General features: G+C 35.9%; 2 protein-coding genes, 1 long non-coding RNA gene and 1 other non-coding gene across 6 annotated transcripts; 3 read left to right on the top strand and 1 right to left on the bottom strand.

Moving 5' to 3' along the window:
- Positions 1-31,133: 31,133 nt before the first annotated feature.
- LOC113304800 lies at positions 31,134-32,646 on the top strand. Its single transcript, XR_003338409.1, has 4 exons — positions 31,134-31,365; positions 31,493-31,535; positions 31,867-32,243; positions 32,326-32,646. It is a non-coding gene; the product is annotated as an uncharacterized LOC113304800 (long non-coding RNA).
- A 6,798-nt stretch (positions 32,647-39,444) lies between these two features.
- LOC113307032 lies at positions 39,445-39,550 on the top strand. Its single transcript, XR_003339000.1, has one exon. It is a non-coding gene; the product is annotated as a U6 spliceosomal RNA (small nuclear RNA).
- A 16,003-nt stretch (positions 39,551-55,553) lies between these two features.
- LOC113302387 (NAC domain-containing protein 7-like) lies at positions 55,554-58,209 on the top strand. Of its 2 annotated transcripts, none has more exons than XM_026551293.1 (4): positions 55,554-55,955; positions 56,664-56,859; positions 56,968-57,227; positions 57,352-58,209. In XM_026551293.1, exons 2-4 carry the CDS (start codon positions 56,700-56,702, stop codon positions 58,015-58,017), a joined length of 1,086 nt encoding a protein of 361 aa, XP_026407078.1. In that variant the 5' UTR covers positions 55,554-55,955; positions 56,664-56,699; the 3' UTR covers positions 58,018-58,209. The 2 variants fall into 2 exon arrangements, with proteins under 2 accessions (XP_026407078.1, XP_026407077.1); XM_026551292.1 differs by having other exon boundaries at positions 55,558-55,955; positions 56,953-57,227.
- Positions 58,210-60,698: 2,489 nt separating this feature from the next.
- On the bottom strand, positions 60,699-65,391 carry LOC113302390 (thylakoid lumenal protein TL20.3, chloroplastic-like). Of its 2 annotated transcripts, none has more exons than XM_026551294.1 (7): positions 65,186-65,391; positions 64,891-65,089; positions 64,756-64,785; positions 64,348-64,454; positions 63,551-63,585; positions 62,934-63,062; positions 60,699-61,250 (listed from the first exon to the last, which is right to left on the bottom strand). In XM_026551294.1, exons 1-7 carry the CDS (start codon positions 65,322-65,324, stop codon positions 61,032-61,034), a joined length of 858 nt encoding a protein of 285 aa, XP_026407079.1. In that variant the 5' UTR covers positions 65,325-65,391; the 3' UTR covers positions 60,699-61,031. The 2 variants fall into 2 exon arrangements, with proteins under 2 accessions (XP_026407079.1, XP_026407080.1); XM_026551295.1 differs by having other exon boundaries at positions 60,699-61,223; positions 65,186-65,378.
- Positions 65,392-72,089: the final 6,698 nt, after the last annotated feature.

Below are 72,089 nucleotides of genomic sequence, written 5' to 3' on the forward strand. Positions count from 1 at the left end.
AAAAAGGAAACCCTCAGTTGAACAGCTTATGATCCGTCTGGACTGCACACATGTGGAAGGAAGTGAATTCTGGTTCCCCGGCTGTGACAGAATCACATATGTAACTCCAGGTTACATAGAATTTTGGGATCAACAACTCAGGCGTTTACTTGATTTCGTGGGAGTTGATCAACCTTTAGTGAAGGAGCCTCCTTTTGCTGAGATGATTGCTACTCGACCAAGATTGAAGCATTTCCCTGGTGGTGATAAGCGGAAAACATCTCTAGGGTGTTCACAAGTAAGTATTCTTTACGAAGTCTTCATAAAATTATGATAATTGCATTTTGATTATTGCATCCAAATTTTCCACAAGAGGGTTATAATGTAAGAACTCGAATCGATGTAGACCTATCAGAAACTGAAGCAACTGTTCATGGTGGAGAAGGCATGAATAAGAATTATAAGATGTTACCTAACATCATAAAGTCCCATGTGATCTCTTTGGTGAGTTAACGATATATCTTTTGCTATGACTTCTTCTCGTCCGCATAATTAGGATCGTAAAACCAATATTTGCTATTCCGTTGCAGAATTTTGCTCCATCAAGTATCGACAGTCTTCAGTTCTCTGCTGTTGGACAGATAGTTTCTGACTTGATTGATGAAGAAGAAGCCGTAAGTATTCCTTCGTATATTCAATTATGATGCTTTGTAGACAAAAACAATAATTACTTAAGGATATATCCAGGAGGATGTCTCCATGGAGGTGGATATTACCAATGATGTTCGTTCGGGAGATGGCGATAAAGGAAACTCCCAAAGCTCGAAACCGAATGAAAATAATGGTGCTGTTAATGTTGACGCGAGTAATTCTGGTTCTTTGAACGCTTCGGAAGTCATCCAAGTAAGTGTTTCTCTTGTATTTTTTCCATAGAAGCATAAACTCGTTGATTTATGAGTGAATGAATGAGAATGTATGCGAATATATAAAAAGCTTTGCCGAAAATACGTCACCAGAAAATTCAGAATTCAGTTTTTTAGCAAAAACGCCATAAAATCTTCGTCCGGTGTCAGATTTTCGCAATCCACATATGTATCCTTATTCCCATGAAATGTCCAAGCTTTTCAAAGAACATTTTTAAGTTTTGAGCACGTTTAGGGGCCGAAATAGACGAAACAGTAAATATCCAGGAGACTTTCAGGAAATTTTCATCTGTCATGTCGCCCTATGTTTCGACCACATCCTTTTTCTTGCTCATCCAAATGATATGAAATTTTTATATGTTGTAGGTAACATCCATACAAAGAGAATGGTATATAACTAAACCCTTGATTCTTCACCAATTCCTCCTAGTTCGTCGTTTTTTATAGAGAAGTGTAAAATCTTCTCAGGCGAGCTTGTTGTAAAACGCATTTTTGTAACTTTCATGTTATTTGTTGATGTAAAACATGCAAAATGAAGAACCTTGATGATGTTAAATCACTTGTATGCTGTAGTTTATGATTTCCTTTGATTTCATGCTCGAATGATCCTAATCTCATGTAATCTTCGTACTAGGTGTCAAATACCGGAGTTGAGAATGAAGGAGCTAATGATGATGGCTTGAGAAACACAAAGGTTATTGATGAAGGAACAACCATATCTGCACCTCAAAGTCATGAGAGAGTCTTTGTTGATGTTGTTGAAGAGACCGAGACTTCAATTGTTGTTGCTTCAGTGGCGAAAGAAGTTGAACCATGCATAGAAGAAACTGAAGAAACCGTTGCTATGATTGTAGAAGTTGCTCCAGTGATTGAGAATTGTATAGTGGTGCATGAATACCCGAGTGCAGGGATTGCTTTTGATCATCCATTTGACGCATCACTCCTATATCATGAACTAGTTGGTGGATTTAGTGTTCCCGTTGGGTATGCCAAATTGTACGAGAAGATATGAAAAAAATTTGGTCACTTCATCGTTGCTAGAGACCCAAAGCGTGCTTATTATTTAACAATGCAAGTAAGTGCCATCTTGTGTGTTGTAAGTGATATATGCGCTAGGGCCAGAAATACTATGACTCTAGATATACTCTTTGATTGGGAGTTCAACTTGGAGAACTCTGAGAGACTTGGCTTCAACGTGAAGTGGCTTCGTAAGAAGATAAATGCTATCAAGGACTCATGTGAGAGTAACATACTCTTTCCCAATGACGCTGTGATGGAGAAGGAAGACAAGATTGCTAAGCTGACTGAAGATCTGAACATGGAGAAGGCGGTCTTACAAGTCTTGAAGGATGCAAAGGAGCAAAAATATTTCTTTGCTGATTTTCTTCGATTTCCTTTCATAATCTCTTGAACTTCTGAACTTCTGAGATATGTGAGGTTTTATTTTTGGTTTTGATTGGTTTTGGATAAGTAGATAATTGAGGATTTTCTTTGGGTTTGATAGAGATTTTGTTTAAGTAATCCGAATTTTGATAAATTGCTGAATTTAAATTACTGAATGCAAGTATTGCAAACATTTTGGAGGAATTGAAATACAATGAAAGAAAATTGCTAAACGCCAAATATTTGATATGTTCGTGTCACGTCTTGAACATCCAATACCTCGGATATCCAAAACCTTAAACGTCAAAGGCCTTGAGCCAATTCTCATGTATCACGGCTACAATCTCCTTGCTGTCCATGTTGATTAGTTTGTAGTATCCACTAGCGACATACTTAGAGACCATAAAAGGTCCTTCCCAGTTGGAGTCCTTTGCAGAATGAAAGTTGCGCTTGGTTGCTTTGAGAACTAAATCTCCTTCCTGGAACTTCTTAGACTTGATAGTCCGTGCTCTGAATATCTTATGCTAATTTGGAATCCTCTGTGTAGTAGAGTTTCATGGCAGTGGTATATATGGACACTCATACAGACGGGAGTATTTGAGATACTGTTTGTCATGCTTGGCTATGTCTTCAGCAATAAACCTTTTGATAACATGCTCAATTTGAAAAATCTCTGAACTTACCATTTGGCGAAATATTACTGAGGCGAGGTTATCTGCTCATAGCACTTTGCAATTGCTAAGTTGTTGGTGGAGTAGAGCCCTCGAACCAAAGCATCATGTTTGAGAACTGATAATATCGACACATGAGGAGGAATGAGACTTGACTGAGTACGAAATCTTTTGATAAAAGCGTTTGCATTTTCCTCGGGATTTTGTGTTAGCTCCGTCAGGGCTTTGACTTCTTTCAGATACTCGAATAATGAGATATCTTCTTCTTCTTCCGAATCAGAGGCTTCTTCAGCGGAGAAATGTGCAATTGAAGGTGTTGGGGTTATCTTTCCGTCATGAATCCATGTGCGTCCAAGAATCATATCATATCTGGATCTTCTCGGATTATGTAAAATTTTGTTTTTGTCTAGGCTGAGTTAATGTTCACCTTGAGAGTAATGTGGCCATAGGCATCTCTGGGCGTTCCTTCATGATCTGTGATTGTTAGTGGAGCGTGAATGGATTCTTGTCGTGTGATACCAGCAGCTCTGAGAGTTTTCATAGGAATAACATTGACAGCAGTGCTGACATCGACTAATGCTCGTTTTAACTCGTTTCCCTTAAGATGGACTGTGGTGAGAAGTCCCCAGTCGTACATTTCTTCGTCCGTTGTTGAAGGCGGTTCAGGAAATGTATCTTGAATCAACAATAGTTTCCCTGATACAATGTGGTTCAGTGCAGCAAACATGTCTCCTTTTTGATAGGTATAACAATTCGCAGACATGCTCGATTAAGGATTGAACTGCTTCCTTGACAAGAGGTTCAGACAGGGTGAAGGTTCTGACTGGGAGAGGATCTCTGTGTACTCTTTCAATCCCCAAGTTGATTTCTCCTGATTCGATTAAATATGCGCTTCAAAGATCTGCAATCACCTGTGGGATGGTTGACGAACCTATGAAAGCGACAGTAATGAGGATTTTCCATGGCCTCTTCAGTTGGTTCTTTCTTGACATATGGAAGTTTGATTACATTGTCTTGAACCCAGGCATCTAGAAGCTCAATAACATCTTCAATGGAGCAGGGAAAATCGGGTTCCTCTGAATCAGCTTCTGTATGTTGAGCAGGAACTTGCGTATTGTCATTCTTCTGTGCCTTCGAAGGAGTTGAGGAAGTATGTTTGCTGCGGCTCATCCTTTCGCTTGCTCCCTTCCGCAACAACATTTGTGGCTTTTCAGTTTTTGTAGTCATAGCCCTCTCCAACAAAGCAGGTGCGGTAGTTGCTGATCTCTTGGCCGCTTCGTGAAGTTCTGAGAAGGTATGGAACCTGAGATTTTCCAATAAGGCTCTGTAGACTGGAATCATTTCATTGATGCATAAGTCCACGAGTTGTTGTACTGTGACATTTGGATCATGGCAATCCAAAGATTAAACTCTAAACCTTTACACATAATCGTTAGGATGCTCGTTGCTCCTTTGAAACATCCTCCCAAGATCAGAGAGGGTGATTTTCTCTAAAACGAAGAAATACTTTATATAGAAAGCATTAACCATTTATCCCCAACTTTTGATGCTTCCTGGTGCGATGTTGTTGTACCAGGTGTATGCTCTGCCTTTCAGAGACTTTGAAAATTCCGTCAGACGGACAGTATGATTATGCTCATGTTCTCCCAGTGCCTCTAGAAATCGAGAAACATGTTCTCGAGCATTTCCTGTTCCGTCATAAAGTGTGAAGGTTGGGGAGGTGTAACCTTTTGGAAGAGGAATCCTTTGTGTAGCAGCAGGGTATGGAGGTTGGTGACGGTGGATAGAAGGTGTTTTGTCTTTTCCGCGATCCTCCAAAAGGCGTTCCAGGTCTTCACGAGTGATGAAGCTAGATGGCTCTTTCGCTGGTGGACTGTCTGCAGCATTGGGAACTTCCTCACCGTCTACTACATGGATCGGTGTGACCTCAGGATAAACGTCTGAAGACGTTTCTTTAGCTTTTCCTTTCTCCTGAATTTTCTCTGACATCTTGTATGTAAGAGTCTTGAGATACTTGAATAGTTCCTTCTGAGTAGCAGCCATGTCAGTCTGATTTTTGGCAGGAGTTTCTTGCACCTTCATGAGATCACCTACGGTAGGTGGGTTTTCCCTGACTTCTTCAGGAGACCGGCCGAAGAGTGGATTGTTGATGGCTCCGGTGTCGTCACTTGCAGGGGTGATCACTGGAGCACCACTGCTCGGAGGGGCAGTAGTGGCAGGTTGCGCCTGAGGAGTGGTAGTAGAAGGTTGCGCCAGAGGAGTGGTGGTAGCAGGTTGTGCTGGGGGAGTGGTGTTGGAAGTATCACTAGAGCTTGCAATATTAGGGCCGGCTGTTGAATCCGGGTTGGTAACTGAACCAGACCTAAGACCGACCATCTTTGTGAGAAGTGAGATTGCAACCGAGAGAATGATCTCCCACTGTGGTCGCCAATCTGTAGATGGGGCAAACGAGTTGCTGGTTTTTACAGAATTTAGGAGACGACCGTACGGAGAAAACTCCTTGAACCGAGTGAACGGTCAAACCTCACACAGATGCACTGCAAGAAGGGAATGCTTTGAATTCGAGAGATCAATCTGTAGTACTCCGGACTAAACCAAGACAATGGCCTTCCAAAGTAAATTCGGTCACAAGAGATGATGGGTCGATCTGTAGGAGGGAAGCTGAGAAATGTGTGAGATCAATGGTGATCGAAGATTATAGGTATGTTGTGTATTCTGAAAATAAGATAAGTTATAAATGATTGAATTTGCTCAGACGTTGAGTTGTTAATCTCGTGTTGTCTGCTTGACGTAAGATTGTCTTTTTTTTCAATCATGATTCAGAGACTTATTTATATCGCTAGAATTGTAAACACCATGATCCCATAAAGTGTGACAGTTGATGGGATCAAAGAGTGGAGAAATGGAAATCGTGTGTTAAAACCAGTTGCTCAACGTGCGGAGACTTGGTCGATTTTCCATCCACTACTATGTTAACTCTTTCAACTGATTGCACGACTTGCTCACATTCTCATCGCGTGTATGAACACACGTGTCGCAGACCGCCAGAACAAAACCCTAGATAATATCCCCCAATGTGACACGATTGATGTCTCGTGATTGTGGAGTCTGCAAGGAATACGTGTATTTAGTTAGTCAGTTGCTGACTTCATGACTTCATGGGATGATGAGTCCATGTATTGCTGAATTGAACATGATTTGAAAATGTTCTGAAATTTATGAATTGAACATGTCTGTTGAGACAGAGGTATAATTCTCAAGTAAACGTTGATAGTTAAGTGACAATATATTGCTCATTCGATGAATTGTTGAATATTGAGAATCAAACGAATATTCCTTGGTTTGAGCAAATACTGCTCATCTGAGCAAATGTTGCTCGTTTGATGAATAATTGGTAGCGTGACCAGATAAAATATTAAATTAAGATACTGGCAACTAGACAGAGTACCATAAGATCAACGTAAAATTATTAGCGTTTGAATCTGGGATTATGAACCTTGGACTCGAAACCCTAATTTGATCAATTAATGGTCTATTGATAATTAACCATGGAATGAAGTAGGGACCAGCTATATGGATGATGGATCGACCATGTAGCACCTAGATGCTCCAGTGAGCAAAATACGAAAGTCTCTTGAAGACGTTGATGAAAGGATGATTAAATGCCGGTTTAATCATTTATTAAAATAATGCTCTTCCGAGCCTTAGGTGATAAAACCTAATTAATTATGACGGGATGAGGGACCGACCAAGGGGTCATGAAACCAGCCCTGGGTGGTCACGGGATCGAATGACAATCGTTTTATGAAGTTCCAAAATTATTTGGAAGAGTTTGAACCTAATATGAACAAATTAGGTCAAATGATGAAAATATGTGGGACCGGTCTTTTGCAACCAAGGAGCCAACCTTGGTCGTTCAAGGTAATATGCTCGCGTCACCAAAGTGTTCATGTCTCAGTTCTGAGAATTTTGATATTTTCTAATGTGCATTTGAGCAATCATTTGGGAAAATATGAAAAAATGAGGGGTTTTTGCTGAAACTGAGGAAACTTCATGAGATGAAGGAAAAATAATAATAAAATAAAGGAATCATGAAGTGTGGGACCGGCCATGGTCAAGGCATGACCGGCCGGCCAATAAGCCGGGTCCCATAGCATTTTTCCTAATGTTATTATATTTTTCATGATTTTATGAAAATATCATGAAATCAAGGAGTTTATTGAAATAAAGGAATTTTCCTTGAAGTGAAGGAGTTTCCATGAGATGAAGGAAATAAATAATATAATAATAATAATAAAAATAAGGGCCTGTGAGACCGGCTTGGGCATGGTCGGCGGGCTAAGGCCCGGTCCCGTGAGTTTTCTCTAATTTTATGTATTATTTCCATGATTTGAAAGAATTTTCATAATTTGAAAGAAATACCATGAAATCAAGAAATTTCATGGGATCAATGAAACATAAAATAATAATAATAAAATAAAGGGTATGTGGGACCGGATAGGACATGACCGGCCGGCTAGGGTTCGGTCCCACAAGTTTCCCTAATTTTATCTTATTTTTTCATGGTTCGAAGGAAATACCATGAGATTAAGGAGTTTTCATGAGATTAGGGAAGTAATAATAAAATAATGAGAAATCATGAGGTGTGGGACCGGCCATGACTAGGGCATAGCCTGCCAGCTAGTAAACCCAGTCCCACGACACCTTTCCCAATTTTATATTATTTCTTTGATGCGAAGGAAACACCATGGAACTGAGGAGTTTCCTTAAAACGAAGGATATTTGTTCAAATGAAGGGATTTTCATGAGATCAAGGAAAATAATAAAAAAATACGATAAAATATAAAATTGGGCATGGGACTGGTTACGGCACGACCGGCCGGCCGGTGGGCCCAGTCCCCCAGCACCTTGGTTAATATTTTATTATTTATTATTTTCTTTCCTATTTTGCATAGGTTCATTGTCCCGTCGGGATTTGAGAGGCTCGTCCGTGCATTCAAGTGCTCGTTAGTGCATTATTGTTGGGTACACTTGCATCATTTGGGTCGGGGCATACTCGAAGGTAGCTCAGATGCCCGTACGCTGAATATTTATTACTAACCCATAGAGCTCTGTTGAGAAAACCATGAATTGTAGTAACGAAATATTATGAAAAACATTGAATATTTTTTCAAGAATTCAGTGAATGAATCTAATGATTTAGGAATAATTAATTGATGGCTCTGTACTAGTACGATCGTCTAGGAGTATTGATTATTCAGGAGTTGAGTGATATGAGCTCGTTGAAGCGTCATATTTCTTCTATACAGTCAGAGAAAACATTGTTACATCCTGAAGACGTTATTGCTCTATACTAGCAGGCAAGCTGTCTAGGAGCCGTCTAATCTTGCGATTCTATATGGAAGTGATCATTGAAGTTGCTCAGTATTCATGAGATATGTCGTTTCCTCAGCTGAGAGACTACACATCTACATATACTCTGAGAGACAGTATTCTCAGTCAGAGATTCTCTTGGCATGAGTTTTCAAGCTTTAGATAAGAGACATGAGCCTCAATACTCGTCTGATTGCTAGATCAGGAGCATATATAATTACGGGTTTACGATTTTAGCCCTTGTCGAAAATCCACCATTTACAGTTATATTTTACAGAATTTTGGCAAAGATGAGAAATTGTTTTGTGTTATAAATTAATTTAGTGTAATGCATCTCTTAATTTCAAGTTAAAATCTACTTTACATGATGGAATTAAATTAAGGACGACACTGCCCCTCTGAATCAAATTTAGTAACATTTTTTCCAATTTAACACAAAAGGATTGGATTTGGTTCAATGATGAAAGGACGAAACTGCCCCCTGAATCAATTTTTTTTTCCTTTAGACGTTTTCGTAAATAAACCGAAAAGGAAGGGCAAATAGAGGTATTAGATATTTTCGTAAATAAACCAAAGAGGAAGGGCAATAAGGTATTAGAAATTTTCGTAAATAAACCAAAGAGGAAGGGCAAATATATATAAGTGCAAAATAATATTACTAGGGTATTAGTCCTCAAGGGAGTTGGGTTTTGACCCATTAGTCGTGGGGGAGTTCGAAGAAGTCTCTCAAAATCCACGTTAATCGTGGGAGAGTTTAGAAGAGTTTCCCAAACTCCCTAAAAAACCCCGTTAGTCGTGGGGGAGTTTGAAACAAACTCTTAAACTCCCTGTTACTGGTAAAAACTAGAAGGCTAGGGAGTTGGTTTGTTTTGGGGATTTCTAGGGAGTTCTAGGGAGTCTCCAGTGTATTTTTTCCTCACTCCAAATATCTCAAAAAAATAGAGATTTTGGGAGACTCTCTCAAACTCCTTACACTCAAAACACCAAACTCTCTCAAACTTCCTATGCTCTCTCAAACTCCTTAAACTCCCCCACCCACACTCGTGGACTAACTCACAATTCGTTATGTATCCTATTTTTTAAGGTATAATTGGTAACCAAACTTTAATGTAACGTATCTACAAATATGTGCCTTGGAATTTTACAAATTTTATATCGCTGGAAAGGTTTTAAGAAAATCTATGCAATGGGTACAAACAATAATATCGAATTTAGAGTTTTTACGAAAAATTCGGAGGTATTTATCATTTTAGGTACAATTTTCGAAAATAAACGTATATCCATTATGCAAACTATCACAAAGGATACATAAACTTTATGTAACCATATTTTGGTTTATGCATCAACTAATTTTCCTTTGCAACTAATAAAACTATGTACTCCCTCTGTTTCAAGAAAAGTCTCAAATATCTTTTACAGTCCAATTGCAACAGTGTTTTTTTTTTCCTTCGGTCGGCCTCCCCACTGTGACAGCGGCCATCTAGTATTTTATACAATTTTGGCAAAGATGAGAAATGGTTTTGTGTTATAAATTAATTTAGTTTAATGCATCTCTTAATTTCAAGTTAAAATCTACTTGACATGATGGAATTAATTAAGGTTCATGGTTAGAAATTTAGAGATTTTCTCCAAGCTCATATTTTGTTTCGGTGAAATGGGTTTTAGCATGCATCGTGAATTCATTTTTTCCCATAATTGAAATTGTTGATGGTGGTATTAAATCCTTTCACTATGATCCATGATTTTGCATATGTTTGTATGTGTTTAAAAAATATGCCTTGCACTTATGTATATATATAGATGGTGAAGAAATGAATGACTTATCAATTGAAATTTCTGAATTTTCCATGGAGCTGGCATGTTTGATAGAAGTTCTCAAGAAACATTTATAATGACTGCGCGAATAGTCTTTTTGGAGGCTAGTTTTGGTGCGTATTGGTGGGGTTTTAGCTAATAATTTATCCTCAATAGATGTTTGTTGTGGTGTCCTCTATTATCTGCCAAAATGCATGTCGCTTGGATTTGCAGTCTAAAAGTTACTGCTTAAAATGTATAGGCAGTCGCTACTGATTTCCATGAAAGACAACACATGACAGAGTTTTATAGGTAGGTTTTGGAGTAGTTACACTCTGAATTAGTCATGGAATTTTTTGAGCGTCTCCAATGTAAGGGGTCAAGGTCTTAAAATTGTGACACGTAAGGCTTAAGACCTTTTCCACCAAAGTTTCATCTTCAATACAAAGGTGAAGGTCATAAAAGAGGATGACATAGCTAAGTGAGGGTAATTAGACTTTCTCTATGACCTTGGGTCTTAAGTACATATCATCATTTGCTTATATATTTAAACAAAATTTTATTAGATAAGATTTTGGATATTGTAGATGAACTTTAGGCGAAATTTTTTATCTTTAATTTTTTATCTTTAATTTTTTTTTTGTATTTTTTCAATGACCCACTAAAAAAGGTGTTTATAAGACCTCCATATAGGATGATCTTGACCCCAAGCATCGAAGATGCTATTCTAAGGAGTTGTAGAGGGACACCTCTAGTATTATTTGCTTATTTTCATTAAATAATGAAGCCTATAGAGAATTTTTAATATGGGCATTCAAAGATGAAAATCCTGAAATGGCAGGTTCTGTCATCGTTGGTTTGTGACTGTCTAAGCGATCATTTGACTTATTTATCTTGTTTATGCTTTCGTGTGAACTTTGACGAGATCTATAAGAATTGTTGAATATAGGTAGTCAAGAACACCGACTTGAACTAAGCTTATTGTATCGCGTAATCCAATTGATGACTTAATGTGTGATGGTTAATTGAAATACTAGATTCAGATATACGTGGATTCTCAAACCAGTATTATCTATTTACTCTTAAATACCATCCCTTACATGATCTACTTTTCCATTAGGTTTATTCATATGAAACCGTAAATTATCAAAATGACTAGTAAATGAGGTTCTCAGGTTTAGCCTTGATATCTTTCTACACATTTGTGTTCTATTTATATTGTCAATAGAGATTTTAGTTTTTAATTACTAGTGTCGCGCCTGCACAGTTTATTCGTCCATATTTGAACTCAAGAGTTTTAATTACAAGTGTCGCGCCTACACAGTTAATTCGTCCTTACTTGAACCCAAGAGAATAGGTTCGAGTTTCTTTATGTAATTCATCTAGTTGTAACTATTTGATATTTAGGTTATAAAGTTACCCAAATTTGGTGGTGTAAATTGTGTGATGTATAATCTTCTCACCACTAGCTCGTAAAATATGAACTTTAAAATTAGTACATGTTAACTACAATTACCTTCCTTGCTTCATGCAGTAAATTTTTGTATGATTTTATGTACCATTCTAGTTGTGTACGGACACTTGTTAGAGTTGGTATTTTTGTTCATCTTACAAGTTTAGACCACTCAACAACGGTGTATCTTAGAGTTATTTGCAAGGAATTACATATGTTGGTCAAACTCGCAAGCATTGCTATCTCAAGCTTGTTTATCAATGTTAGTGATCAAAACTATAAGTCTTGATTTCTAGTCTACTTATAGTGATGTCTCAGACTAGGATAGATTGTATAGTTGAGCATTAGACTTCACAGAGTTCATCATTAGAAGACGAAGAACTACTAAAGAGAGCTTGTGGAACTTCATCAACAAAAGGTATGTGGAGACTAAAACTCATCTATCACTTGGAAAGTCTATTTCTAATCTATCTCCTATATTGAGACCAAAGTCGTATTACTGTATAGTATTCGATTATACACATTTGAGATTTCGAGTTGAGTTTAATTCGCTTATATATTTATCGAAATATGTGTTGGTAATCTTTCGCTTCAACCAATTTCAACTTATATTCTTGACGAAAGTCAAAAGATGATAATGTGAAAATCGTCGAGTAACATCTTATATGGTTTGTGTGATACAATCATTTGGTGTAGACTTGGAATGTTTCGTTATGATTATTCAATAACTTGAAAATTGCTTTGATGCTAATAGTTCGTGAAAACAGATATTGTCATCCTCTAAGAATGTTTCAATGATTGAAATAGAGTTTAGAACACTTAATCATCATTGGATTATAGTATGCATACATGTATGCGTAACTGTTAGTTGTGAAATTACGGGAGCCTAAGTGTTAGAGAATAGCTCGGTTGAACCCGCCAAGCGTTGGTATGTCAAGTTTGGTTATCATATTTTAGTGAATCAAAACTCATTTAAAGAGTCGCTTGATTATATACTAGAGTCAACTTCGTATAGGTTAGCTTGAAAGTGTTAGGATATGAGACTTACAAGTATTATATGAAGACTTGAAGAATGTGAAGAAGTATGGAGCTAAAACGACAACATCATCCTTCCTCTTGAGGTTAGTAATATTTGACTTGAACTGTTTCATTCCCTAACGTATCTTTCAAGTTGTGCATATTGAAAACATAACTGCGAAGCTGTGTATGATACTCTAGTTAGACATAGTATTAAGGAATACAATACGAGGTTTATTGCTTAACCATTAAACTTTGTATATAAGACATCGACATGATCATATGAATGCTATTGTGATTATGTATGGGTATGAGTGAATATTTCATCCTAGGAAACAATGTTTTATATTCGTTTAAAGGAAGTAAATTCATAAACTCATTTTGTTAATCGAAAGGGAAATCGCTAGGCTTATTGGTATTGTTATTCATTGCAAATCTATTTTGAATTACCAATATGTGTGTTTAGTATAACCTCTCATAAACTTGTTTATGTATCTTGGTAAAACTATTCACAAGGCCTGACTTACGTATTGGTATGACTTTTATTAGTGAAAATGATCTTAAGTAATCACTCAAGATGGTATGATCGATGCCTTGTAAATAATGATGTGGTTTTTGATTTGTTGTAGTAAATAAGATTCGAACTCTGAGACTTGTGAAGATTAAATTTAAAGGTTTAATGAAAATAATAGACAAAAGCGAGAGTTACTGGGACTAGGATTTCACCGAATTCATAATCATAAGGCTCAATTATTCATTCTCAACAATTATCGGTCAATAAATAAAACAACATGGACTCTTATTTTTGCCAAGGTAGATTCTCAAAATATTAGTTATAAATCGTAAGCATGGGACATCAAACATCTAGGCAAGCATGAACATCAAATAAAATGATAACTAATTAATCAAAATCATAATTCTATTTTAATTAGTGCAAAAGTCAAATAGAGAATAAAATAAATTCACTCATGTATGAAATTCGTCTTCCTCCGTCGACCCAGTGTAGGGGTTTAGCTCCACATGGTGAAAACACTCTCAAAATAGTATTTCATTGCTCAAATGGTGTTTACAAAGAAGAGAAAAAGAGAAAATCAATTAAAATAGGGAATCGCAACGTTTATAAGCGTTTCAAACCCACAGACACAAAGAATAACGGTAAACTGTCGTACTAGACAGTCTTATATCTTAAGAATAAACGACAGAGTTTAACGACTATCTTTGTCTGTTTGTTCTTCGTGTTCTTCACTATTTTTCTGCTGCTGCCGCAGATTTTTCTACAGCAATTTTCTCCACTCTGTAGCCTCCCCAAACACTCGATATCTCTTCCTTGCATATCCCTTCACTATTTATACATCTCTGCAGTAAGAAAACCACCGTAATAACTCCATTCTAATCCTCATTAACGCTGCCAACCACAGTAATATTTTCTTTCCTTTTTCTTCTCCTGCACGCACCTGTTGTAGTCATCCTCTGCCCAAACACTCTTCCACACATCCCAGCATGCGTCAAACACGCTCAGGTCACATGAAATCTTCCCAAATATACCCAGAAATCCCGAGAATAATATAAGCTTCCCTGTTTCTTCTTATCGTGAGAAAATCCTTCCTTTTTTCGAACCAGAGGAAATTACCAGTCCTGTTTGTGGTTAACAGGCCCAAATCAAGCTAAAACTTCGATTGAATCTCACCAGAAGCTCTCCAAACCAAATTCAGAAGATCCCGTAATAATATTTTTCCCGTGAACCTCTATCTACCTAAACTCAATGATTTATCCAATTCTGGACCAATAAAACACCCACATCATCTTTATTTATCCATAACAGGCCTATCCCTTGAAAATCAGCGGTTGAATCTTTGTAAATCCCGTCCAAAACTTCAACCCTAATTCTGTCAGTAAAGATACGTTTTCCCGCCAATTCTTGAATTTGAAAGGTAGAAGAAAGTGCCCCTTATCCAGACCAGGGGTGCGAATAGCAGTTGGCGCCTGGAGTTGCAAATACTAATTGAGGTGCCCCTTAGTAATTGAGTGCCCCTTAACCAACATAGAGAGTCCAAATAACACATGTCCTCCGGCTGCAAATAACATGTTTTCGAGCCAATTCTCCACAAGAGCTTATTCTTCCAAAAACAACTAAAACAGATTTATTAGAGAAATAATGAGTCCTAGCTAATGTATTTATGGGTGAAAATGCGTCGCACTTTCGTGCTTATCAAATAACAACTTTTATCTAGCCATTCGGGAACCGATCCTAGTAAGAGGTGCAAAAAATTTACAAGAGGGAATCGATCCTTGTAAGAGGTACAACACGTTTTTAGTAGATGGGGGAACCGATCCTGTGAACATGTGCAACAAGTTTGTAGTTTTGGGGGAACCGATCCTATGGACATGTGCAACCGAATACAGGTAGTTACCATATATTGTGGGGAACCGATCCTAGTACCTAGTCAGCCGAATTTTGGTAACTAGCGTGACTATGCACAATACTCACATGGAGGTAGAACCGAACTTGTTTTGGTAGAACCGTGAAACCCATAATTGGTGATTTGATTAGATAATCAATCACATAGTTCTTGGAATTCAGACGAACCAATCCTAAACTTGTTTGGAAGTGTGGCAAATCGTTTCCAAGATTGTAAGTATGAAAAAGGACTTGCAAAGTAAAGATGTCGATATACTTTGTACATGTGCAGTGACTCTCATCAATAATTGTTCAAAGATATTCCTTAATAGCTAAAGGAGAATCCCAGGATCGAAATAAATTGAGAATCTTTTAATTAAGGTTTCTTAGTTTTTATATGCTATTTAATTTCCAGCAATTAAGTGCATATATTTAGAAAATAATAATTAGTAATATGCATTTACTGATTATAGATTTTTCTATTGGGATTTCGGTCAATATTTGGACAGTGCATTTCCAGGAGTTATGAAACCGATTTTGTGTTTATTGCATATCTTTGAGAATATTCGGTTTTGGAAATTCCTTGGTGTCCAAACTTCATTGTCTATAAATATTGAAGTTTGCATTTCTAGCAAACTAATCCTTAGAGCCAGCAAAACTACCTAGTTGTGTTGTTACTGGTGGAGCCGCCTATTCGGAGAGGAAAGTAACCTAATTAGGCGAAATCTCTTACGACCGCTCAGTTTAAAGACTTCTTTGGGATTGAGAAGCTCTATTAGCACCGTTGGTGGGAAACTAGATAATTACAATTTATTATTAGTTTTAGATTGATTTGATTGACTAACGGTTGTTGAACTTTGATTGCACCTAGTTTGTTTATGCTTGAGAATCTTCTCTTCTGATATAAGATTCACTCAAACTAGATCGAAGTTTCGACGGGGATCTTTAGACTGTTTCTAGATCTAAAGACGTCTTGTGATAATCTCACATTAACAGACTCCGTTCTGTGTGTGATTGATCACAAGAGATTCAAGTTGATAGTGTGCAGGTGCTGATTGAAGATTAAATAAGATTTGAAGACAAGAAGACTTTTTGGGTTCATAATCTTTGGTGTGCACAATACTTGTTTCGGCTGGAAAGGGATCCAACTATAATCGGTTTATCTTTGTGATAGATTGGATTGATTAGTTGAGTGGATCGGCATCAATACACTTCTTTGTGATTAATAGTACCGATTGCATAGTCTAACAATTACTTCGGTAGTTGTTGAGAGATTGATCTAAGGACCCGACAAAGGAGTTTATTGGCTAAACGGAAGAGCCTTTGTCAAACTCATATCACGTTGTTTGAAAAGAGTTGTTACCGAACAAATTTGTTGTTCCTTTACTATTTGGAATACGAACCAAAGGAATTTTTCCAAGTGCGTGAATTATTAACAAGTTGGAGGCGCATGGATACTGAGGGAACTAGGTAAACTATAGGTTTAATTGTTTGGTCTCAACTATACGAAGTTGGTTTGATTTTTTATAGCGGCTTAATTCTGAGAGTATTCAATTCTGGACTAGGTCCCGGGGTTGTTCTGCATTTGCGGTTTCCTCGTTAACAAAATCTTGTTGTGTCATTTACTTTTATTTTCCGCAATTATAATTGTTTTTATTATAATTTAAAGTAAATCGCACAAACATTAATTCCTATTTTACTTGATAGGTAATCCCTAGAGTTTGGTTAAGTATGAACCTATTATCAAGTAAACATACTTCGTTGTTGTATTATCTCGATCTTGTATCCATAGACGATCGCACGAAGTGTGAACCGATTATTTGTATTGTCTCGACTAAGTCCATAGACAATCACTTTCGGAAAAGGACTTATAGGTGGAAAAGTTTTAGATTGAGGTATTTTTGGGTACCCTCGTATTTTCACTAAGTACACATACCCGTACGCGTACTGGCGAAGGGTTTAGGTTCGGGAATTTCTATTGTGTTTGGAAGTATGCGTACCCGTTTGTATACTGGCGAACCCAAACTCATTACGTATACTTTAAGTATGCGTACCCGTTTGCATACTTGAGTGGTTGAAGTTCTAAAATCGGTTTGTTCATGAACTAATACATTCTATGCAAACCGTGGCTATAATGTTCATGAATTGATTCGAGTGAATCAAACCGATTTTGCCTCAATTGTGTTCTTGTATACTTCTATGAGAATATAGCAATTAAACAACTCTATAACTAGTTTCATTTGAGTCATTTGAACTAGTTGTGGTTAAGATGAATAAGGTTGATATGAGAGTGTTCATATAGCTAACTTCGGTTAACTATTGTTGAGCCAACCTAGTCTACACGTTTAGGTACGGTTACTCAAACCTAAATGAAGGTACATTTCATTTGTGTATACAAAGCTAAGTTATATCTAACGGTTGAAAGATATTAGCTTGAATCTTATCAGGTTTTCATCTAACGGTGAATATTGAATGCTTTGTTACCAAGGTAACTTAGATTGCAAGCCTTGATTTGAAAACTATATAAGGAAGAACTCTAGCAACTGGGAAACCTAATACCCACACCTCTTGTGTGATACTAGTTGCGACTAGAGTCGATTGTCCTTAACCTTAGGTTTTTCAAGAAACCATGTACGTTAACGACTTGAAGAATTCATTGGGATTGTGAAGCCAGACCCAACTATTTTCTTTGTAGTTGCGTGTTCTGATTTTACTTTTACTATCGTGATTGAGTATTATCTTTGCTAAGATTTGCTTGAGATTTATCTCCTATAGGTAAGATTAAAAGTAGTCACAAACATCTTCGTCTCATCGTTTGTGATTCCACAATATCTTGTTTTTCTTCCATACGATTAAGATTATTGTGAGGTGATTGATAATACTAGGTTGTTCTTCGGGAATATAAGTCTGGTTTATCAATTGGTTCTTGTGCACCTTGATTTATCAAAAGACGGAACAAAACTCATATATATTTCTATAGGAGACAGATTTATCTATTCCAATAGAATTTTCTGTGTGAGACGGATTTGTTTATCAGTCTTCGACTTTGGGTCGTAGCAACTCTTCGGTGTGGGTGAGATCAGGTAAGGGAATCAAGTGCGTAGAATCCTGCTGACGTAAGGAGCACAACTGTACCTTGATCAGTGTGAGATTGATTAGGGCTCAACTACATTCTAGACCGAAGTTCATTGGCAGTAGGCTAGTATCTTTAGCGGCTTAATACAGTGTGGTTGATAGACACATTTTTGTGACAGAATTGTCCTCAATTTTCAGTATTGTTGGTACTTGATTTTCTACTTATTATGGTGTTTTATGTGTTTGTAGGTATTTTTGGAAAATTCGGCTCGAAAAGTTGGTATAGGCACGCGGAAGACACATGTTATTCGGACTCTCAGTTTTGGATAAGGGGCACCTAACTGATAAGGGGCACCCCCGGGAGCCAACTGCTAATCGCACCCCATTACTGGTTAAGGGGGCTCCATCTTCTTCCTTGATTTGAAAAGAAAAATTTGCGGGAAATTTGGTTTCAACGGTAAAGGATTTATTATCTTTAAGATAAGAATATCTTCTTGCCTTACAAACATGAAGTTTTGAAGAAAAAGGAAGTTATCTTGTATTAAACAAGAAAGATATCCTTAGAAGATTTTATCTTGGATTTTATTCTGCGAATTAAAGAAGATATGGATTTAGTAAAGACATATATAGAATAAAGAGAAGAAAAAATTCTTGAAGATATTTTTAATTAAAAAGAAGAAGATTTTGGAGTTATGGAAGAATATATTTGAGTGATGTGTATTTGTGTGTATAAATAGAGAGCTAGAGAGCACATTTGGGAGGAGTTTTGGAGAGAAAAGAAAATCAATGCTTTAATAATTTTCTCACATTTTCATCATTTGTAAACCACTTTTTGAGCCATGAATAAATATTTTAAGTGTGTTTTCACGTGATGAGCTAATCCCCAACATTGGGACGACGGAGGAAGACGAATTTCATACATGGGTAAAATTATTTAATTCTTTTAAGACTTTTGCATTAATTTTAATTGAAATATGATTTGAATTAATTGGTTGTCATATAATTTGATGAGGTATGCTTAGCTTCAATGTTTTGATACATCATGCTTAGGATTTACAACTAATCTTTTGAGAATCTACCTTGGCAAAATCAGAGTCCATGTTAATTTTATTTATTGAGCTTTAATTGTTGAGAATAAATAAATCGAACCCTATGTTATGAATTCGACGAAATCCTAGTCCCAGTAACTCTCTTCATCTTGTGACAATATTTTGTATATATTTTTCTTTTATTTTAGTTTATTAATTCTTAAAATCAATCTCATCAAGTCCGAGTGAACGACAACTTTATTTACCACTATATAAAATTCGATCAGTGGTGTTTAAAGCTGGACTAGGTCCCGGGGTTTTTCTGCATTTGCGGTTTCCTCGTTAACAAAATTTCTGGTTTCTGTGTTATTTCTTTTCCGTATTATATTTTGTTATATAATAGAAATATCACAGGTTGTCGTTAAGTTCAATCAGTTCTTGAATCCGACTTTTGTCTTGTTGATTGAATTGATTGACACTTGGATATTGGTTTGTGGTACCGTACAAGTTATTTCTCTTATTCAATCGGGCTCGCAAATTCCTATTTGTTTGATTGCAGATTGAATTGAGAAATTGAGATATAACTCTTTGATATACTTTTCTATAGATTAAGTCTGACCGTATAGTTGATTCTCTTGAAAGAATATTGGAGTTTGTCTATTCAGATTGCCGAACAAAATATTGGGTATAGTTGTTAGACCCCCGCTTTTTCAACATCTTTTAACTTTAAGTAAACGAAGAAAGAATCGAGGATTATTTCTACGCAATTCTTACTATCCAATGCAAGAGATGATTACTATCTGAATGTGGTAGCTCATATCATTCAAAAGAGATAATTATTACCATTGTGGATAGTTCAAACTATGTAAACACAAAGGATGATGAACTACGGTCATGTTTGATTCTTTCGAGTGGCGGAGAAGGTTTATGATATTTAAACACAAAGAGTTAGAGCATTGCTCGGTTGAACCCACCAAGCGTTGGTATGTCAAGTTTGGTTGTCATATTTTAGTATCAAAACTCAAGAAGAGTCGCTTGATTAAATGTTCTAGAGACAACTTGGTTTAGGTTAGACTAGAAAGTCTAGGAATGTTGAGACATACAAGTATTAGCTTGAAGACCTGAAGATTGTGAAGGAGTATCGACTAAAACGAAGAGATCATCCTTCCTCTTGAGGTATTGTGATATTGACTTGACCTGTTTCCACTCCTATCACTACTTTCAAGTCGTTTAACATTGAAACATAACATGCGAGGTTATATTTAATTCTCTAGCAGTAGACTTGGTCATTTTATTATAATCAAAGTGTCAACGAAGAATATTTGGTTACAAAGTATAACGTTTATATTTTGAACTTCGTAAATGTGACATCGACATAATCTATGTAACCCGTTACTTGATTGTGTATTGGATATCGGTGTGATTTCATCCTAAGAAACAATGTTTAATTACATATGTTTAAAGGAATTACATATAAGAAACTTGTTTCGTATTAAAAAGGAAATCGATAAGCGTTTTGGTCCGGTTTTCATTGAAGATCTATAAATGACTAATTTAAACCTAGGTAATATCTTTGGTAGAACCGATCTTGATTTATGTTGAGAGCTATGGTAGAACCGATCTTTACCTAGTTTGGGATATGCGATAGAACCGATCCTAACTTATGATGGGACTTAAGGTAAAAACAATCCCTACCCATATCGGGAGTCAAGGTGTGACATGTTAGAGCACTGCTCGGTCGAACTCGCAAGCATTGATATCTCAATCTTGTTTGTCAAGTTTAGTTGTCAAAACTATAAGTCTTGATCTTTAGTCTACTTATAGCTATGTCTCGGATTAGGATAGAATGTGTAGTTGATATTTAGACTTCACGGCGTTTATCGATTGAAGACGAAGAACTACTAAGGGGAGCTTGTGGAACTTCATCAACAAAAGGTATGTGGAGACTTGAACTTATCTATCACTCAGAAGTTTATTTCTATTTTATATCCTATTGAGACAAAAGTCGTATAGCTATATAGACTTTACTTTATACACATTTGATATTTCGAGCTGAGTTTAACTCGCTTACATATTTCTCGAAATATGTGTTGGTAAGCTTTTGCTTTAACCAAGTTCATCTTTATCCTTGACGAAAGTCAAAAGATGATCATGTGAAAATCACCTGGTAACATCTTACATGATTTGTGTGAGACAGTCATTTGATGTAGACTCAGGATGTTTCATATTAATCTATTGATCACTTGAAAATTGCGTTTGAGCTAATAGTTTGTGTGAGACAGCTATTCTTGTCTTCTAAGGATGTTTCAATAATTAAAATGGAGTTTAGAAGGATTAACCATTGATTGGATATAACACATTATACACTTGTATGCTAACTGTTGCAAGTTACTCCAAGTTCGGGAACCATAGTATGCATACCCGTATGCATACTGGTTTAACAGTTGAAGGCCGAGAACTTAGTATGCATACTCGTATGCATACTGGCGTAACAGTTCATGTCCGGGAATTTAGTATGCATACCCGTTTGCATACTAATTCAACTTAGGTCGGCCGTGAACGACAATATGCCTATCCGTTCGCATACTGGCGGACAGACCAAGTTCGAAACTCTAAGTATGCTTAACCGTTTGCATACTTGAGTAGGTTAAGTCTTAAAATCGGTTTATTCGTGAACAAATACATTTATATAATATGGAATGCAATCTTTACAAACCGTGGCTATAATGTTCATGAATTGATTCGAGTGAATCAAAATCGATTTTGCTTCAATTGTGTCTTGTATACTTCTATGAGAATATAAACAATTGAACAACTCTATAACTAGTTTCATTTGAGTCATTTGAATGAGTTGTGATTAAGATGAACAAGGTTGATATGAAAGTGTTCATATGGATAACTTCGGTTAACTATTGTTGAGTAAACTAAGTATACACGTTTAGGTACGGATACCCATATCTAAATATTGGTACATTTCATTTGTGTGTAACAAGCTAAGTCAATCTAACGGTTGAATGATATTAGCTTGAATCTAATCAGGTTTTCATCTAAAGGTGAATATTGAATGCTTTGTTACCAAGGTAATATTGATTGCAAACCCTGATTTGAAGACTATATAAGGGAGAACTCTAGCAACTAGGAAACCCAATCCCCACACCTCCTGTGTGATACTAGTTGCGACTAGAGTCGATTCTCCTTTAACCTAGGTTTTTATAAAACCATTATAGGTTAACGAATTAAAGACTTCATTGGGATTCTGAAGACATACCCAACTATTTTCTCTGTAGTTCCGTGTTCTTATCTTACTTCGTTCTATCGTATTGGGTATTATATTCTCTAATATTTGCTCGAGATTCAATCTCCGATAGGTAAGATAAAAAGTAGTCACAAACATCTTCGTCTCATCGTTTGTGATTCCACAATATCTTGTTCCGCATCCATACAGTTAAGATCATTGTGAGGTGACTGATACTAATAGGATGTTCTTCGGGAATATAAGTCCGGTGTATCAATTGGTTCTTGTTCACCTTGATCTATCAAAAGATGGAACAAAAACTCGCAGGTATTTCTGTGGGAGACAGATTTATCTATTCAATAGACTTTACTATGTGAGACATATTTGTTTATCAAGTCTTCGACTTTGGGTCGTATCAAATCTTAGTTGTGGTGAGATAAGCTACGGGAATCAAGTTCGTAGAGTCCTGCTGGGATTCAGAGGCGTAAGGAACACGAGTGTACCTTAATCAGTGTGAGATTGGTTAGGGATCAACTACATTCTAGTTCGAAGTTAACTTGTAGTAGGATAGAGTCTGTAGCGGCTTAATACAGTGTGGTGTTCAAATCTGGGCTAGGGCCCGGGGTTTTTCTGCATTTGTGGTTTCCTCGTTAACAAAGTTTCTGGTGTCTGTGTTATTTCTTTTCCGCGTTATATTTGTTTATATAATTGAAATATCACAGGTTGTGCGTAGTTCAATCAATTAGATAATCATATCTTTGGTTGTTGATATAAATTTATTGACACTTGAATATTGGTCTTTGGTACCGTTCAAGTTGTTTCTCATAATAATCAAGCTCGCGGATTTTATTTGTTTGATTTCCTGATTACATTGAGAAACAAAGATATAACTCTTGGATGTATTTTCCTTGATTGAGTCTGACTGTCTAGTTGATTCTCTTGGAAATATATTGGAGTTAGTCCATACAGATTTCCTAAACGAAATATTGGGTGTTGTTGTTAGACCCCCGCTTTTTTAATTGGTATCAGAGCAGGTAAACATGTTTAAGACCTCATAAGTCTGTGTTTGTAGCAATCTGACTCTATGGACAGTAGTGCTATCTCTGGCAAACACATCACCAGAGACAAAAGTTTTGTTTCTTGAAATCTATTAAAGAGAAAGACTTGTTGATCTCACCTATAGATGAACATTCTGTTAGAGCACTGCTCGGTCGAACTCGCATGCATTGCTATCTCAAGCATGTTTGTCAATGTTAGTGATCAAAACTATAGGTCTTGATTTCTAGTCTACTATAGCTAAGTCTCGGACTAGGATATAAAGTGTAGTTGAGCTCAAGAACTCCATGGAGATCATCATATAAGACGAAGAACTACTCAAGGAACTGGTGGAACTTCATAGACTAAAAGGTATGTGGGACTTGAACTTATCTATCACTCAAAAGTCTATCTACTCTATCTCCTATCTTGAGACAAAAGTCGTTTTGCTATATAGACGTTGATTATACATATTTGCTGTTTCGAGCCGAGTTTATCTCGCTTATCTATTTCTCGAAATATGTGTTGGTAAGCTTTCGCTTTGGTCAAGTTCATATTTACCTAGTGACGAAAGTCATGTTAAGTTTCAATAACTTGAAAATGGCTTTGAAGAAAAATGGTTTGTGAATAAAAACTATTAAACGTCCTCTAAAAATGTTTCAACGATTGAAATGAGAGTTTAGATTATATAACCAATGTTGGATATAAGCATTATGTGGCAATACATATATGTATAAGTCCTTATTCCTTGAACCAAAGTATGCGTACTTTGTTGATCAGGAAAACCGGAACAAGAGTCCGCGAACTGTCAGAGGTTCTCATCCCGGGAAAATCTGCTGGAGTTTGTAAACTCCTTCCGGGTACTTAAGTGCGCGAACTTAGTCCGCGTACTTGAGTTGGTTATTTCTAAAGACGATTATTTGTTAACTTATACTTATATAAACTAAGGACTGTAATTTGAAAACCGTGGATATAAAGTTCATGAATCGATTCGAGTGAATCAAATCGTTTTTTCTTCGATTGTGTCTTGTATACTTCTATAAGATCTAAGCAATTGAAAAACTCTCTAACTAGTTCATTTGAGTCATTTGAACTAATTATGGTGAAGAAGAATATGGTTGATATGAAAGTGCTCATATGGCTAACCATTTGGTTAATTATTGTTGAACTAACAAATATACATGTTTGGGTACAGTTACACAAACCTAAAACATGCATTTCATTTGGGTGTAACAAGCTAAGTTCTCGATATAACAGTTGAAATATACTAGCTTGAATTTAATCAGGTTTTCATCTAACGGTGAGTATTGAATGCTTTGTTACCAAGCTAACATTGATTGCAAACCCTGATTTGAAAGACTGTATAAGGGAGAACTCTAGCAACTGGGAAACCTAATCCCCACACCTTTTGTGTTATACTAGTTGTATAAGCTAGAGTCGATTCTCCTTTAAACTTAGGTTTCTTCGAGACCCTGTAGGTTAACGACTTGAAGACTTCATTGGAATTGTTAAGCCATACCGATACTACTTTCTCGTAGTTGTGTGATCTGATATTGTTGTTTCTATCGTACGAGTATAATCGTAAATATTGGATTGAGATTGATATCTCCGATAGGAAAGATATAAAAGTAATCAGAAACATCTTCGTCTCATCGTTTGTGATTACGCAATATCTTTTTTCGCTGCGTTGATTAAGATTATTGTGAAGTGATTGATAATACTGAGTTGTTCTTCGGGAATATAAGTCTGGTTTATCAATTGGTTCTTGTTCACCTTTATTTATCAAAATACGGAACAAAACTCGTAGGTATTTCTATGGGAGACAGATTTATCTATTACCGTAGACTTTTCTGTGTGATACAGATTTGTTTATTAAAGTCTTAGACTTTGGGTCGTAGCAACTCTTAATTGTGGGTGAGATCAGCTAAGGGAATCAAGTACGTAGCATCCTGCTGGGATCAGAGACGTAGGAGCATAACTGTACCTTGGATCAGTATGAGATTGATTTGGGTTCAACTACAGTGCAGACCGAAGTTAGTTTGTATTAGGCTAGTGTCTGTAACAACTTAATATATTGTGTGTTCAATCTGGGCTAGGTATCGGGGTTTTTATGCATTTGCGGTTTCTTCGTTAACAAAACTTCTGGTGTCTGTGTTATTTATTTTCCGCATTATATTTTTTTATATAATTGAAATATCACAGGTTGTGCGTTTGGATCAATCAATTAGAATATCCAACCTTTGGTTGTTGATTTACATTGATTGATACTTGAACATTGGTCTTTGGTACCGTTCAAGTGATTTCTCTTGTATTCAATTAGACTTGCAGATTTCTATTTGCTTGAGTAAGTATTGAATCGAGAGAGAGATATAACTCTTTGATATACTTTATTAAGATTGAGTCTATTTGATTCTCTTGAAAGTAATTAGAGTTAGTCCATACAGATTTTTAATCGAAATATTGGGTGTGGTTGTTGTACCCCCGCATTTTCAATTGGTATCAGAGCAGGCAAACACGTTTAAGACCTTATAAGTCTGTGTTTCTAGAAATCTGACTATATGGACGAGTCTATCTCTGATAACGTACTAGTTCAAAAATTACCAGATGTTTTGAAAAACTTGGATTCTTATGAGAGAACTATCACATCTAAGTTAATATCTAAACATATGGAAATTGTTGATAACTGGGAAACACTCCTAGAAGAACAATTGGATGAACTTTATGACGAAGGTGACTCGGATATTGATAGAGATGTTGACGAGGAAGTCTCGGAGTATGTTAAGCTTTTGAATTCGTTGGAAAATAAGAATATGAAAACTTCTCATGTCCCACCTTTTCTGACTAATCTCTTTCGTACAAACAAGAAATTGAGAAAATGTTACGCATGTGTTTTTGTTTCGAATCGTTCAAATAAATCGATCCTCAAGGATTCTGAGGAAAACCTACTTATGAAGTCACTTGAATGTGATAATCTTAATCAAAAGTATTATTTGTTGGAAGAGAAACTTGCAGAATCTGAAGTAAGGATTGACTCTCAACAAAAAAGTTTTGATGACAGAGAAAGCGCTTATCTCGCTCGAGAAAAACGCCTTGAGGCTGATTTAGCTGCTGCTTTTGATAAAATCAAGATGTTGGAAGATGACTTGAAAAAGTTCAATACTAGTTCAAGCAAATTAACCACTATGCTAGAAGAAAGTAAAAATCATCATGATACACGAGGATTGGGCTATAAGGGAATAGATGATCCAAGTATTAGCAAAGAGGTAAAATTTGTCAAGGCTAGTGATTATTCTCAATAAAAGGTTTCCACTTATGGAAAAAGTGAAATACATTCACCGGAAGTTAAGGTTCGAAAGAGCAAAGTATATCAACCTCCAAAGTCAGCACACACGGATCGAGGTAAGAACATTCCTTATGTTTTCCACTATTGCGGAAATAAAGGTCACCTGGAAAGGAGATGTCGTTTCCGTATAAAGAATGAGAAACTTCATAATGTTCTTGTGTGGGCATAAAAAGAAGTTGTGAAACCAAGATCATATGCTAAGACTAATCCCCTTAACGTTACAGGTTGTAACTGTCCAACCTTTAGGAAACGGAATCAATGCTGTGATAAACCTATATTTGATGATAAACGTCATAAGAATCCTTTTCACAATCGTAATGGTTATCAAAAGGATAACTTCATAAAGACGAAGACAAGATCCGATGCTCCCAGTTGGAGAAAGACTAACTTGCAAAAGAATAGTCAATCCAATTATTTTCAGAGAAATCTTGAAGAGAGTAATGGGAAGAATGTTTCGGGATCTTTATAATTGTTTTCAGATCTAAAGAAAACTTGTGATAATCCATTGTTAACTGACTCGGTTTTGTGTGTGATCGATCAAAAGTGGATTCAAGTTTGTGGTGTGGAGGTACATAAAAAGGCAATTGAAGATTTGAAGACAAGAATATTTTATTAGTATTGGTTCTCGTATCTCGTGATTTGTACACACATCTTGATCGGAGGGATCCGAATTAGATTCGGTTTATCATTTGATAGATTTGATCATAAAGTCGTTAGATCCGCAACTATCATATGGTGGTATTCTTCAATATCCGAATCTGATAGTTGTGAATCCGAATCTAAGTTATTGATTTGGATTGATCTTACCCGACAAAGGACTTAACTAGTTTAGACGGAAGATCCTTTGCAAACAAATCTTTTTCTTAAATATTATTGGAGTAGTTACCAAACAGCTTTGTTCCTTTACTCTTTGGAAGACGATCATAAAGAGTTGAGTGCTTAAGACTTTACATTGGTAAAGCAACTCAAGATAGTGATTTTTTGTCTTGGGATTCACGTGCATGGCCATACGGTCGTAGACACAGGGATACTGAGGGAACTATATAACTAGGGGTAGATTACTTGGTCTCAACTATATGAAGTTGGATTTGTTTTTTGTATAATGGCTTAATTCTGAGAGTATGCAAAACTGGACTAGGTCCCGGCTTTTTTTGCCTTTGCGGTTTCCTCGTTAACAAAATCTTTTTGTGTCATGTACTTTACTTCCGTATTATAAATGTTTTATTATAATAAAGTAAATACTCTAGTACGTTTAATCCTAATCATTTGACATTGATCCTATAGTCAACCTGTCTTGTATTGTAACTATTGTCAAGTGAATACGAGTTGTTGTATTGTGTCGACTTTGTCCATAGACGATCATACTCGGTATCGAACTTATAGGTTGTAATAGAAAAATGTGGTGTATTTAGGTACCCTCGTCATTTCACAAAGGATGAAAAACTACGATAGGGGTCAACAAAGAGGGTTCATAATATTTAAACACAAAGGATGACGAACTTAGGTCGTGCTTGATACATTCAAATAACAGGGAGGGTACGTAGGCAGCCGCTTTGCGGTCCAGCACATATGATAGAGGTTATTCATTTACTGGAAAAGGTCGGTTGCTGCATAACAGTTCATACCAACTATTTAAAGATGATTGTCGCATTTTGAGGAGATTCATGTCATCTGAAAAATAAAGTCGGTTGAGCTTGATAGAGCACCATGATTTTTCCAGGAAATCCTTCAGGGGCTTGCATCCGACTGTCCTGGTATTATAGTTCTGTACTCACAGTCATACGATAATAACTACGCGTCGAATTTATTGGCTTTTGTGAAGTTGGTAATAATGGTTTCACGAGTGGCGTATTGGAAATTCGGAGCTTGCTAAGCCTGTCGAAGCCCGACTCGTCTGGAAACGAACTTTTTCTAGTCCGTCACAACGAGGATACCAAGTACACCATAATATTTTTGATATCAACCTATGTGGACTCACCTTATATAATCTTATAGTAACAATAATGACCTCAAGTTTATTTCAATCAGGTGATCTTATTGAACTAACTATGAGATCTTTACAAAGATGTGATTAAGATACAAGTGTATTTAAAGCTAAACAATAAATTACGCAAGTAAAGTAAATAACACAACACACATGATGTTGTTAACGAGGAAAACTGTCTGCCAGTAAAAACCCGAGACCAAGTCCAATTTTGAATAATCTCAAATTAAGTCATGATAAAAATTGGCTGACGCAACTTCGTATAATTAAGACCAAGTAAAATTCCTATATTTATCCAGTATTCTCAGTATCCCCGTGCCTACAACCAATCTGGCTCACACACATGAATCCTAAGGCAAAGTCTCTCGAGTTGCTTCACCGTTGTGAAGACTTATGCACTCAACTCCTTTGGATCGTTAACCGAAAAAATGAACGACTAAATCTAATCTAGTTACCAACTCAACTCACTTATCAATCACCCATATCAGTCGTTTAATCAGTGATGAAACATGCAAAGGATTTTTCGTTTATATCAATAAACTTCTTTAGTCAAAAGATCAAACCAAGACAATGATTATAGAAATAACAATATTGATGAACAAGATCTATCCAAGCAAATAAATGTTGCTGGATAGTTTGTTCGATCTTACATAAGTCTTAAGTTTACCGATATAAACTGCTTGTGAATGACAAGTGTACCAAGTACACTACAATATTTTTTTATAACAACCTACTCGGACACACCTTGTATAATTCTTATTGAAACAATAACTACCAAAAGATTATTTCAACAAGGTGTTCTTGGTAATAGTCAAAGTGCAAATTGAAATAACTATGGGACCGTTACCAAGATGATTAACGTATAAGTGTATTTACTGTAATTATAAAGCTTAACAATATAATGTGGAAGTAAATTAAATAAAACGGATACACCAGATTTTGTTAATGAGGAAAACTGCCTAGCAGAAAAATCCTGGGATCTAGTTTAGTTTCGAATACTCTCAGAATTAAGCCTCTAAAAAATTGACTACAGTAAATTGTATAGTTGAGACCACGTAAACATTGATTCGACACTCAGTTACCTCAATATCCCTGCGCTCACAACCAATATGACTAATTCATGTGAATCCCAAGACAGAGTCCAATATCTTGAGTTGTTTCACTGCTATGAAGATTCTGCATATTCCTTTGGAACATCACCTGAAAAAACAAAGGACCAAATATGTTCCAGTAACTAACTCACTTATCAATTACCCAAATTAATCTTTAAGTGATAGAGAAAAGTAAAAAATCTTCTATTTATATTAATAAACTTCTTTGGTCTAAAGATCAAACCAAGAAAATGATTATCGAAATAACCAATCATGATAAACAAAATCTCTCCAATCAAATTAATGCTACTAGACATTATGTTTGATCTTTTACAAGTCTAATGTACAACAAGTTAAGCAACTTGTGGATCCCAGAGAATCAATTTAGCAAGAAGTAATACAAAGATCGGAACTAAAAAGAAAGTTCTTCAAGTTTCCAACCTTTAATTGTAATCTTCAAAGTAACTCTTGATTCCACTATTAACCAAACACACGGAACGAAGTTTGTTAATGTTGATAGATCAACAGTTTTGTCTCACAAATCTACAATCACTTACATCTGCGATATGTATTCAAATATTCAAACATACTTGAGTGACTTTATATCAGAAGAGAAGGACCATAACAAAGAAGCTTGATCAATTGAAGATAATTACACTGTTAGTTCATAACAATTAATAAGCTTGATCACTTGTCTTCCACCAACGATAAGTTTAAAGGCTTCTTGATTCCAGAGAAGATTTTAAAAGAAATACAATGTAAGATGTTTCACCTAATTAGATTATTCTTATCTTTTTCAAGTTGTATTTCCCACACGACAGAGGTGTGTTCAAGGGAAGAGTTTTTAAGGATACAAAAGACTCCCTATTTATAGAATTATGACCAAGGGATTGTTTGAGAATAAGATTTACCAATTTCGAAAATATATAAGATATGCACTAAATGTATATTTCCGAGAAAATCCCAATTGTATTCCAACTCATAACCAATTACACTCATAGTATGGAAATTAAGATCATTTAGCACACATCCATGTACTTGACTAATGTAGCTGCTCGGGATATGCAAACCTCTGAGATTTGGTAAGCATATAATCTATCTTACAAAAAAAATGGTTTTTTTCTGATCCGACGGTTCCAGTTGGAAAATTTATTGCGATCCACGGCCACCATTTATTCTCAAAATCTCCCAAAGTTGAAAGACAAATCGTGGCTGAAAATCAATCCATGTTTTACGCCCAGATCCAACCACTCAGAGTGATTCCTCCGTATTATCCTCTTCGTACGTTACACATTATGATTCCTCCATTATTTATCCCCTTCTTCAGTTACACATTATCAAAACGAAATTAGGGACGAAATATGCGCCTATCTTCCACTAGGGCTGAAATTTCCTGTGATCTTCTCTTCTCATTCTAAATTTGGGAAAAATAAGGAAACCACCAAAACATTCTTTTCAAGTATTGTCGACATTGAAGACCGTTAATCATGTTCCTCATACATTACAAATGTTCCTCTATATAAACACCAACATAGGTCATCATCTTCCCATGTTTCAGACGCATTCTCTCTCAACACTGCTAGGTAATTGACGATTTTTATCCTTTAATTATTTTCAGTTTTAGTTTGATTTTACCCTTTTTTTCCCTTTAATTCTTTTCAATTTTCGTTTGATTTTTTTAGTTCAAGTTTCTGAGTTCATTGTTTGCAGGTTTCAACTGTTGTTCTCGGAAAAGAGGTGCCATCCATCTTAGGTAATTGTGTTTCTGACTTCGATTTTTAAATTCTGTTAGGCGATACCTTAATCAATAATTGTTACGAATTTCCAAAATTTTGTTATGAATTTCCATCTTAAGTAATTGTTACATGGTTAATCCCAGGTGTGACTTTCTATAATTTTGGATAATATGAAATGTGGGTTTTTATTTATTTTCTGGAATTTTTGTTTTTGATAATTCAGTAAGCTTTAATTAGTTCAATTGTTCACTAAACTTTGATTATTGTACTCAAGAAAAAAAAAATGAAATCTATTTTATCATGGCAAACTGTTCCATTTCTCTGCTTGCTTATGCTGGAGGCCCTCAGACATTTTTCAGGGACACTTACAATAAAAATTTCCATAGGAGATGCTTGGGGGCTCTATTTCTTGCATGATGCAGAATGATAAGTTACATATAGTGACAATGAAGCTTCTAACAAAGAAACCTCAAGTTCTACTATGATCATTTGTTGGGCTTTCTCAACTGTTGCTGCGGTGGAAGGTGTAAACAAGGTCACTACTAGAGATCTGATTCCACTGTGTAAACAAGAGTTTGTGGACTGTGATACATCTTACATCCAAAGATGTGATGGAGGTCTTACGGAATATGGGTTCCAGTTCATCATTAAGAATGGTGAAATCGAAACCGAAGAAGATTACCCGTACAAGGCTAAAGATGGAAAATGTGATACGAACATCCAAGGTTAGTATTGTGTATAAATTTGTATATTAAATGAGAATTATATATAAGTTACTATCATGAATTTTAATATGTTGTTTTGCAGAACACAAATGTATGTGGATCAAGAATCTGCAGAGGAACGCAAGTGTTATCAATACTTGAAAAAATGGGATTAGGATGTTTGTTTGGAAACGATACTCTTAGCTTAGATAGCTGAGATTGTGAGGTCATTGGACTGCAGTTTGTGGAAGAGTACATCTTTCGCTTCAATATTTTTTTATTTCTTCATTTTTGGCCCAACAGTAAATATTTGCTGACTAACCAAATTGGATCACTAAACTTACTGCGAAATGGATTGAACTATTTTTTTAGATAACTGGGAGCAGTATCCTGTTAATGAAATCGTTAGTTTATCTATAGTATATTTTCGAATCATAGGCTGCTATGATTTGTCTTACAAGTTTTGAGGTGTCTTGGCCCTCTTGGGTTTCTTGACACTTAATCTTAACACTAAATTGTTCGTTCGCATCATCCATCTCTGTTAGGGCTTATACATTCATTTAATACGTATGTTTGTTTAACAATGGGTTTGATGGATGTACTATAGGGTTCAGTGATAATAATAGTCAATTGTTATAATGGTAGTATAATGGCTAATTTGTGTCATATATATTAATGTATTTTGACCATATGTCAAAATATCTAATTTTGAGTTTTAAGTTGTCAATAGTGGCCTTTGAGTACGACAACATTTCTATATAATTTTACGGAATAGTCTCTGTTTGGACAAAACTGGAAAAAAAAAACTGTAAATGCTTTGCTTACTTAGCATTTGAATTTGTCAATATTATTATCTCATGATCTCTTAAATTCCACGAGAGACAAATTTATTATATCCATTGTTGCTATCGGCTTGGAACTGTCTACTACCTTATGAAATGATCAACATGTCTTATCGTGTAGTGGTTTATACTTTATAATTTGGGTTCTATCTGTCATCAATTGTTTTTGGATTTTATGGATCACAGGTTTTTGATTTATCTCTTTCAAATAGAGTTAAAAGTTAAACATGAATCTCAAGCTAATTAATGACTTATGTTTTTAACAAGCTCTTCCGTATAAGAGATCACATTTTCTATATTTATTAATCGGTTGTGGTGGCCTATTGATACCAAATATTTCTGATTTTGGACAAGTAGATTCGTTTAGTGTCCAATAAATTAGACAGTTGCACCCTAAGCACAAGTTCTATGGTTTAAATCATAGTGGTACCTGGTGATTGATGCTGACTTTCTGGTTGCTGGTTGTTAAGAAAAGCAACGATTCTATGTTGATGCCCAAAGTGACGGAGAAAAGTCCCGCGAGAGGATTATAGTGATTAGGATAGTTGTTCAAAATATGTAGGAATTACTGTTTAGTCAAGTTTTTCATGACTCAGTTAATGGCTAGTCCATCCATGAAAAATATTTACTCGTTTTGAACTACATTATTTACTGTCTAGTCCAAAAACTTTGTGAAGATTATAAAGTGTGTTTTCAAAATGCCTAAAACACCCTTCCAGATCTAATTAGTATCAACACATGTAAATGTTACTAGTAGTATGTTACTACATACTAGTAGTATCAATACGGTGATACTACATATTAATATGTATTGTACTAGTAGTAACAAAAATATGTTACTAGTAAATTAGGTAACTACTTTACTATACTAGTAGTAATATATGTACTAGTTTACTAGTATATGTAATATGTAATACTAATAATATGTAATATTTAATACTAATATACTAGTAGTAACTAGTATACTAGTAGTAATATGTAATACTAATATTAATATGTAGTATAGTATACTAGTAGTTACTAGTAGTAACTAGTTTACTAGTATATTAGTAGTAATATGTAGTATACTAGTATAACATAACAGTATTAATATGTAGTATCAATACATAACATTTATTCATATGTAGTACATAACATATTTGAGATTACATATTATGTTGGTCAGTAAATGAGCCAAGGACCGCCGTCATACATGAAGGGCCAGGATTATGTTGGTCAGTAAATGACACATATACCTCTAGGATTTGTCTTAACTACTAAACGGATTGATATTTTATCATTTCAAGTTCACAGTATTAGTCGGTCTAAAAACAATCATAACCGATATGAACAAAATTATTTCCTTGGAATGGTCCGTTGAGGATTCTAAACATCCAGAACCAGTACATGCTCTGCTAAGACCTTTTACACTATAGTCGGTTAACAAACCTAAATAACCGAGAAAACTTGTCTTTACCCATTAAAAAAAATGTCAGCCGATCAGCATGAAAATTCTCTCAAAACAGAGAACACAAAATTCATCAAATAATTTATTTTAATGGGTATTGCATAACTTCCAACCTTAGCATGCTCTATTTACAGAGATGATGACCGTCATTAACCATGAGTCTTAGACATGAATCAGTTCGTGATCATCTTAAAAAAAATATCAATAAATATTTTCATGAAGGTTGAACATGCAATCAGTGTAAGCACTACTACAGTGATACTGTATCATGATCATAACAGCACAAAATTGATCATCACTGTCATAGGAGGATTAAACGAACCATCAATTTAACCCAAATTATCTACGATTATGAGCAAACATGAATGATCCAGTTGGCTCTGATACCAACTGTAGGACTTTAATCATGCTATTAATTCAATTCTAACATGAACAACATGATCTAGGATTATCATATTTACTACTACATACAAGTTTGATTGAAAATAAGTGATGATACATACCTGGCAGAGCCATAGTTGTTTGATTGAATCCTTGTATTTCTATCAGCTAACAGAAAAACAAATAAACTTGATGGAGATTGTATTGAGGATAAACTTTAATAATCTCACCATTTCTTTTCTAGTTGATGGGCATAAAGATGGAATTCTAGCAACTCTTACTATGCCAAGGAATAGGTTTTACACCTCTCTAATGGCTATTTATAGCAGTAAACTTTATTTCCATCAAAGATATTTAGTTGCTAAGATATCTACCACCTCATGGCCGTCTATCCAGAATTCTCTTGGCTCCGTTTACACTTGGTTTTCCACCAAGAAGAATCCATTTCAAAGTTTAAATGGGAACATCTCTCTGGATCAAATCCAAACCCAAATGGATACGGGTAATGTGGGCCACAAATACAACAGAAGAAACTCTTGCTACAAATATCATTTTTGTAAGAATACTTGTTTGGCATTTATTTTAAAAACTAGTTATCCCTGTAAAGAAACTGTTTTTTTGGTGTATTGAAACGAGATGTTATCAGAGAACCTTTCTGTTAGAGCACTGCTCGGTCGAACTCGCATGCGTTGCTATCTCAAGCATATTTGTCAATGTTAGTGATCAAAACTATAAGTCTTGATTTCTAGTCTACTATTAACTAGGTCTAGGACTAGGATAAAAAGTGTAGTTGAGATCAAGACTCCATGGAGATCATCATACAAAGACGAAGAACTACTCAAGGAACTGGTGGAACTTCATCGACTAAAAGGTATGTGGAGACTTGAACTTATCTATCACTCAAAAGTCTATCTACTCTATCTCCTATTTTGAGAAAAAAGTCGTTTTGCTATATAAACTTTGATTATACACATTTGCTATTTCGAGCCGAGTTTATCTCGCTTATCTATTTCTCGAGATATGTGTTGGTAAGCTTTCGCTTTGTCCAAGTTCATATTTACTAGTGACGAAAGTCATGTTAAGTTTCAATCACTTGAAAATGGCTTTGACGAAAAATGGTTTGTGAACAACAACTATATAACGTCCTCTAAGAATGTTGCAATGGTTGAAATGAGAGTTTAGATTATATAACCATTGTTGGATATAAGCATTTCATACATGTATAAGTCATTATTCCTTGAACCAAAGTATGTGTACTTTGTTGATCAGGAAAACCGGAACAGAGTCCGCGAACCCAGTCCGCGTACTTCCGGAGGTTCTCTTCCCGAGAAAATCTGCTGGAGTTTGTGAACTATTTACAAACTTATTCCGGGTACTTAAGTCCGCGTACCAGTCCACGTACTTGAGTTGGTTATTTTCTAAAAACGATTATTCGTGAACTTAAACTTATATAAACTAAGGAATGCAAGTTTGCAAACCGTGGCTATAAAGTTCATGAATCGATTCGAGTGAATCAAATCGTTTTTGTTTCAATTGTGTCTATTATAAAGTTCTAAGAAATTGAACGACTCAAATGAACTAGTTGGAGAAGAATATGGTTGATATGAAAGTGCTCATATGGCTAACCATTTGGTTAACTACTGTTGAACCAACTAGATGTGCATGTTTGGGTACGGTTACACAAACCTAGATAAACGTGCATTTCATTTGTGTGTAACAAGATAAGTTTCGATCTAACGGTTGAAAGATATTAGCTTGAATCCAATCAGGTTTTCATCTAACGGTGAATATTGAATGCTTTGTTACTAAGCTAACATTGATTGCAAACCCCGATTTGAAAGACTATATAAGGGAGAACTCTAGCAACTGGAAAACCTAATCCCCACACCTCTTGTGTGATACTAGTTGTATTAGCTAGAGTCGATTCTCCTTTAAACTTAGGTTTCTACCGAGACCCTGTAGGTTAAAAACTTGAAGACTTCATTGGGATTGTGAAGCCATACCGATACTACTTTCTCGTAGTTGTGTGATCTTATCTTGTTGTTTCTATCGTACTAAGTAAAATCGTAAGGATTGAATTGAGATTGATTTCTCCGATAGGCAAGATATAAAAGTAGTCACAAACATCTTATTCTCATCATTTGTGATTCCACAATATCTAGTTTCTTCATCATACGATTTAGATTATTGTGAGGTGATTGATAATACTAAGCTGTTCTTCGGGAAAATAAGTCTGGTTTATCAATTGGTTCATGTTCACCTTGATTTATCAAAATACGGAATAAAAACTCGTAGGTATTTCTGTGGGAGACAGATTTATCTATTACCGTAGACTTTTCTGTGTGATACAGATTTGTTTATTAAAGTCTTCGACTTTGGGTCGTAGCAACTCTTAGTTGTGGGTGAGATTAACTAAGGGAATCAAGTGCGTAGTATCCTGCTGGGATCAGAGACGTAAGGAGCGAAACTGTACCTTGGATTAATGTGAGATTGATTGGGGTTCAACTACAGTCCAGACTGAAGTTAGTTTGCAGTAGTCTAGTGTCTGTAGCGGCTTAATACAGTTTGTGTTCAATCTGGACTAGGTCCCGGGGTTTTTCTGCATTTGCGGTTTTCTCGTTAAAAAAACTTCTGGTGACTGTGTTATTTCTTTTCCGCATTATATTTTGTTATACAACTGAAATATCACAGGTTGTGCGTTGAATCGATCAATTGGGAAATCCAACCTTTGGTTGTTGATTGAAATTGATTGATCCTTGAACATTGGCCTTTGGTACCGTTCAAGTGATTTCTCTTGTATACAATTAGACTCGCAAATTTATATTTGCTTGAGTAAGTATTGAATCGAGAAAGTGAGATATAGCTCTTGATATACTTTTATTAAGATTGAGTCTGACTGTCTAGTTGATTCTCTTAAAAGTATTGGAGTTAGTCCATACATATTGCTAATCGAAATATTGGGTGTGGTTGTTGTACCCCCGCTTTTTCACTTTCCTTTTCTCTCTCTTCTCTCCCATAACTCCCAGAAAAAAAAGAGTAGAATCTCCTTGATTTGTCCGGATTTGATTAGATTTTGAATCTTCTGGACAAATCAGGGTTATTTCTCTTAGGTTTATGTAAATATCTAATAAAAAGATTTTTGTTAAAGGGAGAGAAAAATAGGATCCAAGGAGTGAAAAAATCGTATTCAACTCACTAACAACTGAATTTACATATTTGTCCAAATCGGACCAGATTAGCCTTACTAGACGCACAATTTTTTCGCACGCACTATACCGGATACACTAAAACTGGATCTTCCATTAACGGGGACGAGTTTTATCCTTTCGACACTTTCGTCATTTACATCGATCTAAAGATGGATTGCGGAAACATAGACTAAAGATGATTTGTCCAATTTTGATCTTTGTTTGTTTGTACAAATTGACTAACTATGGAGGAAATCCTTGGTAATACATTAGGTGGAGATGGATATCACGGTTGCTGGGATTTGACAAAGTAATTTCTAATGCAGAGAAGTGAAACTCCAGGTAACGGTTGATGAATATTAGACTAATGGTTACATAAAATTCTCATGTATCCCAAAATGGAGCCAAATCTATCGGGAAAGAAAAACTACAGTAATATTCATCAATAAATGGTTAAACTGAATTGAAAGGTCTTTAGAGAAAAAACAAAACAATAAATCCTCCTCTACAAAAATCATTATTATTTCAGAAACACAAGATCAATAAGAACCCATGAACTTTTTATTCAATGAGCTAGTGATCAAAGTAAAGATGGTATTGATTAATAAGAACCCATGATCTTGTGAAGATGCTTCATGAAAGAAAGAAAAGAAAAAAAAACCATGAACTTTTTAATGGCGGAAAGGATAGTTTTTATTAATAGAGTGGAAAGGATAAACGTAGTTAGGGTTTGGACATGAGTAGCGACGTCGAGAGGGTAGATTTCATTTTTTACGCCGACTGGGTGAACAATGTCAAGTAAGGGTAATTTTTTCCAACTCATATTAACACATTGAATCGATCCTAGTTACTGAGTTAAGTACGATTTTTGCTCTCCTCGGATCTTATTTTGCTCTCCCTTTAACAAAAATCAATAAAAAATTGTTGTTTTAACAATTTCAGGGATTTTTTCTTTGTTTTTATAGATCTAATGGTGTTTCAATACCATTCATATTTCTTATATCAAATGCATTATGAAAGACGACGATCTACTTCGGAAATTAATACCGATATTGATCGTGATGATGTCAAGTTGGGATTATTACTTCTCTACTGTGGAAGCATATAACATATATGATGTTGATGATCAAGAATCTGAAGATCAAGATTCTAAAGATCAGGAATCAGAATGGTTCAAAATCATAACCACTAGGAAGATATCAATCTTATCGATGGAATGGAGAATAGTACAATTTCAGGTTTTTCTTTTAAGATTTGAAATCAGTAATGTAAGTACTAGTTGTTTCTTTCCATTTATTTATGATGTAATTGATCATAACCAAAATTTCATATCAATGAAATTATCAGGCATCTCCTTTAATTTTGTCCCTTCGGGGACATCCAATAAAATTGAAACGATACAGAGAAGATTAGCATGGCCCCTGCGCAAGGATGACACGCACAAATCGAGAAATGGTCCAAAAAAAATTTCCCCACTCTATGAGATCCTTGGCAATCAAATATTTTGATGCGGTGAAGAAGAATATATCCACCCAGTTTGTTATGACTGCACGTGATTCAGCTCTTTGGCAGAGTAATAGAGTCAAGCATGCTCAGGATTACTTGATGGCGATTCCTATTGATGGGCTCAAACAAATAATTGGGGCTAGACAGTTTTGTGGTGTTTTGCGTTATAGATTGGGGATCCCTCTCTTTGAAGTTGAAGATTTGTGCTCTAGATGTGGTAAAGGGATGGATATTTTTGAAGACCATGCCTTGCACTGCAATAAAAGGGTGGGCTCAAATACATGCATGATCTTGTCTGTGATAGACATTTGTTATCGAGCGTGTGTTTCAGCCGGAAAAGAAGTGGACTTGGGACTCCTTTCAGACAATGGACTGGCCCTACGACCCGCGGATATCCTTGTGTATGGTTGGGATAGTGGTCAGGATATGTGTTTGTATGTTACCGGTGTTTCCCCCTTTACGGATGAGTGGGAGCGTAATTTTGTTCTTGGTCGGGCTATTGACAATGCGGTTGTGAAGAAGAGGGCCAAGTATTTTGATAAATATACGAGTCAGAGGCTGGGGTTTGTGTTCTTGCCTTCACTACCTTGGGTGGGCTAGGGAGTGATACTGTGGATTTCCGGAAGAGGTTGCGAAATTACATGGCTAGTCATGATGAGAATGTTGTTGTTGGAGATTTTCTTTTTCACGGGATAGGTGTTGTTATCCAAAAAGGGATTGGAGCCCATCTTGTCGCCAGGCTTCCATCCAATATTTGTAAACTCCATTCCATTAATGATGATTAATTTTCTTTGGTAAAAAAAAAAAACAAGATGGTACCATATTAATTTGTTAAGAGATAGACCGGGTAGTTTGATTCTTTTTTTTTTCTTCTAGTAAATCTAAGGAAATACATACATTAATATACCAAACCGTTGATATATTAAACACTAAGGAAAGTTATACAAGGTGAAGACCCATCCCTTTACAATGATTTCTATAATTTTATATTTCAAATCCAAGTGAGGAGTCGAAACTCGCCAGCACCAAATTCTTTACCGATCAAAAAAATAAATAAACCCAAGTTAGGAGGATAACTGTAATGACCCGAACCACTATTGAAATTTTCCCCACTTAGCCACTGTGGTCACTCGGCAATGTGGAGTTTTCAATAGGCAAATTTTCTCTACTTAGCCACTACGGTCATCCGACAGTGTAGGGTTTTCAATGGGCATCACTGCAGTAATTCAGCAGTAATTTCCCGGGAGGTCACCTCCCTTGATTTCTCCCTCCCGAACACGCTTAAATCATAGTTTTCTTCCAACTGGAGCCCATTATTCTGAAAAGACCTCGTTGTTAGGAAAGGACAAACCTTTACTTATATTTTATTTGGCCAGGACTGCCGCATACATTTAACAATACCACCACCTTAAATTGGAGATATCCTCGGCTTCTGAATATATTCAATCCCAGATCTCCGACGCTCCCTATCCTTCATGAGATTAGCACCTGGAGAAACCTCGTCTAGCGTACCTTCCTACCCTCGATAGGTGAACCATCGTTAGATCTGATACCATTTGTAATGACATGTCCCTCCACCGATATTGTCCATATTTAGCCACTGTTGTTATCCGCCAGTGTGGGATTTTTAAAATGCACCACTGCGGACATCCTGCAGCAGCTTCCCGGGAGGTCACACAGTCCCCACTTAGCCACTGTGGTAATCCGCCAATGTGGGGTTTTTAACGGGAACCATTGTCATCATCCAACAACAGCTTCCCGGGAGGTCATCCATCTCTGGACTGCTCCTGCCCGATCATGCTTAACTGCAGAGTTTTTTTCCAACTAGATCCAATTGTGCTGAAAAGGCCTCGGTGTTAGGAAATGAAAAACCATTATTTATATTCCATTCGAACAACCACTGCCGAATATCGGGGTATTACAATATCACCACCTTAAATTGTGTCGTTCTTGGGTCCGGAATATATATACAAGCCCAGATATCCGACATTACATGTTCCTCATGAGACCATAACCTGACATATCTCGTTTAGCATACTCTATCACCCTCTATAGGTGACTCGTCATAGGTTCTGATACCATATGTAATGACCCGACCCTTTACCGATATTGTCCCCACTTAGCCACTGCGGTCATCCGAAAGTGTGGGATTTTCAATGGGCATCACTGCGTTAATCCTACAGTATTTTCTTGGGAGGTCACCCATCCATGGATTGATCCCTCCCGAGCACGCTTAACTGCAGAGTTTTCTGCCAATTGGATCCAATTGTGCTGAAAAGGCCTCGATGTTAGGAAGGGACAAACGACTACTTATATTCTATTCGACCAACCACTGCCGAATATCGGTGTAATACATATTTGTGATGACCCGACCCTCTATCGATATTGTCCCCACTTAGCCACTGCAGTCATCCGGCAATGCGGGGTTTTCAATGGGCATCACTGCGGTACTCCAGCAGTAATTTCCCGAGAGGTCACCTATCCCTGAATTGCTCCCGTCCGAGCATGCTTAACTGCAGAGTTTTCTTCCAACTGGAGCCAATTGTGTTGAAAAGGCCATGGTATTAGGAAAGTACAAACCATTATTTATATTTCATTCGAACAACCACTGCCGAATATCGGGGTATTACAATACCACCACTTTAAATTGGAGTCGTCCTCGATTCCGGAATATATATATATACAAGCCGAGATCTCCTACATTACCTATCCCTCATGAGACCAATACCTGACATATCCCGTCCAGTATACTCTTTCACCCTTGACAGGTGACCCGTCGTCGTCTCTGTTACCATTTGTAATGACCCGACCCTCTACCGATATTGACCCACCTAGCCACTGTGGTCATCCGGTAATGTGATGTTTTCAATGGGCATCACTGCGATAATCCAGCAGTAATTTCCCGGGAGATTACCTATCCCACGATTGCTCCCACCCGAGCACGCTTAACTGTAGAGTTTCCTGCTAGATGGAGCCAATTGTGCTGAAAAGGCGTCGGTGTTAGGAAAGGAAAAATCATTATTTATATTGCATTCGGCCAACCACTGCCGAATATCGGGGTATTACCGTAATTATCCTGAAACGAAGAAAAGCTCTCATTTTTTCCTTTTTTTCCCCTGAAGCGTGAATTAGACTTACACGAGGGTATGCATACCCATCGAGTCATATAATAATACAATTTGATTTATAAAGACCGGATCTTATGGTTCCACGTTGTTATAGAAGGATTTCCAAACTCCCTTCCATCTTCCGCATGATTCGCTCGACCAACCGTTACTTGGTTTCCTCCATATAGCATGTGTTGGATAGTACATTGTGGAATTTGAAGTATTTTTTACTTGATTTTGATAATGACTTTATCTTTATACCATGGTGGTTTAATATCAGAGACTACAAATTTAAGTAGGCTTTCCGAGTCTGTTTCGGATTGTACTTTTGGGTATTGCTTTTGTCACCATTCTTGACGCCATTAGCATGGTCCGAGTATGCTTGTTTCTTCATGAGTTAGTTTGATTTAAATAACTCAAATTAAACGTATTTTGGCTAGCATACATGACTATCAGTCACGAATTATATGCCCATCCTAATAGCTCTACCTGAGCTGTCGGCTAACACGCTAAGTAACTATGCAAAAAAAAGTTAAAAAAAGAAAGAAAGAATCCTACCAGTATAAGCTCTACCGTTTTACATAATCAATAAGGAGATAGAATCTTTTCAAAAATAAATACTTAAGCGATGAAAAATGTTACCTAAAATTCGTCCATTTGTCAAAATATATTATGTGGCCAAAAATTACTATTGGTCGAGACACAAAATGTGTCTTTCATTATTTAGATGCCAATTAAATGTAAAATTTGTGTCATGGATCCAAAAACTGTAGGGTAATCCAAAACCTATTATTATGACACTATATATGGCACTGGTAAAATTTGTCTCATGGTTCCACAAACTACCGGGTATTCAAAACTTATTATTATGCATATGGTAGCTTGCACAAACATATAATGAATGAAAAACTTTGCCAAATTAATTGTGTTAACTAACTACCGTCATATTTCATTATGAAAAGTTATAGTACTAGATAAAAAAAATTAAAAAAATTCCTTTAGAATTATCTACTTGATGACACAACACTTTCCACATTACCATAATCTTCTTTATTTTACGAATTGCCTATCTTTATTCTTTATTTCATATAGAATATATGGCATAAAATCCTCAATTTAGCTTTTGAAATGAGTATCTTGATTTCTTATTATATTATTTATGATACATTTTTGGGGTTACTTGGATATTTCCATCTAGGATAATAGGATTAAGGATGTCCCAATGCATGTGAAATGACTAAGTTATTCTTACCTTTTAAAAAATACTTTACTAATAATTATCCATTCCATTATATGAAATCTAATTTATTTCTCGCATTTTGTTATCTAGTAGAAAGGAGGTCTTGTAGGGAGTGTCAGTTGTTCCTGGGATATAATCGACTTGACATGTGAAGTCACAGTGGTTTAAGGGTGGCGTACTGGTCCAAGACGGTGCATATTTGTTGAAGGACACAATCAAAATCAACTAAGACGATTAGGTTTGGCCTCACCGCTTGTGAATTTGTTATTCATTTTACATCACAATCGGTTAGGTTATGGCTTGAGGATACCGAACGTGAATCTTGTTCACATTACAATAGTTAGACTATGAATTTTAGCCGTAACCAATTGTGAATCTCGTCTTCAGTTTTGAATAATGCGTTGAAATCGGCTAAGTTGTTAATGGTGGACTTAATCGATTTGAAACCTTGTTCTTCATTTTTGATGAATGTTTTACAATCGACTAGGTTGGACATCTTATACTTTGCCAATGATATGGGTTTTTAAAAATTTTGATTTTGGTTTTCATGCAATCGACTAGTTTAAATCCCTACGAACCTTAGTCGATTTTAAAAGACATTTTGATCGATACTAAAATTACATGAACAAGAGTATGATCTTGTATTCCTATATCATCTTATTATGTAGCAGAAAAAAGAAAAAGGAAAACAACGAGCAGACTTTATAAATGTGTGCGTTTACATAATCAAATTTTATTGGTGTTGACACACGGCTTATTTTCACTCCCACTGCATATCGGGAAAATTAAAAATTAATATTTTTTTAAAGAAAAACAACATTCCATGGATACTTTAACAATTTGGGGGACACTAGCGATTATGTGGGGCTAGATTTTAACTAAGGGGACAGTCTATAGTGATTTTTTTTTTTGACGTTTTTTCACATTTAAGTGCGTTTATGCGAATTAAAGCAAAAATTTCATACTTCAACACGGGGGTATTACGCACCCCGTGTAATTTCAGTCTAATAGATGATCAACTGCGTTTGGATGTTTTTTATTTTCTTTTTGAAGTATGAAATTTATTAGATTGGACTGAAATTACACGGGGTACGTAATACCCGTAGAGTCTGCTATTACAATAGAACTGATAGATTGCGGAATTGTATTTTCTCATACTGTTGTCGTGAGTCTCTTTATGGAGCAATCATCCGCTGCTCGGTTTTCTAAACCATCTGCTGCATGATTTGCTTCTCTGTAGACGTGGCTAACGGTATATTGCTGGATTTGGGTGAGCCTTTGTTTATCTCTGCAACCAGGTCAGATACATACCAAGGGGGTCCGTATCTGAGGTTATAAATCTCATTAAATTTTCCGAATTCGTTTCAAATTGTACTTATGACCATCCTTGTTTCATTGCCGTTTTAGAGGCTATGTGCATGGCCCAGGTCTCCGCTGCAAGTGCTGTTGTGATGCCTAGAGGTTGTGTTATTGCTAGGATAGTGTTGGTTTCCTCATTTCTACAAATAATACCTTATCCCTCTACTCCAGGATTTCCTCTTGTTGCGTCGTCCGTGTTGATTTTGATCCAATCTGATTGAGGCTTGAGTCATCCTACAAAGATGGTTGAAGTTGTTACTGTTCTTTGTGATGGGTTTGGATATGGATGCATCCCAGGGAGCACCGGTGGGAGGTGTGTCTGGCCCAAGAATATTCCTGCTGGAGCTTGATGGCCATTTGCATTACATTTATCGGATTTTATTGTTTTTGGCGATACATAACACCGTTCCTGGTTAACCATAAGGACCAAAAAAGGAAGCAGAAGGTTGTGGTTATCGGTGCAGGTACTTTTGTTTGAAGAAGTTCGGATATGGTTGTTTGGTGAGGTAGTTAAATGGGTATGCCTTGCGAGGTGACGTGAAGGTTTCTGAGGTGGTTTAGTAAGAAGTTCCAAGAATCTATAGCTGTCTGACAATATAGCAGAATGTGACTGGATGTTTCGGGATTAGAACTGCATTGAGGGCATAGGTTGGAGTTGGTGAGATGGATGCGATGAAGAATTTTGAGGGTTGGTAAACTCTCATTAATTGCTTTCCACAAGGAAAGTTGTACTTTCGGGGGACATGGGAGTGTCCAAATAAAGTTGGATGGTGGAAGGGGGTTTTGGTGAGTTTGCGCAGAAGCTCTAATGAGGTAGTTGTATCTTGAAGCAGTAGTATATTGTCCGCTTTTTGTAAAAGGTCATATGATCCTATCGGATTGATTGCTCTGTAGGATGTGTATGTTGATGATTCGTTGAATTATGGGGTGGGGTGGTAGGCTTAATCTTTCATGATTATGATTCCTGGTTGATGGGTCGATGATGTCTGTTACTGATTGTATTGGATAACAAGAAGCTGGGTTGATGGTATTTTCAAATTGTGGTATCCAATTTGCTTGTATGGGGGTGTGTAATCCATCTCCTATTTGGTGGAAGAGATGTTGTTCGAAAAATGGTATGGGCGAGGCCATTTGCCTCCACTGAGGTCTAGGGGAAGACGGGAGTGGTGGGATGCTTTCGAAAATGGGGGTCTGATCAAGTTGCATTATATGGTCTGGCTAAGATAGAGTTAGGTTTTGGTGAATGTGCCATGCTCGTTTCATGAGTAGTGCTTTGTTGTGTTCCTTACTACTTCGGATACTGAGCCCTCCTTGTGATTTGGGTTTGTGGAGCTTTCTTTTCCCAGTGGATGGAGTTTTCTGATTGAAGAATCATGACCCCAGAAGAAGTTTGTCGTGATACGATCCATTTTTGGTGGATATGAGAAGGAAGGATTTGGGTTTGCATGAGGTAGTTGGCAGTAGGGGTTAGTGGTGATTTTATGAGCCCGAATCTTCCCGATTGGTTGAGGCATTTGGTCATCCATTCTTTTGCCTTGCGTGCCAGCCGTTGAAGCATAGGGGCAAATATGTGGCTAGAGGATCCACCATGTTTAAATTGTAGTCCTAAATAGGTAGGGGGTTCGATGTTGTTGGCATGTTGAAATCTTGGTTTAACTTATCTATCTAGGGTTGTTCTAGCTTCGGGTGATGTATCAGTGTGGATTTAGAGTCGTTGATGTGTTGACCCGTCGAGGTGTCGTAAGCCTGTAGCAGTAGTTTGAGGTGATTGGTGCCTTATGGAGTTGCTTTATATGTTATTAAGAGATCATCCGCGTACATAAGATGCAGTATTGGTGGAGCTTTTTGAGAAATGCGGAGCCTCTCTATCTTATTTTGTGCTTCAAGTATTCCCAAATTGGTGGACAGTATTTCCGCACAAATAATAAAGATATAAGAAGAGAGAGGGTCTTCATGTCGTATTTCTCTGGTTGGAGTGATGTATCCATGCGGTGTGCCATGGATATTGATTGAGTAGGAGCATAATATAATCCACAAAGTTGGAGGGGAAGCCTAAGCTGGTGAAAGCTTGTTTGTTGAATGTTTGGACGTATAATTGATATTCAGTCTCTCATTTCCCTCAAATCTCCCAAAATCATTATTCTTATTTTTCTTTTCTTTCTATTCCATGACTAACATTTTAAAAATAAAATCAAAATAACTCAAAATCTTAAAATTAATCTTAACACACTAATCTATTAACTAATTAATTTTAACAAACTAATCAATCAAGGGTAATTTAGCCATTATCAAAATCATTTGGATAAGAGGTTTTTGAAATTACTTCATATTGTCTATTTTTTTCTTTTTTGTGTGTCTCCTAATTTATGGAGGTATCCTCAAATGTGAGTTCTTATAAAAAAGAAATATTTTTTTTGATGAACAATCAGACCACATTTCATTCAATCCAAAAAGGTGATTACATGATTGTTTACAAATAAAGATACCAATTACATGTAATTCGCGAAGAGAAAGAGCAAAATACTGCAAAGGTACCCAATTTTTGTATGAAAAGTAGAGAGAAAAGATGGTATAATCCGGAATCAATTCCGACCATTTTGAATGTTTGTCTTCTATAACAAGAGATGCTCTAAAAACAAAGGAGTGCTTAGCCCTTAATCTTGTATATATGAGCGAAAAACCCGGATCCCCTAAATCCCTTTTGTTGAGGATGAACTCAAAGCGATGTCGTGTTGAATCATCGATGTTCTCAGATCTAGAATAACATGTCATGAACCAACCAACAAAGATTGAACAAATCACCATCAAAGTGAACAAATAATCGCTCTCAAAGCGAAAAAAGAATCGTCCAAAAAGCGAAAATAAAATCACCAAAACGGTGAAGAAATGTGTCAAAGACACCACAAATTAAAAAACAACATCTTATCTAATCAGAAAATCTACTAAAACAAAATAAAAACAATAATCTTTGCCGAGATCTGGTCCAAAAAGGACCAAATCTGAGCAAGAAAGATGAAAAGACTTTTGAGTTTGTTTTTTTTTAGAAGGGAAGAGAAAGTAAAGAATAAAGAGAAAGTTAAAAAAACAAATTAGAAAAATAAGGTCTAAATTTAAAAGAAAAATTGTTCCATTGAATGCCTTAAACTTATATTGTGAAAGAAAAAAAAACGTGATAAGGGTATCATATAGGACTGTTTCCACACCCGTTATAGTAGTCCAATAGAAATCCCAAATCATAATTCTTCTTCTGTTTTAATTAGCCGTTATCAAGGGCAGAACGAGGGTTGAAGGAAAGGGCGTGAAAATAATTTGTCTAGCCATGATAGAGGGTGCAAAATACGTTGGAAGCCAAATTCATGACCAAAAAATAGGCTAGATGAGTTGGGTGTGCATCTCTAAGCTAGCTCCACCCCTGTCCGTTCCGTTATAATACCCGTTATTTAAAATTTCTTACCAAGCCGCTCCTCTCATCTTCTTACTTATTACTTAGGCTTAAAACGTATTTTCCTTTGAGCAACGTCAGACCCGTAAAAACACGATATTACAGTCGTGACATGTTTTCCCAGCTTGCGCCTCTTTTGAAAGTAATATTAGAATCACAAGGTTTAGTGTTTTTTTGTTTTGACACAGTAAGCTGGGTTAAGGACACCCAAACCAAAACAAAAAAGAAAACAGAAAAAAGAAAACGAAAACAGAAACTAAAAAGTTAAAAGCAAACTATCTACTTGTAGCCTTTTTCCTCCTCTCAGATTCTTGTCTGCTGCCAGGATTTCCTTCAAATATGTAGAGAAATCTTCATTCTTACTTCCTCCCACATGCTCTCAGCTCTTTTATCAGCTAAAGAGTCTGCTGCTCTGTTAGTCTCTCTATAACAGTGAGAGATTCTCCACTCCACAAATCTTTTCTTTAGTTTCTTGATACGCCTCCATATCTGAAGCACATTCCAAGGGGGAGTCATTTCTGGATTATAAAGAATAGTGAAGACTGCCATAGATTCTATTGCCACATGGATTTTAAGCAACCTTGCGAAGAGCCATCTTTAAACCTAACTCAACTCCTGCATCTCATGGGCTAAGACAGAAATAGGTTTACTAGTGCCATGAGCAGCATCTACTACTTCTCCTTCATCATCCTGAGCAGAGCACCAAAATTACCAGCTTTATCCTTTAGAGAGCCATCAGAGTTCAACATAATCTCTTCAGGGTTAGGATATAACCAAGTACACTGAATTACCTCAGGATTAGTAAAAATGCATTCAACTTTCCATCTATTTAAGAACCATCTAGCATGAGGGTTATTTTCAGCTGTATGAACTCTAGCAACCATTTTAAATCTGATGTCTTGCACAATAGACATACTCACCTGATCAGCAGAGTTGAATTGAGCTTGAAAGATCCTACCATTTCTCTCTCTCCAGATATGGTAAACAAAACTAGTAAAGGCAAGTTTTTTAATAATGCTTAAGCAAGAAGACCCTTTAAAGTTATTACTGCACCACTTGACTTCATCATCCCAAGAATGCATAGGTTCTCTGATATAACCAAGTTTCAGCATAAGACCTTGCCATATAGGCTGTGAAAAGCATCAAGTATGAAAAATGTGGTCCTCAGTCTCCACTGCCTCATTACAGAGAATACAAGAAGCATCTTGAAACAATAATTTATTCCTTGTTTTAAGTCTTTTATGAACAGCAAACCAAGCTATAAAGGAGTGTCTAGGGATCTGACAAGAAAACCAAACCAGAGTGCAACAATCCAATTTAGGTTGTTCCCCCTTGAGAGCAATATAAGTATCTTTCACTGAAAAACTCATGTTGAGTTAGGTTTCCAAATAATAAGATCTTTCTCAGTGGTATTGAACTCAACAACTTTTAGCTGGTACACAATCTCCTTAGAAGAGTCTTCTATAAACTTAGGGAAATTCCATTGTCCATCACAGATGAAATCAGACACTGTAGAATTCTCAGAAGAACCAATACTTTGTAAGAAATCAGCATCAACCCAATCCACTAGTCTTCCTTTAGGATGCCAGTTTGCATTTATAAAGTTAGTTGAAGATCCATCTCCCAGCACAGTTCCTAAGAATTGTTTTGTTAAATCTATATGCTCTAGAATCCTTATATAACACCAAGAAGAGTCTTGAGGGACTGTTAATTTCCAGAAATCATTATCTTTTATAAGATTAGCTTTAATCCACTCAGTCCATATAGTCTTCTTATCAGATACTAGATCCCATATATGTCTCATATTATCAATAGAATGAGTAACTTTTATATCTTTAACACCAAGACCCCCATTTTCATAAGATTGACAAAGATTTTCCCATTTTATTGGGTTAAACTTCTTCCCTATATCAGTTCCACTCCACAAAAATCTCTTGAATTTAGTATTTTTTTTCTCTTTAATAGTTCTTTTGGGAAGAACAAAGCAAGATAACCAGAAGTAAACCATTACACATAAGACATATTTAATAAGCAATAGTATACCAGGGAAAGAAAGAGATTTAGTTTTCCAAAACTGAATTCTAAGAGTGATATTTTCCAGTAAAGGAAGGCAATCTCTATAAGAGAGTCTTGTTGTTAAAAGAGGAACACCCAAGTATTTAATAGGTAACTCACCAGGAGAACAGTCCAGCACTTGTAAGATTTGGTTCAGAACTGAGTCTTCAACTGCAAAATGGAACAGAGCAGTCTTTTGATTGTTAATTTGAAGGACAGAGCATTTACCGAAACAATCCAGAGCACATTTGAGACTAGTAGCTGCCTTTACATTTCCTTTGAAAAAAACTAGAACATCATCAGCAAAACTGAGGTGAGTAAGACTAGTTAATTTGCATCTTGGATGAAACCCATATTGCTTGAGATGAACTTGTTGCATTAAATAGGAACTAAGGATCTCCATGACCATAACAAACAAATAAGGAGAAAGAGGACAGCCTTGCCTTAATCCTCTTTTAGCTCCAAAATAGCCATAAGGTGCACCATTGACTAGAATAGAGAACTTGGCAGTAGTAATACATTGTTTCACCCACTCAATAAACTTGGGAGGAAAGCCCATTCTTATCATGACTAGAAAAATTTCTTCCCAAGAGACAGTATCATAGGCCTTCCTTAAATCAATTTTAAAAGCACATCTAGCAGTACCTTGTACTCTATGATAATTTCTAACTATATCATGTACTACCATTATACTGTCTTGAATAGCTCTACCAGAAATAAAAGCAGATTGATTTAAGCTAATAAGACCTTGAAGTACTTTTTTCATTCTAAGAGTAAAGATCTTTACAATATACTTGTAGATGACATTGCAACATGATATAGACCTGACATCAGCAACAAGAGAGGGATTTTTATTTTTAGCCACTAAAGTAATAAAAGTATTATTCACTTCCTTTAATAACTTTGAGCTATGAAAATAAAAATTTGAATTGCAGCAACAAAAGCATCTCCAACCACCTCCCAGCTAGATTTGAAGAAATGACTTGAGAACCCATTAGGCCCAGGTGCCTTGTTGGAACCAATACAAGCAAGGGAAAAAACCACTTCTTCTCTAGTAAATTCTTTGACTAGATCAGGCACATCAATCTATTGTATATAGCTGCTAACCTCAATGCCTGAAAACCAATCTTCATTAAAATTACAGTCCTCTTGAGGGTTAAACAACTCAAAATAAAAAGTAATACAATCAGCTGCAATATCCTTATCTTCTTCCAATTTCACATTATCAGCATTATAAAGAGACAAGATATTATTTTTACTTCTTCTAACTTTCAAGGAATTATAAAAAAAGGAAGTATTCTGGTCACCAACATCCAACTATTTAATTCTAGATTTTTGTTTAGCTTCTGACTCCTCATACTTGACCAGTTTTGAATATTCCTGCACAAATACTCTTTCTCTTCTTGCTAGTTCAGGATTAAGAGGATCATTTTGAAGCATAAATTGAGCACACTCCATATCCTCTTTAGTTTTAAGAACACTATCAGATAGTTTCTTGAATCTCACCTTCTTCCAAAGAATAATATCTTGTTTAACTCTTTTAACTTTAGAAACAAATTGGAACATAAGATTGCCTCTAATAGAAGCCATGCTTGTTGGACTATTTGAATAAACTCTGGTTCTTCAGTAAGAAAATTGTAAAACCTGAAAGGATGTGTCCCATGTATTATTTTTTCAAAAATAGAAATAATGCAGGGAGAGTGATCAGAGATACCTGGGACCAAAAATTCAGCAGTGGAGAGAATGAAATGATGAATCCAATTAGTATTAATTATAGCTCTATCAATCTTGGATCTGATAATACTTCCATCCATTTGACAATTATTCCAAGTGTAAAAACAACCAGTAAAAGGAAGATCAAATAGCTGAGAAGACTGGATACAATTCTGAAAATCAACAAAATGGTGAGCCATAACCTCAGCACCACCAATCTTATCAGAAGGATGAAGAATGGAATTAAAATCCCCTAACACTAACCAAGGCTTGGAGTTAAACTCAGTAAAATCTTCCAAAGAAACCCATAGATTCCTCCTATTCATATAATAATTCTCCCCGTAAATAAAAGTTACAATGAAATTCATCTGAATAGAGGTAGAGACTTCCAAAAAAAAATAGCTTGAGAAGAAATGTGAAGAACTGAAACATTCATAACAGAAGTATCCCAACCCACCCAAATTCTTCCTCCATTTGAAACACAATCATTATCTATAAATCTCCAAGAGGGATTAATATTATTCTTATTCTAACTTTATTAATATCTTGAACATGAGTCTCAAGAATCCCTAACATAGAGAGGGAATTATTCCTTATCAATTTCTTTATTTCAATCTGCTTAACTGGGTCATTAAGACCTCTTATGTTCCAACTACCTAACTTAAACATTATTTAAATTTGGAAAGGGGAGTACCTCTAGTAGACTTCTTAAGGTCTACAATCTTAGGGAGAAAATTAGAAACAACTGAAGCAGATTGCATTGCTTTCTTTTGGAATTATCCTCTAGCTCCTGAATGTTCAGCACTTGCTTGAGAAATATCAGCTTCACCCATAAAGTTATCCTGGATATTTTCCTTATTTAAGTTAGGATCCTTTGGATGGCTAACTTCATTCATTTTGTCCAGTAAAATAAACTTGTTCTTCATAAGAAGATCCCCTTTCTCTCTCAACTGAATACTAGGAGTGGCATTAAGAATTGGACTATCCAAGTTAACCTAGAGAGTATTGCTGCTAAGATCCATCATAACAGGTTTATTGATAACATTACTCTCAATTGCCATGTCTTCTTCAGAAGTATAAGATCCTGTCTCAGCTGGATCCCTTACTCTTTTACCAGACTTGGAAATCCAACCCTCAACATCTACATTAGTAGTACTCTTATTTGGAACCTTATTATCCTTTTTAGTTTTAGAAACCCATCCATCTGCATCCACAATAGTAATATTCTTCTTTTGAACCCATTTCTGCACAATTTTTGGAGCATGTCTTACTTGCTTAGGACAATTTGATTGAGTATGACCAAAGACAGCACAATCACTACACTTAGGAGGTTTCCAAGAGTAATCCATTTTGATTTCCACTGTGTCTTTGCCCCCCAAGAGTAAAAGTAAAAGAATCAGGAAATTCACAGCTAATATCTACTTCAACACAGATCCTAGCATAGCTCATTCTGGTTTTATGTAAAGTTTGAGTATCCATCATAAGAGGTTTACCTAGTAGCTAGATATCATACTCAGGCCCTTATTATTCCACATAAACAAAGGAACATTTTTGAAATTCATCCACACAGGGAGTGATTTCAATTAAGCAATTTCCTGCTCAACCTTCCTTGACCAAGGTTTGATAATAAACAATCTATTGGAAATAAACATAGAGCCCATCTCCAAAGCACGAATTCTATCCTCAGCAGATTGAAAATCAAAGATAAACATATTTTCACCATGAATGGTCATTTGAAGATTACCTCTAGGTTTCCAAGCACGATTCACAACATTACGAACCCAATTAAAAGGTAATCGTCTACCCACAAAAGCTCCAATCACTTTATCTTCACATTGTCGAATATCCTCATCAAATACTTCGTAAGGAATATCCATGGATTTCTTACCATCAAGAACATGATATAAATAGAACTCCATATTTGTAGAGATTACTGACTCCTTCTTCTGATCAAAGAGAGAAGACCAAGCTGTCGGAGGGGTAACAGAACTCGACTGAGGAAAATCTTCAAACCCATGTGGTATAACTGGATCTACCACCAAATCAATTCCAGCAAACTTTAAATTACCATCACCCCCCACTGGAGAATCCTCTAGAGGCAAGGAGGAGGCCACTAGAGGAAGAATAGCCGGAGAAGAAACCTGCATCTCACCAGAGGAGACGCAGAGAAACGGAAAAAACCTTAATCTAAAATCGCCTTTGACTAAGTCAGCGCTCGACGGCCTATTTCTCAACTATCACACAAGGTTTAGTTTCCCATCTCTCTATACGTTAATTTTCAACTATTAGTGCTTCATTGCTCAGGTAGATGCCGCAGATCCTTAGTGCTTCATATTGCTCAGGTAGATGCCGCAGATCCAATATAAAGACGGATCTACTTAAGTATTTCGCGACCGTCTTGGAAGCAACTTCCTGAACAAGGAGAAAAACGCTTGATCCATTACAATCTGACCTAACGTCCCAGTATACGTGAAATAGGATTTTCATATATCCATAATCAGTGTATCACCTTACCTTAAAGGAAAGAAGGGAAAAGGCAAAATTCTAACTCAAACAAATTTAGTGGCTACACGGATATAAACTCTTACAAAATCCAAAGGACGGGAGTTGATTATTTATCACTTCTCATTGGTCTGTCGAGTGTTGAGCAACTCATGCTAAAAAGATCAGAAAATCTTAGCAGGACCCTCTCAAATTTGAGTAGTGTGAGTACAAAAATTAAGGAAACCCTAATAATAAAGTGATGTTTTCTTCTTGTCTTGAAAAGATTTTGGTGTCATTTTCAGTTGCGGGTGGATATAGCGGTTGCGGTTACGCTGTGTCTGATTATTAAAAGAACCCCGCCAATTTGCCTTCACTCTCTCTATCTCTCTCTTTCTCATCATTTTCATTGTTTTTTTTTTAATATTTTCTTTATTTCTTTCTTTCTTTGTTGCTCATCAAAGCTTTTCCAGTAATCAAGCTCCCACTAACTTCCATAAAAATTGAGAGGTATAATGAGAGAGAGACACAGACGGAGGTTGATATGATGATAGATAATTTTAGGGTTTTAATTTGAGCGTGCGTGTGAGCTCATCTTTGCTTCTTATTTAATCATATCATCTTTCTTCTCTCTTCCTCCCTCCCTCTCTCCCTCCTTCCTTCTCTTCTCCTTGTGAAATTCTTCCTCCTCGGCTTTGTTTTGTGTTCTACTCAAACTTCGGTACATATTTGGAACTATCATTTGAGAATTGTCTGGTGACGTTTGCGAACTGCACTGAGAGAGAAATTCAGACATCTAACTGTTTGAATTCTCTCTCTCTCTCTCTCTCTCTCTCTCGCTCGCTCGCTCTCTATCTATCGATCTCTGTTAAGAATCTTAAGTTGTTTTCTGTCGCAGCAGCACTTCATAAGTACAGAAAGATCTAGACGTACGTATGGCTTCAGCAGATAAGGTCATCTGAGACTCCGTTGGTAAGAGCTTTTGTTTTTATTTTTCTGACAAGTGTGTTTTACATTTTTTATGTGCGTTTTAAATCAAATTGTAGTTATAGCTAGCTAGGGTTTTAATCCATGAAGATCCATAATATATATATATATATATATATATATATATATATATATATATATATATATATATATTTGGACGTTAATATTTGCTTGTTGTATATGGTCGTGAATCGTGATCAAATGAATGTTTTCTTGATATTCTACAAGTCTAATATTCGTGTGGATTTGAACCAATTTTCTCCCAGCTTGATCAAAATATACAGTGTAACACAGTGTAAAACCTAGATATATATAGCTAGTCCGTTACCCTAGAATAATTAACCTGATATATAAGATCTTATTTCCAAGAACAAAGAAGCAGTTTAGAGCAATCAACCTAGGACATGTCACACTCCCGACTGGATTCTTTTATTTTCCTTTAATTGTTTTCCTCTTAAGGGGGAGATTGTCACTTTTGAATTCTCAGATTAATATATTTTCTTGATAAACCATTTTTCTTTATCCCATGAAACAACATAGATTGATACATTACGTCTTTCTGATGCAATATCACACACATATTGAATCAGAATTTTTTTTTTTTTTATTTACTCACCCTATGCCTAGTAGTAACACAGTCAAAGAACAAAACACTAATATGTTCAGTTTGTATATGTTTTACATGAAATGTAGGATTTCGTTCTTCAAATATCATTAGAGGTTACACACATGGATGCTTCAACAAATGTTCCACCAGGTTTTCGCTTCCATCCAACTGAAGAAGAACTTGTTGATTATTATCTGCGAAACAAAATTTCATCAAGAAGGATTGACTTAAATGTCATTAAAGATGTGGACCTTTATAAAATTGAACCATGGGATCTTCAAGGTATATATATATACATTTTCAGCCATTACATTTTTGATTTATCAGTTTTTAAAAAGTGTCTCTAATTGTGTATCACTAAACGTAACTGATCAGAAAAGTGCAACATAGGGACGAAAGAGCAGAGCGAGTGGTATTTTTTTAGCCATAAAGATAAGAAATATCCAACTGGAACTCGAACTAATAGAGCGACAACAGCAGGGTTTTGGAAAGCAACCGGAAGAGACAAAGCTATTTACTCAAAGAACAGTTTGCTGGTTGGAATGAGAAAGACATTAGTCTTTTATAAAGGAAGAGCTCCAAATGGACAAAAATCCGATTACATTATGCATGAGTACCGACTTGAGACAAACGAAAATTGGACTCCACAGGCAAGTACATACTAAATTTACACATACATTTATCTTCATGTAGTACCAAGTGCTCGTCAACTTATTGATCTAACTAACTTAATAATTTTCTAATAAATATCTTTCTAAATTTTTTATCCTGCAGGAAGAGGGTTGGGTGGTGTGTAAGGTGTTTAAGAAGAAAATAGCAATGACAAGAATGGAGAATGAACATGACTCACCTTCTTATTGGTACGATGAAAACGTTACATTCATGCCGACAGACAATATTGATGAGAGCCCTAAGACTTATGCTCAAATGGAAACTTCATTTCTCAACCATAATCCTTACTTTTGCAAGAAAGAGATTGACTCACAGTCTTACCACAATATTCCACATGATCCAAATTTCCATCAACTTCCTCAATTGTTAGAGAGCCAAAAAGTTTCATACCTGGCAACAAACAGTGTTAGTGCTGGAAACCCTAATGCAGCATATGGTCTTGATATGAACCAACTTACACAAGAATATATGCATGAATACTCGAGTTCATCAGTTTATGATCGTGGCAACATTAACAGGGAGCAAGTAGCAATGGATCAGGTAACTAATTGGAGGGTTCTCGACAAGTTTGTTGCATCTCAATTACTAAGCCAACAAGAAGTTATTTCTAGAGAAAGAAACTACTCAAATTCATCAATGGATATGCTCAATGCAACTTCCGATCATGTTAACATTCTTGTCGAACAATCAAATAAGGAAGAAGTTTACGCACCAGATCAATGTGCTTCCACGTCCACTTCCAGTGGCCTGATCGATCCATGGAAGTAAGAAATTGTGAGCAATCTACTGTTGTATTTTGAAAACTTATGAGCTTTTATAATATATGTACATGAAGTATATAGTACAGAAAACCTATCCTTTGATTGGGTTGTTATATATTCCCTTTGTAATGTTCATGGTTATTACCATAATAAGTACAAATTATGGTTTTAAGTGCATAATAGTATTTATGTTTCGAAATGCATAATCTTACTTCTCTGTATTACTTACTACTACTATTTCTTTTGATCATCGAATTATTCAGATAAAAGCCTCAAAGCGTCTGTTTACATAGTCTTGAACTTGAACATCAACGTATTTCATGCTTTTTTTTTCTTCTGGAAGTCTTTTAAGTTTGAAGTATAAAGTTTTTGCTTTTCTGTTTCTAAAAGGAAAAAGCTGAGAGGTAACTTCTAAAATTGTACCCAAGTACCATGTAAGTTTGAAGAAATGAAAAATGTGCTTGCTTACATGGCATTAATTTCCATATTTAGCAAAAATCTTTAATGAGTTTTCAAGTAAAATAAAATGTGCATGAAGTCGTCTTTTTTTGTACAAATGGTGATCCTTGATAGCTAGGAAGGACTAACTCGCCACACATTCATCTTAGGCCAAACAAAGCTCGATCTATCCTTGAACACCTACTCCAGTAACATGAAAAAGCCCTTGGACCAAAATTCTTCGTGAATATCAACTTATAAGGGACGAATTGCTAAATGCTTAACATAAGACATTAAGACGTCATAGGGAGTGCAAAAAAAAAAGTTATCTATGTATAGCGTGTGAGAGTGTAATTCGCAGTAGCGGAACAGGATTCGGATGGAAAAAGTGCAAGTATGGGTAGCGTTTAGCTAGACAACACAGCTTACGGTAGCTAAAGGAAACCCTTCAATGCTCCTTCCACCTAGGGGTAACATCTAATTAAGTACCCCTAAACAAAATCAATCATGTGCAACAATTACAACAGACAATTACAACAGATTTATGTAAGGAGGTAAATGAAACACCTATTTTTCCTTAATGAAGAGTAGCTAATAAGCAAAGTCATATCTTTTAGAGCATGCCATCTAAATGGGGTTGTAATTTCTTTTCTTGATGTCGACAATCATAACTTTGACAAAGTAGTGTACGGGACCAATATATATAAAAAGGAAATAACTTTTCTATGAAGATTTAACTAGCTAGTCAAAGAAAGGAAACAGTGACATACCTGGTTTTCCTTTCATGCATGGACTATAATGCAACTTCAATTTTCATCGCCAACATTGGTCATGCCTTTTGGAACTATAAACTCTGAGAAGTACTACTGTAAATGTGTAACTAATAAGAAGTAGAACAAACATTAGCTCCTCATAGTTTTCATTTCGGTTTCAGCTAAAAGAGAGACCAGATATAGACAATTTGGACTGTATAGAGAATGAATAAATTCTTACTTATATCTTGTATTCCTTGTGCTTCTCAGCACACTTGGAATGAATTTTGCTGCTTCGAAAAAATACTTACATCTTCTTCTTTTTGCCCACAAAATTAAAGAGAGAAAGAAAGAACGAAGTAAAAGGTCGAGACAAAAAACTAGCTCAATATAGGTAGGGGAGGAACCAACTCGCCGTCATATTTAAAAAGAGCTCTATTTTATACACATTAAGTGGTAAAAGAAAACTTATATTAAAGGCATCAGAACTAGCTTCCGATGAAACAGTTAAGAAGCTCTATTACTTACCTTGACATACAACTTCCTAGGTAGTTGCTTGCTTCCCAGCTAGTTGGATAAACAGTCATTTTTTCAGGTGATAATTTGCCGTAATAAAAGCTCGCCGACTCCGAGACCTTTGAAAGCCTTTGGCTTAAACCGGAATCCCAAATGTAGAGGATAACAAAAACGAAGGTAGCTAGTAGAAAGAATTGTTTTATGTACTTTATTATGGGATCAAGAGATATAAATGTTCAAGCTTTTAATAGCGACATACAAATTGTTTGGATATATGTTGAAGAAGGCCTTTATGATGATGTAAATTTGCAGAGAAAACATTGTAGTCTCATAATTGGGCGTGGTCTTTTATGAGCTCGTAACTCATCATCATCAGGAACATAAGAGAGAAACATAAGATGTAACTGTCTTTAGGATTTACAAAAGAGGAGGGATTCCTTGAGAAAAGAAAGACATCAAAATGGAAGTGCTTCTTCACTGATTACCATGTTTGACGTGCAACTCCTCATATCATTAAGGTTCTTTCGTTTTTAATCTCTTTTACTGATTAAAGTAAAAAAAATGCAGAATGTTTGCCACATGGACCGCAAGAAGTCGAAGGATGGTAGGGGAGTAATGTAACTGTGCTTTTAAGATAGTACAAAGATGGTCATGTGAATGGATAATTAGGTTACCCAAATGCTGTGTATTTGGCAAACAAGACATCATTCATTACTTTGATTACTGAAACTTTGAAACATAAATTTGATTGCTTTTCTTTGTTTTCACTACTTTCCACTCCTTTGTTCTTTTTCAATATAAACTCAAATAGAGATTATCCCTTAATTGCATCTAAAAGTATATTTAATAGCTTGATTCAAATTGATGAATCAAGTATCCCACCTGAAGCCTTGTTTTAACTGCAACCTGGAGAAATATTAAACTTTCAGCAACAAAAAAGTAGAGATATTATTATATGTTCGAAAGATTATCATCTCAAATAGGAGAAACAAAAAGAACTTGTTGATAAAGTTCCACTTTAAAGGCTTGTTTTGTATTGTAAACTATATTTCTGCTCTGCCTTTATATAATACATTCCCAATTTCCCACTATGTAAAGCAATGAAACTGACATCTTTGTTTTATTTCTACCAACTTGTTTTCATTGTAGAAACGTGATTTTAAGGACATTTTAGTCGGTAAACAAATTTGTAGAAAATTCAGAATGCCTATTAATCTTCCTGTTTCAAATGCCTTTGAAGCTAATTTGTACAAATTTGCAGGTAATTTAATATAAGATGTAGGAGGAGGACCTTGGGTGAAAGATATATCTGTAACTATTTCATATCGCAGAGACCAGAAGCAGGATCACAAAATCCATCACGGTCAAGCAGTTGTTGTGGTGGAGCACTTAACAGAGGCGAAGATGGGCTCCCGTAGGCGTTTCTTCGGATGTTTCCACAACCTAGACTTGCTCTTGTGCTCACTCCTGTTACTGGATTTGTCCCACTTGCATATTTACATAATGCCTGGACACATAATGAAGGCAATGACATCCGAGCCACAATTAAACAAAAGCAGATCCAAACAAAAAGTTCCGGTAAGGAAAAAGAAAGGAAGTGCGGAACTACAAAAACTCATTTGTCGGTTCCAGATTTACGAATATTCAGATAAGTTGTTAGATGCTACAGAACCTTGTGAGTCCTTTTGAATCTTATCACAATGAAGTAGCTGAACTACTACACCAACTAATTTCAGTTTCTAACGGTAATTGTATTATCCATACAAGAAACCAACCAGAAGAATTTGCAACCAAAGCCAAGTTAGGATGCTCTAGATACAACAATATCCTAGTTATAATACTCCATACAAGCATTCAAATCCTAAACACTCATCTAAGAGGAACTCCGGGCAGACAGATTCACAAGTACAATTGACTCAAGATTGGGCATGAAAGACAACTATAAAATGCGAGAATAAGCAAAGAGGACCTTACAGTTTTTGTTTCTCCAATTTAATGTAATCGGGTCTTTAACATAAAATTTGTTTCGACGTGACTTTATGCCAACGCTGAGAGGTATTATCAAATCCAGGAAATCCAATAATCAGAGCCACTTGTCCTGTTCTCTTCCGTCCTAAGGTTGATTTTATGGGATTTTTTATTAGAATCATATCATATCCATAAAAAAAAAGGACACCACATTTTGTTGGGGTTTTCTAGTTCAGACAGGCAGCACATCTCACACTTCAGTGGATAGGTGCACAATATGGTGTTAGAATTGTGCAAAAGATTTGAAGGAACAAACTATAGCAGAAAAATATACTACATGGACTAGAAAACGGCATACCAAGGTTGAAGCAACAGACTCAAACAATAGACAGTGAGAGGATGGGACGGGATATATATATTCAAGGTTTTGGGGGCCTCTCGATGTCTATGTGAGACAATTTCCAACAGGTCCCCTAACACGAGGCTTTGTCTTGAGCCTTAGCCGTGGATCTCTGAATTTTAGGCTCATCTCTCGAGGGATATGGAAGTATGTGGAACTGGAAATGCCAGATAGTAATTTTAACACAGGGTTTATATGAATTAGGTTTTTTATTTATCAGACTTGTTTTAAGTTTTTCAAGGTTACGATGTAACACAGCATAAACTTTAGGAGAGCTCTTAGGCTTCTTCAACTAGCACAGGACAAATGTCATAATCTCCTCTGCATAATCTCTTTTTATGGGAATTTTAACGTACATTTTGGACACAAAAAGTAACTGATAGACTAGATAATCTCCCAAATGTTCAATTAACTTGAAATTTATGTACCAATTACCAAGTCTACATATCCCTAAGTATTTTAATTATCCAGAACTATATATTTACAAATGTATAATTATCTAGACTTTGTTCTAAAAGTTGTATTTCACTCTAGATTTGCCCATCATGTGACCTAAATTTTCTATCCTTCAACATCCATTTGAGTTGAGAAAAGCCTTAGGGTGCCATGGAAGACACACTTTCATCAACGTAACATATAAGTGCACAGCCATCTACATTTTGCCATTTTTAAATGACTGACACCTTGTACGACAGATGTACCAGCATCATTGTTAAATGATGTTATATAGTAAATTTAAAAGAATAAGAAGCTGGTAAGTTGGAGAAGCAGTAAAATAGTTATGGCATCGGTACCCCAAGCTATCAATTACCTGGAACATAAAACAATAATTTTGTTTCAAAGAATTACCTGCTTCTGGGGAAGGTCCAAAACAGCATCGCTGAAGTCTGCACCTTCAATGACAGCACCAGCAAGATCACTGCGAGTGAGGACTGATCTACAAAGCACGGCATTCGTAAGATTAGCTTCATTAAGAACCTGAAAAGAAATATGCATCACTTTTAATGCTGACAATATGAGAGCCTGAATAAACAAAAAGTTAAAATTTAATGGTTCTCACTACAGGACCATTTATGTTTTTAAAATTAACTTTCCTACGTAGCTGTATATACTTAATATACAAAAAACTAACATTCCAACAGACGTTCTCCACAGCCATAACTGAAAATTTACTTTAACTGGTTTTATGTTTGCCCTAATGGTAGACTTATCAAACATTCTTAGAAACTTCTAATTTCTAGATTCTCACTTGAACAAACTGTGAATTTGAATCAAAATAGTACCCGTGATGGTATCTTAGATTTTGGAATTGTGACATCATTATAGTACCATAATATAACCTAAGATTCAGGAGTTCAGACATCATAATACTACCATGATGCTAATAACATTATAAATTTCCAACAAATATCTTTTGAACTGATTTATGTATAAAGGTTGGAGACCAATAGTAGGATAATCTTTACCATGCGATCCATCAGTGTGTCGCTCAAATCCGCACCTAGTGGAGGAAACCAGAATTACACACTTTAAGGACTTGGTCAAAAGGAAAATACAACAAGGAGAGATTGAAAAATAGTAAATGCAGTTAGATCTCTGTTTCTTGGAGGCAATAGACCTGAAAAAGAATGTGAAATGGCAAAGTCATATGCTACAGGCTAACCAGTAATTCGACTATCCCTACTACAAAATAGACCTCATTGCCTTTTCACTTCTGATACCAAGTAAAGAGTTTCTTTTAACTTGGAAAAAAGAAAGGTATTTGCGCTGCAAATTCTAATATACTAATATGAGCCATCGTAGCAATTGCAAGACCTCAAAAACTCTGTCAGCATGTTACTGGTTGCATTATTGGACCATTGTGTATTCCAAAGATCATTGTGGTTTTGAGACACCTGGATACACCCTTCCAACATAAAACTGGATTTTTCTAATCGGACCAGTTACACCAACAAAAAAGAGAGGATTCAATGTGATTACTTTTCAACATACACAAGCATAACAAAAAAGAGAGGATTCAATGTGATTACTTTTCAACATACACAAGCATATGAAGCTTGATTTTGATGTCAGACGTACAAAGGTAAGCACATGCAGGGTTCTGTAATTTGGGATTAGTAAGCAAAAGTACTGATCAAATTTTATACATTGTATACATAAAGCACTCTTCAGAAAAAAAGGTGGTACATAGAACACTCACATAATCATAAATCTTAAGGAAATTGCTAAATTTAGATTTAAACAGGAAAGTAAAGTGGAAAACCTGAAAAGTTCGCCTTATAAGTGACAGCCTTCTCAAGATATGCGCCATTGAATGTAGAGCCGCTGAAATTAGATTCTCTCATATCTGCAGATGTAAAGTTGGCCCGTCTGCAATTAGAATCACACAAACACTTAATCGGCCAGAGCATACGATGCATAACTAAAACTTACTAAGTTATTATTGTTCATAATAAAGAATTGAGAACAAGCTTATTGCAACATATGATAGACAAGAGCTGGTCACAATCTCAACCTTTGAATTTGAAAGCTAATTTGGGATCATAGTTGTCTACGGTCTACAGTTATATGTTCTCAATTCGGGAAATGCAACATGTTTTAAGCTCAAAACTATAATCGAACATCTAAGCTGATCACAAGTAACCAAATGCACCAAAACCAAAAGAATTACCTGAAATTTTCATTCACGTGCACCGTCTTTCTATAAAATCATGAAAACAGGAAAAGTCACAAACATCAATTTGGAATTAGAATGGTATTATAAAAGGTAAACTTGAATTCAATAAGAATGGATAAATGAACAAACCTAAGATCGGCTGAACCGAATTGAGCAGCGGAACCAATTCCGAATTCCCCTCGAGTATCAGCTTCGAATTTATTAAGATCAGCAAGAGCAGGCATTGTTCCTCCTCCTATACAACTCAAACTAATAACAGCAGTAGCTAATGTCGTTGAAATAAGAACATTCCAATTCTTACATTCTTTAGTACTTTCATTTTCTTTACCTGAAAAAATTTCAGATTTCTGTGTAGAGTTTAGGGTTACATTAACACGAATTTTTGATAATTAAAGAGAAGGAGAGAGAGAAAAGAGGAACTCACCGAAATTGCAGACAATACTGGGTCTCCAGGAGTGGGATTTTGCGTATGGAATTTGAACCCTAGAAAATGAAGAGGAAGAAGAGGAATAAGGGATTTGTAGGGTTTTGATGGAGAGGGGAGAAGCTGAAGAGAGTGCCATTATAGATTGGGGAAGGAAATTTGAGAAGTGAAAAGAAAGCGGATGAGGTTTTGATAATGAGATGTGGAGGGAAGAAAAAGACAAGAAATTAGCGACCAACAACTGTTTCTGAAGTAGGCGATCAACACCCTCCGACTGTTAGATACTCGGTTTAATAGCGCGTTTGGATAACAGAAGCAGAAATCAAAAATAGCTATTTTGATATCCAAACTGATTTTTTTTTGTATTTTTACTTCTAGAAGTTAAAAAATTATTTTTGAATGTGCGTCCAAATGTGCGTATTGTTTCAACTTTGAAGTCACAGTTCTTATCAGATAGAATAATGGAGCCAACTTTAGGGAGGTAAGTGAAGTAACTACACTAGCCGTTGTGTTAGAAATGAGCGGGTAGTTCATTCGCCCTTTAACAGGTAGTGAACGTCTATCATTATTCATGTGACAATCTGTTTTTTACGCATCTGCATCCAATCCGATACATGGCATATTTTGATTTGGCGCTCGCATCCGAACCAATATCCAATGGATGGACAGATTATATGCGGATGATCCGATGGATTTCTTTATAATTAAATCTTTAAATAGATAAACAAAACTAACAAGAATGACTTGAATTTTCCTCTCAAACTCATGTTCTAAAAGTTTGATGGAAGAACATGACAATGAGATAAATTGACTATATAATGGACTATTAAAAATACTGGCTCCATGTTTTATAAAAATCACATAAGTATCCTTAATCTAACGGGTGCAGATGCATAACAGGATCTTAAGAATGCACTTACACCAATCGAAAATCGGTTGGATCTCAAAAATTACATCCGCATCCAGTCTATTAGTGAGTGGTTCGGGTACCCTCCCGCAAATATGTAGTTGGGACGGATCGGATCCGCGAATTTCAGGCCAAATGCTCACCCCTATAGGCAAAGGGAAATCAGTTACCATTCTAGAGTTTTTACAGTAATATATTGGGTCTTTATGGTACTCATTCATTCTATAAGTTTTGAAGAAAAGCCACAATAGCTAGTGCAATAAACTAGCTATTTAGAATATTCCAAATTCCATTTCCATGCGGGTAAGAACTGCCCTTTAGATGGAAGAAAAACTGAAAAACAAAAGTCTCAAAACCTAAGAAATAAAAATGAAAAAGGAGTGAAAATTTTTCCAGCGAGCAATTGAAAATGCGGGGATATAACAAGCACACCCCAACTATTTTGTTCGGCAATCTGTATGGACTAAGCTCCAATATGAATCTGAGAGCACCAAGTTACTGAGTCTCAATCAGAATAAATACTTATCTCTTTCTTAACACAATCAGTAAATTAAACAGATAGAAACCTGTGAACCTGGTTGTTAAGAGAATAACCCGGATGGTACCAACGACCGATGTCTGAGTGTCAATCAAGTCATATCCAACAAATAAGATCAGATTTATCAACTATGATTGTAATACGCACAACCTGTGACATTTCAATTATATAAACAAAATATAATGCAGAAAAGAAATAATACAGACGCCGGAAATTTTGTTAACGAGAAAACTGCAAATGCAGAAAAACCATGGGACCTAGTCCAGATTTGAACACCACACTATATTAAGCCGCTACAGACTCTAACCTACTACAAGTTAACTTCGGACTGGAATGTAGTTGATCCCTAACCAAGTCTCACACTGATTAAGGTACATTCGCGTTCCTTACGCCTCTTAAATACCAGCAGGACTCTGTGCACTTGATTCCCTTAGCTGATCTCACCACAACTAAGAGTTGCTACGACTCAAAGTCAAAGACTTATAAGTAAATCTGTCTCCCACAGATAAGTCTATTCTGGTTGTTGTTTTTTTCTTAAGATAAAGATCAAGGTGTACATGGAACTCAACTAATAATCCAGTCTTATACTCCTGAAGAGCATCCTAGAAATATTAGTCACCTCACAATAACCTAACTGATTAACATAAGAAGTTATTGCGGAATCACAAGAGTCTGAGACGAAGAACTCTTGTGATTACTTTTTATATCTTACCTATCAGATATAAATCTCGAGAAAATCTTAGAGAAGATTAAACTCAACATGATAGAAAAAGAAATATCAGAATACAAAACTATAGAGAAAATAGTTGGATCTGGCTTCACGAATCCCAAATGAAGTCTTCAAGTCGTTAACCTAATAAAGGTTTAGGAAGACCCTAGGTTAATGGAGAATTGACTCTAGTTTGCAACTAGGACAACGAGAGAGTCGAGATTAGGTTTCCCAGATGCTAGAGTTCTCCTTATATAGTCTTTCAAATCAGGGTTGCTTACAATCAAAGCTAACAAAACAATTGATATTCACTATTAGATGAACTCCTGATGTAAGATTCAAGCTAAGTCTGCTTAGAAAATAAGTAATTAATCTCCGCCATCAGATGGTATTAGCCTGATGCACACAAATGAAATATACCGAAACGTGTATAACCAGTTAGCTCAATAACAGTTAACCAAAGTTAGCTATATGAATACTTTGATTTTAGTCATATTCATCTTACACTTCTAGATAAAATATTATGATCAATCAATCATAATAGATAATCAAATGAATCTAAATGTGCTTTAAGAGAGTTGTTCGAATGTTCACTATCTCATAGAAATATCCATGAACAATTTGAAACACATTCAGTTTAGTTTGTAGTTGTACAAAGTACTTATACAAGAACCAGTTCATGAACATAATGCCACGGTTTGCAAAACAAGTTTGCATACCTTATTTCATTAAAGTTCTAGGGACTTTAGTTTGTAAACTAAGTTCGCAAACGAACCTAAGTTCATGAGTATGAATTGTCATACTTACTGACTTTAGAACCTGACCGCTGTGTTCGCAAACTGAGTACGCGAACCACAATTCCGGACCTAACCTAGCCTAGTCGTTCGAAAACATTGTTCGCAAACCATAGTTCCGGACTTTTGACAGTTAAACCCGTTCGCAAACAAGAGTTCCAGACCTGAACTAGTACTTCACAGTTCGCATACAAGGTACGCATACTGTGTTATACCCAGACATTGATAGTAGTTCTTGTTAGAGCACTGCTCGGTCGAACTCGCAAGCGTTGCTATCTCAAGCTTGTTTTTCAATGTTAGTGATCAAAACTATAAGTCTTGATTTCTATTCTACTTATAGTAATGTCTCGAACTAGGATAGATTGTGTAGTTGAGTATTAGACTTCACGGCGTTCATCAATTGAAGACGAAGAACTACTAAGGAGATCTTGTGAAACTTCATCAACAAAAGGTATGTGGACACTAAAACTCATATATCACTTGGAAAGTCTATTTATACTCTATCTCCTATATTGATACAAAAGTCGTATTACTATATAGTTGTCGATTATACACATTTGAGATTTCGAGCTGATTTTAACTCGCTTACATATTTCTCGGAATATGTGTTGGTAAGCTTTCGCTTCAACCAAGTTCATGTTATATTCTTGACGAAAGTCAAAATATGATCATGTGAAAATCGCCGATTAACATATTACATGGTTTGTGTGATACAATCATCTGGTGCATACTTGGAATGTTTCGTTTTGATTATATCAATAACTTGAAAATTGCTTTGATGTTAATAGTGTGTGAAAACGGCTATTGTTATCCTCTAAGAAAGTTTCAATGTTTGAAATAAGAGTTTAGAATACTTAACCATCATTGGATTATAAAAATAGTGCGCATTATTGCATGTATGTGATTCATGACCGGAACTAAAGTATGCATACCCGTATACGTACTTGTAGTTGTGAAATTCCTTGTACCAAGTACACATATCGGTACGCATACTTGCATAAGGTATAGGTCCGTGAATTTTTGTTGGGTTTTGGAAATGTACTAAGTATGCCTACTTGTTTGCATACTGAAAAGGCGAGGATACCCAAATATACCTCAAGTTAAAACTTTTTCTACCTATAAGTCCTTTCTCCGAAAGTGAATGTCTATAGACTGATTCGAGACAATACAACTAATCGGTTCACACTTTGTGTGATCGTCTATGGGTACGAGATCGAGACAATACAACAACGAAGTATGTTACTTGATAAAAAGGTTCGGACTTAACCAAACACATTAGGATTAACTTATCAAGTAAATAGGAATTAACGTTTGTGTAATTTACTTTAATTATAATAAAACAATTATAATGCGGAAATATAAAGTAAATGACACAGCAAGATTTTGTTAACGAGGAAACCGCAAATGCAGAAAAACCCCAGGACCTTATCTAGAATTGAATACTCTCAGGATTAAGCCGCTACACAAAATTACACCTACTTCGTATAGTTGAGACCAAGCAACTAAACCTATAGTTCACTTAGTTCCGTTTGTATTCCCACGCCTCCAATTTATAAATAAGTGACGTACTTGGAACAATTCCTTTGGTTCGTATTCCAAACAGTAAAGGAACAACAAATCTGTTTGGTATCAACTCTATTCAACCAAATGATATGAGTCGGACAAAGTCTCTTCTGTTTATCTTAACATAAACTCATTCGTCAGGTCCTTATATCTATCTTATGTTCAATTACCGGAGTAATCGTTTAAGATTAAGCCAACAACACCATTAATCCAAAGAATTGTGTTAATGCCGATCTACTCAATTAATCAATCCAATCTATCACAAGGATAAACCGATTATTAATTGGATCCTCTTTTACCGAAACAAGTATTGTGCACACCAAAGATTATGAACCCACATATCAGAAATCTTCAATATCTTCTTCGTCTTCAAATCTTCATAGATATTCAATAATAACCTGCACACAATCACTTGAATCTCTTGTGATCAATTACGCACAGAACGGAGTCTGTTAACAATGGATTATCACAAGATCGTCTTTAGAACTAACAACAGTCTAAAGATCCATGTAGAAACTCTAAGCTAGTTTGAGTGAATCTTATATCAGAAGAGAAGATTCTCAAGCATAAACAAAGTAGGTGCAATCAAAGTCCAACCACCATTAGTCAATCAAATCAATGAAAACAAAAGATAAACCACAATTATCTAGTTTCCCACCAACGGTACACGCTAGAGCTTCTCAATCCCAAAGAAGACTTTAAACTGAGCGGTTGTAAGAGATTCTACCTAATTAGGTTACTCTCCTCTCCGAATAGGCGGCTACACCAGTAACAACACAACAAAGAGGAAGCTTGTTTTTACGAAGGATTGGTTTGCTAGAAAGGAAAACTTCAAGTATTTATAGACAAGGAAGTTTGGACACCAAGGAATTTCCAAAACCGAAAATATTCTCAAGATATTCATTAAAGCACAAATTCGGTTTCCATAATTCCTGGAAATGCTCTGTCCAAAAACAATGATCGAAATCTCTCATAAAATCTCTAATTAGTAAATGCACATTACTAATTCTTATTTTCCCAAAAATGAAGTTAATTACCTTAATTAAAAGATTCTTAACTTATTTATGTTTCGATCCTGGGATTCTCTTCCCTTAGCTATTAAGGAATAACTTTGAACAATTAAAGAAATAAACATTCAGCATGTATTCAAAGTACGTCGACATCCTTACTTTGTAAGTTCTCTTTCACACTTACAACCTTGAAACCGATTTTCCACACTTCCAAACAAGTTTACAATTGGTCCATCTGACTTTCGAGAACTATGCGATTGATCAAATAACATTCAATCACAATCATGGGTTTAACGGTTCTACTAAAACAAGTTTTGGTTCTACCTTCCATGTGAGTACTATGCATAGTCACGCTAGCTTTCCAAAATTCGGTTGACTAGGTACTAGGATTGGTTCCCCACATATATATGGTATCTAACTTATATGTGTTGCACATGTCCATAGGATCGGTTCCCCTTTTCCTAAAAACGTGTTGCACATGTTCATAGGATCGGTTCCCCTTTCTGCTATAAACTTTGTTTCACCTCATACAAGGATCGGTTACCCTTTGTGATGTACTGCACCTCTTACTAGGATCAGTTTCCCTTTCCCATATTTGGTCAGACATAAAATCACAAACCCGATCATACCATCTCAGGTGATTACTTAAGATTGGTTTCACTAATAAAAGTCATACCAATACATAAGTCGGGTCTTTGTGAATAGTTCTACCAAGAACACAAACAAGTCGTGAACGGTTATACTCAATCACACATATTGGTTGTTCATAAGATATGCAATGAATAAAAAAACCAATAACGCCTGGCGATTTCCTTTTCGATTCACAAACAAGTTTATGAACTTACTTCCTTAGAACACATGTAAAACATTGTTTCCTAGGATGAAATCCTCACCTCATACCCATACATAATCACAATAGTATTCAAATTATTATGGCAATGTCTTATCTACAAAGTTTAATGGTTAAGCAATAAACCTCGTATTGTATTCCTCAATACTATGTTTATCTAGAGTTCAAATATGCTTGGCAATTATGTTTTCAATATGCACGACTTGAAAGATACGTTAGGGAATGAAACAGTTCAAGTCAAATATCACTAACCTCAAGTGGAAGGATATTGTAGTCATTGTAGCTCCTTGCTTCTGCACATCTTCAAGTCTTCGCAATACTTGTAATGTCTCATTATCCTAATACTTTCAAGCTAACCTGTACGAAGTTTACTCTAGTACATAATCAAGCGACTCTTAACATGAGTTTTGATTCACTAAAATATGACAACCAAACTTGACATACCAAAGCTTGGTGGGTTCAACCGAGCAATGCTCTAACACATACTGGTGAACCCAAACTCAGACCGACTACTTAAGTATGCGTACCCATTT

Source organism: Papaver somniferum, chromosome 8 (assembly GCF_003573695.1).
Source record: "Papaver somniferum cultivar HN1 chromosome 8, ASM357369v1, whole genome shotgun sequence".
In the NCBI taxonomy this organism is placed as follows: Eukaryota; Viridiplantae; Streptophyta; class Magnoliopsida; order Ranunculales; family Papaveraceae; genus Papaver; species Papaver somniferum.

What these genes read in the sequence shown, in the direction of transcription:
- LOC113302387 (XM_026551292.1), top strand. Translation starts at nt 56,700, where the DNA reads ATGGATGCTTCAACAAATGTTCCACCAGGTTTTCGCTTCCATCCAACT. An exon ending in TGAACCATGGGATCTTCAAG is followed by an intron (nt 56,860 to 56,952) that starts GTATATATATAT and finishes GTAACTGATCAG; the next exon opens with AAAAGTGCAACATAGGGACG. An exon ending in ACGAAAATTGGACTCCACAG is followed by an intron (nt 57,228 to 57,351) that starts GCAAGTACATAC and finishes TTTATCCTGCAG; the next exon opens with GAAGAGGGTTGGGTGGTGTG.
- LOC113302390 (XM_026551294.1), bottom strand. Translation starts at nt 65,324, where the DNA reads ATGGCACTCTCTTCAGCTTCTCCCCTCTCCATCAAAACCCTACAAATC. An exon ending in TTATAAGGCGAACTTTTCAG is followed by an intron (nt 63,586 to 64,347) that starts GTTTTCCACTTT and finishes TTCCTCCACTAG; the next exon opens with GTGCGGATTTGAGCGACACA. An exon ending in TGGACCTTCCCCAGAAGCAG is followed by an intron (nt 61,251 to 62,933) that starts GTAATTCTTTGA and finishes ATTGTGGCTCGG; the next exon opens with ATGTCATTGCCTTCATTATG.